This window comes from Amblyomma mixtum, chromosome 2, assembly GCF_055824585.1.
Source record: "Amblyomma mixtum isolate Tamu chromosome 2, ASM5582458v1, whole genome shotgun sequence".
Lineage (NCBI taxonomy): Eukaryota > Metazoa > Arthropoda > Arachnida > Ixodida > Ixodidae > Amblyomma > Amblyomma mixtum.
The window spans coordinates 203428837-203500925 of NC_143013.1; the positions used below are offsets into that span (position 1 = coordinate 203428837).

The 72089-nt window shown below is 46.9% G+C and overlaps 3 protein-coding genes across 3 annotated transcripts in view; 1 reads left to right on the forward strand and 2 right to left on the reverse strand.

Moving 5' to 3' along the window:
- The first annotated feature begins 1750 nt into the window (after positions 1 to 1750).
- On the forward strand, positions 1751 to 19815 carry LOC149362279 (pfs47 receptor-like). The gene is made up of 3 exons (XM_089569679.1): positions 1751 to 1872; positions 7969 to 8183; positions 19208 to 19815. Exons 1-3 carry the CDS (start codon positions 1794 to 1796, stop codon positions 19454 to 19456), a joined length of 543 nt encoding a protein of 180 aa, XP_089425805.1. The 5' UTR covers positions 1751 to 1793; the 3' UTR covers positions 19457 to 19815.
- A 34246-nt stretch (positions 19816 to 54061) lies between these two features.
- LOC149362280 (glutathione S-transferase 1-1-like) lies at positions 54062 to 63745 on the reverse strand. The gene is made up of 5 exons (XM_089572974.1): positions 63565 to 63745; positions 58670 to 58728; positions 56853 to 56994; positions 55443 to 55613; positions 54062 to 54260 (listed from the first exon to the last, which is right to left on the reverse strand). Exons 1-5 carry the CDS (start codon positions 63703 to 63705, stop codon positions 54123 to 54125), a joined length of 651 nt encoding a protein of 216 aa, XP_089429100.1. The 5' UTR covers positions 63706 to 63745; the 3' UTR covers positions 54062 to 54122.
- A 6600-nt stretch (positions 63746 to 70345) lies between these two features.
- Positions 70346 to 72089, reverse strand: part of LOC149362281 (glutathione S-transferase 4-like) — a 10855-nt gene continuing 9111 nt past the window's right edge. Inside the window, exon 5 of the mRNA XM_089569682.1 lies at positions 70346 to 70489. Coding sequence (XP_089425808.1) covers positions 70352 to 70489 — 138 coding nt within the window. The 3' untranslated portion in view covers positions 70346 to 70351. The remainder of the gene's footprint in view (positions 70490 to 72089) is intronic.

Below are 72089 nucleotides of genomic sequence, written 5' to 3' on the forward strand. Positions count from 1 at the left end.
GCCTTATTCTTTTTGAGATTGCAGTATCTATCAGTGATGAATAAAAAGCCGCTGCTTTGAATTATAATAGTCATTTTCTTCCGCCCGGGAATTTTAGAAGCATTTAAAGCGTAAAAAAAAAAACGTTAGGGCTCACTGCGGCACCCGCATTGGAGAAGTGCGTAAGCATTGGCGATACCTTATCGATACCACAAATAACTGTCTTACTTAATCAGATTCCATCCATTGCCCATCTCAGTTTTCAAACTTCGCGCCACGCTTGGTTTTGAAATTTGGCGCCACTTTTTCTCCTGCACCGCCCACTTTTTGGACAGTTATGTTTATAATTGACCCACCTCAACCCCCCGATTTCTCGTACGAGATTCTTTGATGCTGTACCCGATGGTACCATTATTTTTCTCATAAACCTATTCGTTCGAACGTATTCGCACGGACAAGCTCGTGATATCACAAAACCGCAAAATTTTGGACGTCTTTGGCTTTAATTATTTATCGAATTAACCCTAGCCAACTCCCCATTTCCCATTCTAGATTTTTTGATACTCTATCTGATGATATAATTCTTTTTCGCATAAACACATTTGTTCGGACGTAATCCTGCGGACAATCTCCGCCCAGTGTTCGGACATTTTTGGCTCTAAATAATGAACTTATTAACCCACCTCTACCCCCCGATTTCCCGCACGAGATTTTTAATGCTCTATCCGATGGTACCATTCTTTTTCGCATAAATTCCATTCGTTCGGACGTAATCGTGCTGACAAGCTCGTGATTACACGAAACCGCAAACATAGCCATACGATGCGTACGCATTAGTATATCCTTTCGAATTCCCCAGCATACTTCAGAAGAGGCTTCTTTGCAGTACTGAAATAAATCTTTTTCGCAACTGCCCAGGCTTTCCAAAAACTTGGAAAGAAGGAAGAGCTTGCGGGCACTTCATCACTCTAAGGCATAATCATGCCGCTATCACGTCAGTCTAGGCGGTTTTCAGTTATGTCGGCAGTGTTTTAAATGGGGCTAGATGGCCTGCCATATTCTTCTACAAGTGTGCTACATTCCGTACAAGGTACTAGACACGCGACTAGCCACCTAGGTGAAGTTCAGAGCCTACGAAAATAGATATTGTCTATGAGGCAAATTGTGATATTAAGAAATTTTCGGTATGATATGACATACATCTGCAGCTATTCTGACCAAAATTAAGCCAAACGAATATTTCAACGTCACGACAAAGCTTTGACAGGGTAATACTTATTGTGCAGCGATTAGCGAATCGGCAATCCTATTCAACGGCATGATATGAGATGATAACACCGTAAATTCTGCCGAAATCAGTCATAAGCTGAATATTTCAGACTTTACCACAAGAAAAAGGTAAGAATAAGTGCTGTATCCACTGAGAATTTTGAGTGTCGGTTGATTCGAGGGTCCTAAAACCCTATTTGCCACAAAACTGTTCCGTGCGCACGATACTAAGATGAAATCCCCGTCTGTTTACGAGGTCGCGTCTTCATATTCCATCACTGCATGTCACAAATGAGAAATTAGTGAGCCATCTGGGTAACGAAGGGATAGAACAGCGTGCTTGAAAACAGCAATGAGGGCGGTCTCTTCAGCTCCCATGCAAGGTGGGTTTTCACCCCTGAGCCGAGTTCCTGGTTCGCCATCGAAAACAATGATAAGCTCCTTCGCTTACTCATGTCAGCACTTATTGCCGGCCTATGCCAAGTTCCCGGTACGTTTATCTACGTGAATTGCCACGTTTTTGCACGCACGGACATGACTATATAATGCCCGCATTTTGCGAGAGAAACCACACTGCGAAAGTACACTGCAGCATCCCCAAAAGCCACATGACGGACTACGGACGTAAGTTTGACGTCCAGGATGCCGCCGTTCGTGGTCTGTGTTTGTTCACTGCATGCCGTCTTGACAGATGCAGTTGTGTTGATGCTGTTCTCTTGGTCCTGTTGTGTGCTTCTGTTGTGTTAGTAGAAACCGAACAATTTTTCAGCAAAAGCCATGATGCATGCACGCTGCTTCATTGCAAATAATTGTCATTAGAGTAACAATATTATACTTGAAGCTAAAGGAATGATTTTGAGGGCCCACTATCGAAACCTTCTATGCTAGGCTGATTTCAGCAAGTTATTAGAAGTCGCCCGTCGCTTGCCGTAGCGTCTGCAGGCCTCCCAAACAGTGCTTCCAAATTTGTCTCTCTAGGCAAGATCCACACAGATGAAGCCGCAATTCGTCTACTATCAGTTAGAACGGGAAGTTCTTTTCTGCTGCATTCACACCCTCCACTAAGTTGGCCGGCCTTCCCTGGAAAACATCTGCTAACAGAACCCATCATGGTCTTACTGAGATATCTCAGGCCTACGCTCAGTTCGATCGGTGCCCGTAGTTCAAGTGAAACTTTTTGGTTCTTGAACATCTGAGCATCGGTGACGGGGCCACCTGCAAGTTTTCACTGACGGCCTATGTAAAGTCATTTAAATCCTGTCTTCCTGCGAACCACATGGAGTCGTGATTTTGCCACACACCAGTTCCGCAACATAAGACCTGCAACGCGGGTCACCCCTTTGTAAATTTCGCCTTGGGTCTCGACCTAGTTTACAAGCGAATTTTAAATTATTGGAATGCTTCTATTGTGTTCCTTAGGCGAGTGACGTCAGAAGAAATCATGACTGTCTTTCATGATTCTAGCCCTACTTCTTCCTGTAATGCAGATGGGACACAGGTGTCATCGCCCAAGGTAGCTATCGACGTATTTGCGGCCGTGATTTGCAGCATAAGCTACCTTCCCTATTTCCCATAACCTATTTCACCCCGGCAAGTGCCAGGGTGAAACGCCAATCCGGATCGCGTGTGTTGCTGACCTGGAAAATATAATCTGAACAGGCACCGCCTCTACTTTACCTTACTGATCAGTTTCTTCCATAATTTTTCTGTTATGGCATTACAAACAAAACCTCTTTACTACGATGCTTTGCGCAGTTGTCTTGTTCACGAGAATGACAGGATGTCAGTCTTTCATGTGAATATTAGAAGTATAAAAAGTAAGCACTTTGAAATGCAGTCAGCTTTGGATTCCCTGAATCATAGATTTGATATACTAGCGTATACTGAAACATTCTTCACAAGTCAAAATGATGTTATCTTTTTTCGTGGCTACACGTTTGAAGGCGTGTTCAGAGAAAACCATGTTTTTCTTTTGTCGATACCCACTACGAATGGGTTGCTATAAAATGTCATGGAACACTGATCGCTTGCATTTACCAACCCCCATCTAGTGAGAGTGCTGAATTTATCAAGTTTGTGCGCGATCTCCTTGAATATGCTTGTATCATAAATATCCCTGTTGTTTTAGTTGGAGACTTCAACATTGATCTTTTGACAAACAGCTCGCTGCGACGTCTTTTTTGCGAAGCCATTGATGCATTTCTCTGCACCAATGTTATGCAGTCACCAACAAAAATAACCTTAGAGAGGAACTCATTATTAGATTTATGTATTACAAACCATGAGTTATCAAGAGTTCAATCAGGTGGGCTTACATTTGATTTAAGTGACCATTTGCCTGTATTCTGTTTTTTTCCTCGGGCGATAACAAAAAATAAACAAGTACCAACTCACCAGATAGGGTATCGCAGTTTCAATCAAAAACATTTAGCTAGGTTTAGATCCATAATGGAAAGCACTGCCTGGAGAGAGGTTTAATGAGTTAAATCCTAGTATAGCGTACAAGATCTTCCTTCAGTTAGTAAAAAGCAAATATGATACCCCCTTTTTTTTTACAGTAGCAAAAACTCCCAAAAAGTCTCGAAAGCCGTGGGTACAAAAGAGTTATATCGACGAATTCAAACCCGTGAAAGACTTTTTGACAAATTCATTCAATCAAAAGATCCAGTCGGCTTTAAGGAATACAAAAAACTTAGAAATAAGTTAGGCTCTGATATTAAAAAGCTAAGAAGCAGTATTATCAGAATAAATTTGCAGCAGTCTCCAACTGCCGTAAGAAAATATGGGATTGTTTGAGCGACTTCATGGGAAGGGCGACAACCCATATTCCCATCACATTAACATTCAATGGCGTTGAATACAGTGGCGCTGCTTTGGCAGACAAGTTTAACGCTCATTTTCTATCCTCTGGTGAATCATCTCAAAAACAGGATTGAAATCATGAAATTGCCAATTGGAAGCTTCATATTCTTGAATCCCTGCAGTCAACATGAAGTATTCACATTCCTTAGAAGCCTAGACAAATACACTGCGGCAGGCGCAGATGAAATTAAGGCCGAGCCTATTATTGCTGTTGCTGATCTAATTAGCTTGCCCTTGCAGCATATATGTAACATTTCATTAGTTCAAGGTGTTTTTCCAGATGGTATGAAAATTCCAGAATGGCTGTTTTACACAAAGGTGGCTCTTATGAAAATATAAACAACTACAGACCTATATCTGTACTTCCTCTGTTTTCTAAACTGCTGGAATATTTGATAAAAATCAGGCTGTGTAAGTTCTTTGATGGCAGACACATTTTTATTAAAGAACAGTTCGGGTTTTGTGAGAAGAAGTCAACGGAATTGGCATTGCTTAGTTTAAAGGAAAAAGTATTTTCTAATATGGATGACAAACAATTTACAGTCGGATTTATTTTAGATTTCAAGAAGGCATTTAATTCAATTAAACATGGCATTTTATTTTACAAGCTGCCGTTTTATGGCATTTGAGGTCTTGTCTTCAATCTGATCCGTAGTTATTTTACCAGTCGCGTGCAGTATAAATGTTTGAATAGTCATCAATCAAAACCTAGCCAATTAATATACGGTGTTCCACAAGGGTCTATTTTGGGTACAATATTTTTTATTCTTTACATTAACGATATAATAGCCATAGCAAGAACTCCCACAATAATTTTGTATGCAGATGATACCAGTGTATTTTTTTCTGGCATGCATCTTAGTAATATTCAGGCTGAGGCGAATGCATGGTTACAAGAATTGTCTTTATCGTTGAATATAAATAAACTAGAAGTAACTGTTAACAAAACAAAAGTTATTGTATTTAAGGCACGCAACAAGCCTGATGACTTTGAAATTAATCTTACATTCAAAAACAGTGTAATTGAGCGCGTTTCTTTCTATAAAATTTTAGGCATCATTTTTGAAGAACACTTGAGTTGGACCCTGCATATTAACAAGGTTCATGGCAGCATATCAAGGTCACTCAATGTACTCTATAAAATTAGAGACCTTGTTACGAAATGGCTGAACTGGCAATTATATTATACCCTAATTCAATCACATCTTCATTATTGTTTACTTGTTTGGGGATCTACAACGAAACTATAACCTCACGAGGTTGATAACGTTAGAGAAAAAATCAATATGATATGTCGAAAACCTTGCCTACAATGATCATACAGGTTTGTACTCCTCAAAGCATTCCATCTTAAAAGTGATCGAATTGTTTGAGTTGAGATTGCTTTCTCATATCTTTAATGATTTCAAACTTCATCCCACTAAATATGTTCAGTTACACTCTAGTGACGTGCCTTAATTTATAAGGCACGTCAGTTATAGAGTGCCCCTCGTAAGGACCAACTATGGAACCGAAATGCTTTCATATCTAATTCACAATCTTCTAAATAAACATACACCGGCCATGGAAATTATCCAGAAATCTGTTACCCATAACTCCTTCAAAGGAATTCTATAACTTACCTCCTTTCTTACTCGAATGGTTGAAAGGTTGTTCACACAGAAATTCTTGATGTCCCTGTTGTTCCGCTAACTCGGTGAATTCTCTTGTATTTCTCATTATAATGTGCCTTGTAAACATCTAATGTATAATTTAGTCAGTGCAAAAGTATGCACCTTTCTCTTACTTTCTACCTTGTGTTTCTACCTTGTCCTACTTTATACATTGTACCTTGTAGCTGTCCTGAGGACTATGTCGGGCGCTTGGACCCCATCAGGCTGAGTACATCTGGGTTTTGCCCTTGTATCCGAGACCTTTTTGTCTCAAAGAAATAATATATATATATATATATATATATATATATATATATATATGGAACATACTGCTAGCCTCTGTTGAGGCTGTTGCAGGAATGGGTACATGTTTTTTTTCGTTTTTTAGGTACATCACAAAAAAATCACAAAGAAAGTTCACACAACTGAAATAACATTGTAAAAGGGATAATCATGGGATACAGTTCCAAAATGCAAGGCGCAGTATTAAACGTAAAATAAAGCACAGTGTGAAAAAAAATATTTCCTCGAAAAAGTACAAGCAATGCCTTACTAAAAAGTTCAAAGAAACAATTATGACAGGTGACAAAGAAAACTACTCAGAGATTCAGAGCTAACAACATTTGCAGGCAACATATTCCATTCTCTAATCGCTTGCTGGAAAAATGAACAACGAAAGGTGTCAGTATTGAATTTATACTCTGTTAAATGCTGTGAGTGTTTTGTTCTGGTATTGCGTTTTGGTGAAGAAACTAAGTAGAGTTCAGAATCTATTTTAAGAGCACCGTTTAAGAGGAGAAAGATGATTTTAAGGCGCGAGGTTCGGGCGCGGTTACTAATAGTGGAGAGATTTGCCTTGTTTAAGAGTTCACTTGGGGAGTCATTACGTTTATATTTGTTAAAAATAAACCTTACTGCTTTCCGCTGGACGCTTTCTAACTTATTAATGCATAGAAACCAACACAGGATGTTGTACTCGGGCACAGGAAGGACGAGGGAACGGTATGCCACTAGCTTGGTGTCGGGAGAGGCAGTCGGTATTGATCGCTTAAGAGAAAAGAGTGCGGAAAGTGCTTTTGACGATATATATTCTACATTATTATCCCATTTCAGTCAGAGGAGATGACCGCACCCAGGTACTTGTATTTTTGAACTGATTTTAAAGGTTTAATTTCGACTTCATATGAGAAAACGAGCGGGTTCTTTTTTCTTGATACAGTCATACACACTGATTTCTCGAGATTCAGGGTCATCTGCCACTCTCAACACCATTCTGCTATTCGACCAACGGCGTTGTTTAATGTGACTTAATCGTCCTGCATCTTAATTTCTTTATAAATAATTCAATCATCTGGGAACATTCGGACTGTTGCGTTAAGCTTAACTGTTAGATCGTTGATGTAAAGTAGAATTAATATGGGTGCTAATACCGTTCCTTGAGGTACTCCAGACATTACTTTGACATGGTGCGATGCGTGGCCGTCGTAATGCACAAACTGAAAGCGCTCTGAAAGGTAATTTTGTATCCAGTTCGTAGTTTTATAACAACCAAGGAAATGTTCAAGTTTAAACATCAATTTTGTGTGTGATACACGATCGAACGCTTTCGACAAATCAAGAAATAAAACATCAACCTGGCTACGTTTGTCCAGTGCGGATGCGAGATCGTGGACCGTTTCTAGCAGTTGAGATGTACTTGATAGCCGTTTCCTAAAGCCGTCTTGATTAGAACTCAGTAGATTATTTTCTTCAAGGAATGTAACTATGTGCTTAAGAATGATGTGTTCAAATATCTTGGATGTAACACACGTGAGTGAAATAGGGAGATAGTTAGATACGTTTGTAGTGACCCCAGATTTATGAACAGGAACAACCTTAGCTATTTTCCTGTCTTTCGGCACTTCTGCGTTATCTAGGGACTTCTTATAAACAAGGAGCAAATATTTCGATACCCACTCTGCGTATCTCTTGAGGAACGCGTTCGGAATATATATATATATATATATATATATATATATATATATATCCATCCAATCTACCTACCTGCCTACTTGCCTACCTGCCTGCCTGCCTACCTGCCTACCTGACTACCTACCTACCTACCCACCTACCCACCCACCCACCACCATGCAACACCAACTATCCCGTCTTCATGCTCTGCCACCACCTTACGTTCTTGATCTGACTTCCTTAAATTTCCCGGCAGCCATCGAGTACAGAACGCCAGGCGTCTGGGTGTCCTGCCGAGGAGGGAACATACCGCTAAACGCGGTGCCTGGCGGCGACGACAAGAATGGCGAGATCACCTACGTTGGACGCGCGCTACAGGGCGGTGACGTGATACCAGGCAAGGTGGTGCTCTCCAGGTCCTGCTGTTATGTGGGATTCGACAAAGTCGAATACAAGCACGGGGATTACCAGGTCAGCACAACGCCATCCGTCTCTTGTCTTTTATCATTTCGTCTGCATAGCTATCCTGCTTAGTGCTTCCACGGCTCTTATGAAAGAGAGAAAATTCAACCGCACAGCACAACCGCAAGTTGTATCCTGTGGTAACTTTGTGCTGTGGTCTTTATTTCCCGATAAGTAAAAACGAGTTGTTGCGGTATCAGCGGGCGACGTTGTAAATCTTGCTTTCCCATCTCATTTTATTACTTCTTTGCTATTGGTAAACGCAAGCATCGAGTTCAAAGCACACGCTTCTTGGTAGATAACAGCACCAGTTCCAAACCTATGGGGACCTCTGACAAAGAGGTGAAACCTGAAGCGAAGAAGGCAGCACTATAAGATGGCGGCCAATTTTTCCGGTTGTCTGTAGACATCCATGGGTGTCTGCTGCCAATGCATCAGGTAGTGCCAGCGGTACTAATTTTATTTTATATCCAAAGGTAGGAGGATATCTCCAAGATCCCGCAGGCCTAGGCTTAACGAAGAGAAGGCACAAATTGGTGCCCCGTTTATCTATTCCACACCAATTTACATAAAAGAAATTCGGTTTCTGACACATGATATATATTATTATGTATAATACATATTGATATGTATTATATTTCTTATAATATATTATAATATATACTATATCTAATATTATATTTCTATCCATTTACTAATTTATGATGCCACATCTCCAGGACATTTTTCTAGTTGTAAGGGTTATTCAACGTGAAAATCTGTGATGCAAATTAATGTGATGACAATGTGATGCAAAGCATCACATCAACTAGGCAGTACAGCACAGCAATGGGACATCCCGCCAGTAACGAAGGAGGAAGTAAAGAAAGCCTTAGGAGCAATACAGAAGGGGAAAGCTGCTGGTGAGGATGAGAACAGCAGATTTGTTGAAGGATGGAGGAGAGATTGTGCTCGAAAAACTAGCCACCCAGTATACACAATGCCTTGTGGCCTCGAACGTACCTAGAGCTTGGCAAAAGGCCAGTATTATCTTAATTCACAAGAAAGGAGACGTCAAGGATTTGAAGAATTACAGACCGATCAGCTTATTGTCGGTTGCCTACAAGGCATTTACTAAGGTAAACGCCAATAGGGTCAAGACAACCTTGGACTTCAATCAACAAAATGGTCATGCTGGCTTTCGTAAAGGATACTCGAAAATAGACCATATTCACGTAATCAATCAGGTGACAGAGAAATGCGCAGAATATAACCACACTATATATAGCGTTCATTGATTACGAGAAAGCATTCGGTTTAGTAGAAACTTCACCAGTCATGCAGGCTTTGCGGAATCAGGGCGTAGATCAGTGTTATGTGAAAATATTGGAAGATATTGTCAATGGACAACAACGAAGACTGTGCTGGGCTCGTGCACAGAGCGCGAAGAGGACGATGTGTGTTGTGGTTGGACTGAGCTACTGTCAGCTATCTTTTTGTGCTTACGGCTACTCGTTGTGTGCGTACATTTACGCTACATTATTGGTGTGAGGTGCGGGGTAGCCTACAGCAAGCACGGAGCTCCGCAGCTGTTTTCACCTCCCCTGCTCTTCAGCCATGCTCAGCACCGCGGCTGCATCATAGGCGTCCGCCACCCCGGCGGTCATCATTGGACCCCTGCGTGATCCCGGAACCTTCAATGGAATGGACGGTGCTGTTGTGGAGGACTGGCTCGCCATGTACGAGCGTGTGAGCACACACAACAGGTACGATCCGACGATGAAGTTGGCCACCGTCATTTTCTACTTGACGGGCACCGCAAGGGTCTGGTTCGAGACCCACGAGGAAGTACTCATCAGTTGAAACCTGTGCGAGCAGAAGCATACCGACTTGTTCGGTAAGCCATTCGGATGTCAGCTGGCCGCGAAGAAGGAGCTTGCATGGCGCGCACAATCGTCCACAGTGTCCTATGTGTCTTACATTGAGGACATTTTAGCCCTCTGCATGAAAGTTAATTCCGCCATGTCAGAGAGTGACAAAGTCGGTCATGTTCTAAAGGGAATTGCAGACGATTCCTTCAACATGCTCGCGTATAAGGACTGTGGAACGGCTGACGCAATCCTAAAAGAATGCCGCCGGTTTGAACAAGCGAAGAGCCGCTATATTTCCCGCCAGTTCACGCAGTTGCCGAACACGGCGGCAACGTCGTCCTGCGTAGACTCACCCCAACCGTGCCCCCCGGCCAACATCCGACAGCCTGGCACGACTTGTGCGCCGAGAACTCGAAGCAGTGTCTCCCACAGTTTCGCAATTATCGGTACCGGACAGTGCCCCTGCAGTATCCCTTATAGAGGCTCTTTTCCGACAAGAATTCGCCAATCTCGGGATCCGTCCTGTATGCTCCATTAGTTGCCCAGATGGTCGTCGTGTGTCTCCGGTGCTCGGTGCCTGACATCCGTACCACACTCGCCGCAGCCGCAACCCGGATGAGTGGAAAACACCTTACGACAGGCCCATCTGTTTTAACTGCTCCCGAGGTGGTCACATCTCACTACAATGGCGAAGCCGTCCGTCATAAGGCCTACCGCCGCTGTCATGATTGTGTGTATTCCCGCCGCTCGTCGTCGGCCACTGAACCACAGTTCTCAAGCTCCGACGCTCAGGCCCCTCCCATCAACCGCTCGTCGTCGCCTAACCGTCGTCGATCTGCGTCGCCCCAATCTCGCCGCCCGTCATCTCCTGGCCCGTATGCTCGATCCTGTTCGGAAAACTGATGGCAGCAGCATCTGGATGTGATGCTGGTCCTACGACCGAACTTGAAAATCCTCCTTTGACTCTCCATGCTCGATCGAACATACTTAGCGTAGACGTGGACGGGATCCCTGTTACCGCTCTCATCGACACGAGAGCGCACGTCTCCGTTATGAATGTCTGTCTACGCCGTCGCCTAAGGAAAGTCCTCACTCCTGCCCACTCCGCTGTTGTTCGTGTCGCCGATGGCCGTACTTCCGCTGTCGTTGGAATGTGCACAGTCCGTGTGTCGATCGCCGGCCGTCGTACTTCGGTTTTCTTCATTTCCCTCGAACACTGCCCTCATGACCTCATCATTGGCCTTGACTTTCTTCCCGAACATTCTGCCCTTATTGATTGCGCCACAAGTGTTGTTCACCTCGCCCTACCTTTTACCGAGGAGCCATCGGCTCCAGTTGTCCACCGCCTATGTACCGTGAATTTTGTCCTCCTGAACCCCGAAGTCGTCATGCTTCTGGTGTCCACCCGGATCCTGCTAAGGTTCAAGCCGTCAAGGACTTCCCTCTTCCCCAATAGTCCTCGTATGTCGCAGCTTTGTAAGCCTGTGATCCTATTTCCGACGTTTCATCCAAAATTTTGCTTGCATCGCTCGTCCTCTCAACGACCTCTTTAAGAAAGACAGGCCCTTTTACCTGGGGCCCTGCCCAAAGACAGGTTTTTTCTTCCTTAATCCAATTGCTCACTTCCCCACCTTTTATAAAAATTTATAACGATTGCACAGCTACCATAGTTCTCCACAAAGTCAGCAATAAAATTCCAATAAGGAAAGGTGTCAGACAGGGAGACAAGATCTCGCCTATGCTATTCACTGCCTGTAACAGGAGATATTCCGGGTCCTGAAATGGGAACAGTTGGAGATAATGGTTAATGGAGAATACCTAAGTAATTTGCGATTAGCTGATGACATTGCTTTGCTAAGTCACTCAGGACTTGAACTGCAAAGCATGATCAATGAATTAGACAGGCAGAGCAGAACGGTGGGGCTAAAAATTAACAAATCAGAAAACCAAAGTAATGTTCAACAGCCTAGAAAGGGAACAGCAGTACACAATTGGTAGCCAAGTGCTGGAAGTAGTAAGAGAAAATGTCCATTTAGGGCAGGTAGTGACAGCTGCTCCGGATCATGAGAGAGAGATAACTAAAAGAATAAGAATGGGGTGGAGCGCATACAGCAGGTTCTCTCAGATCATGAATGGCAGTTTACCAATATCCCTCAAGAGAAAAGTATACAACAGTTGTATCTTACCGGTACTCACCTATGGGGCAGAAACGTGGAGGCTAACAAAGAAGGTTCAGCTTAAGTTAAGGACAACGCAGCGAGCTATGGAAAGAAAACTGATAGGTTTAACGTTAAGAGATCGGAAGCGGCCGGAGTGGGTGAGAGAACAAACGCGCATAATGATATCCTAGTGAAAATCAAGAAGTGTGCTTGGGCAGGGCATGTAATGCGAGGGCAAGATAACCACTGGTCCTTAAGGGTAACGGAGTGGATTGCAAGAGAAGGCAAGCGTATTAGAAGGCGGCAGAAAGTTAGGTGAGCGGATGAGATTAAGAAATTTGCGGGAATATGGTGGCCGCAATTGGCGAGCGACAGGGTTAACTGGCGAGACATGGGAGAGGCTTTTGCCCTGCAGTGGGCGTGGTCAGGCCGATGATCATGATGATGATGATGAAAGCATATGAGGTAAACAAGCTCTAAAACCCAGGTTACTACTTGTCTAGAATTATATGGGCTACTGCGTAGCGCTACACAAAGCACGCATCACATAAATGTAGACGGCACACGTACCTGTCCACCTTTATGTGAGGTGTGCTTTGTGTTGCGTTATGCAGTTGCCCACCTTAAATCATGAGTCATCAAGCGTCAAAGCAAATATTACTAAGGTACAAATCTAGATATTCATTGCATAAAAATATTAAAAAGGAAGCTATTATTGTTGTGTATACATGTTCACGTTTCACAACTTTCTTAAAAAACCGCATACCAACTACTTCATCTTTCGAAAACAGTCATGTCCAACAGTCTTGGATAAAGATTTTGATTGTTGGAAACTTATAATGTACATTTACGGAAATACTGATGATAACGGTCCATTGTTCCGACGCGTAGGAAAATCTTTCAGTGTTTTCCATCGCTCGCAGAGAGCAGTTGTCTTCCATAGAAGACCAGTTGGAAAGCTTTGGATGATAGCAAAAATGTTAAAAGGAAAAATATGCAATCCAGCTGATCGGAGATCTCAGGAAATATTAACTGTTATAGTGAAATCTTAGAATACATGAAAAAAAATTGCATCAATGAACTCTTTTTCATTAAAAATGCTCTTGCCCAGAAATTTTGGGCATGCGCAGAAGAAAGTTTTCCATGTGTTTTTTCAAGCTGGGCGCACTGTATTTCCATCCCTGCTCGAGGAGAAGGTCACACGAAAGTTGCCTGCTTTTTAGTGAGCTCTTCACCTAAGGGAGCATGGTTAAGTAGCATGGAGCAAGGTACAAATTTTAAGGGCAGTGCTTCAGTGCCATAATTACAGTGTTCATAATCTCTGCAAGCATTCGTTTGGATCCAGGGGTTGTGCAATTGTAAAGTGGCCACGTGGCTGCCCTTGAGCACCTGCGAACATGACAGCTTGATTAAAGGGCCACTGACTACCCTCTGGTCGAAAATATTTTCTACCTCTCTGGTGGCGAGGCTGCTCTCCTTCCGTTCCCTCCTTGAGATTTTTCTCTCTTGCGCCTCGTCGAGTAGGCTCCGCAAGGGAAAATCGCCGTTCCTCCTCCGATGCTAGACGGGGGCGTGGTGTCTGACGGATTGCGTGACATGTCAACGTCAAGGTCAAGCCTTGAAAAGAATTCTTTTCTTGGTTTTTGCTACCCGGTCTATTTCAATTTCGCGGGTGGAGGGAGGGGGGGGGGGACCGGCGGCTATCTCAAAATTCTCTCTATTTTGCTCTTTGGGTCTCTTCGCGGTGCTTCGTCGCGTTTTTTTTTCTTTTTCCTCCTTTCCCCGGTTGCTTGGGTCGTGGACGTAGTCGTCCTGAGTGAAGTGTTTTCCGCAAACCACCACATTTTTTACCGTTGTGTCAGGAAGGCCGATCCGTTGAAGCCAGACACGACTCCAGACACGATTCCACTGGCAATCTGTGCCGGTTCGTTGTTTGACTTCAGTCGCTGCGCGCGCATCCAATGACGAAACAGCGTCGTTGCATTTTCTCCGCACGCTGAACGATCGAGAGGCGCGATCGGCTCGACCACCTCAACTTGTTAGCGAGCGCATCCTTTAATACATCTGCTTGTCAACCCCGGTTAGCTAGCCACCTTTTCATTTCTTTTTTTTTAGCCTCCCCATCTTTTCACAAGTACCTAATGCAGGACTTGTTGGTTCATGCTACAAAATTTTTTAACGCCTCAAAATGGCACACGCACAGGAAAAGACACTTACTGTCCGTTTCTTTCTGTCTTTTCCTGTGTGTGTGCCTTTGTGCGCCGTTAAAATTTTGTACCATCTTTTCACGACAGGAGGGGTGGGAGTCGGTTTTGTGCGAAACACAAGGCGAAGCACAGACCCGGCAACCGCCCGTTTGCTTTTCTCCGTGTACGTTTATGTGTTCTGTATGTTTGTGTCTTTTCTCTGGTCCTAAGCTCATGTCGTTCAATGGAGCCAAGGTGTAGACAAGATGCACGAATGACGAGCGGTGTGCGTACAGAGCGGTCGAGTGTGCGCGCGAGAGAAAGGGTCTACTACACACGACACGGCATATGCACACAACACGCTAAAGCATACATCAACTGGTACAACTAAATAAAACCTTGTTTTGGGGGCTTGCATGGAGGAAAAAGAAACTGAAGAAGGAGCGCGCACGCAGAGGGCTATCTGGTACCGCGATGAAGGTGGGGGGGAACCGACTCTCTCCGGTTTACTATTTTTTTACTTTTTACGACCAGGGTTCAAGGCTGTCGCCGGAGGCTCCCTCCTCAGTTTTTTTTTCCTAAGTGCGGAATTGTAGGCATGTGCCAAAACGGAACCAACACCTAGTTTTCATCTTCAGTGTTGAGGAAATGAAATGAGAGAGATTTTTTCTCCTGATATGACGGTTTTCACACAGAGCCGTGGAGTAGATCGGTTACCGTGTCGCGGCACCGTTTCCAAATGCTCCGGGAGGGGGTATCTGGAGACCGTACGCAATTCATTTGTCTATTTTAAAACTATTCACTCAGGAAGGTCACAACTCTCAGTGCGGAAATTTCCTATAAATTTACTGTACGAATCAAACAACTTGACAGCAGTCATTAAATTCATTACAAGATCTGAATGGGCGCCTTGGCTTAAAACCGTGAGCCGAAATTTTGATTTGAATACGCTGATACAGTGGAAATACAGATTTTCGTACTATCACTATTATTGTCTCCAGGATTAAAGTGATATTGTCCAAATACTAGCCGATACCTGAACCACCCGCGAATTGCTACGCGAAATTGCCGGGCCTTTTTTCGTTAAGGAACCTACACTGCAGTTTGATTTGTTGAGGACACAGCCCAGAACAACATCACACGGTGTAGGCGCCATGCAGGCTGCACGCGTTCCAAAATCAATCCGTGCGAGAGCACTTGTCAACAGAGCTCTTTGGCCTTCCCAGTTGCGAGATATGAGCGACAGGTAGTGGTGAAGAAGTTTGTTTCTTTGCATACGTCTGAAAAAAAATGGCCGTTTAATTGGGGCGCAATTCGAATGTTTTTAGGATTGTAGAGATCGCCATGCTTGTTAAGGTAAGCTGTGTAAAAGTTACAAAGTCGGGGGAAAGTGATAAATTCGCTATCGACTGAATGCAAAATCAGCGAAAAAAAAGTAGCAACAAAAATGCATAGATAGCGCAGTCCGAGACTTCAGTTAGCCAGTACAACGTGGAAAAAGCAACTCTCTTCGAGAAAAGGATGGAAAAAAATGACCACAGCCTCTATGTGGAAGTCCTAGATGGGACCGCCACTCGTAAGAGATAACAAAGGCAGTATTAATGAATTTGGGGAAGATGCTAGCAAAAAGTGGTCGGAAAATTAGTTCTAAGAAGCATGGCGGAGACGTAATGATATAATTTTAGCAATAAATATTCCATTTAGGCATAGATGGTGAACTTGTAGATAACACTGAAATGTTTGGCGGCTTCTTTCTTACATAAATATCCGGAAACCAAAGCCCCGCGTGGTAGCAACTGCCACCATGCCCAGGAATTGTCTAAGAGCTTCGCTTTTAACAGCGTAAAGCCATTAGATGCCCTATACAGCAAATGATATGGTTTTTGGTTTATGGGGTTTAACGTCTAAAAGAGACTCAGGCTATGAGGGACGCCGCAGTGGAGGGCTCCGGAAATTTCGACCACCTGGGGTTCTTTAACGTGCACTGACATCGCACAGTACACGGGATTCTAGAATTTCTCCTCCAAAGAAATTCAACCGCCGCGGCCGGAATCGAACCCGCGTCTTTCGGGTCAGCAGCCGAGCACCCTAACCACCGAGCCACCGCGGCCGCCTGTACAGCAAATAATTCCTGATACATTTCAATAATAACTAAGCAAAAAGCTAACCCCTTGATATCCTAAACTCTCGTTCCTATTTTTTTAAAATAAAAGATACACAAAATAAAGAAATGTAATCTTCGCAGTAAAACAAATTTACAGGCGTGCCCAGCGAATACCACTCCCATTAATTTGGACAATTTTAGTTGCGCAGAATCTTTCAGGAAACTGAACTTTTTCACATCACATCACTTTAATTTCCTTAAAGACCCCTCGCGGGGTGTTACATAAGGGGTGGGTTTTTATGAAGTACAGACGTTCACTGTACGGCACTGTATGGTTCTATGGCTCGGCGTTTACTGCAGTCATGAATGTTCCAGGGCAAGTGATTGCGGCGATATCGTGGGCAGCTATATCGCGTTTCATTGAATATTCGCGTCGTTGATATGGAAAGCTGCTCGCCGGGCAATGAAGAGAGCGAAAATTCCCGCAACCGATTGAGGTCAATGTATTTGTCTCGTTAATAGAAAGAGCCAAGAGAACAAGATTCGAACTGCCTCTACCAGACGTTCCGCCCCTGCTATATTAAGCGAAAAACACAAGAGATAGGCAGTGCGATTCTGCGAAGACCGTAATGATGGCCTCGTTGCGTGCATGTTGATTATGCTTTACAGTGTCAATGTGCCCTGCCTATAGCCATAACAGATTCAGACGTTCATGCATGAGTGCAAAAAAAATTGTGTCTATGCAGGTTGCGCTACATTGAACACCACACTCAGGAGCTGTCAGCTTAGTGAGTCCAGTTCTTGATATGTGAACAGACGTAGTCGAAGAAAGTTCATAGCGCCGCGAGGCACCATGACGCGCTTCATGGATCACGAGGCGCTTCGAGCGTACCTTGGAGCTTTCGAGATTTCCTGATTTACACTTCCCTTCCTGCCCCGACGCGCAGAGGCAGTCGCCAATCATTAAATGTTTCTCGAGAATATTTCTTTGTGTTTTTCTTCACTTTTCGTTACAAGGACAACTGATTTAATCGAGAGTTTTCCTCGGGAAGCAAAGTTTCTGCCATAACCAGGACCAAGCGCATTACCAAATGTTGTGTGTAAAAACATATTCCACTCCATTTCAACTGATTCAGCCGCTTTGGTGCATCGTTCACAGGATGGCCTTCGGGCTCTAATTGCACCGCCTAGTAGTCGCAATATGTCTCATTCGAAGGGATTACATTCAATGCAAACCGGTGGCGATCGTTCCTGTGTCGATGCGAAGAGTCAGTGTGGGCGAAGCATATTTAGGGCATATAGAATTCCTCCTGTTACAAAATCCCAGCACTGGATATTAAGTGGGCACTGCTGTCAATCCCTTTTACCAAGAGAGAAGGCCATATCCCCGCATTTGCGTTTAGACCTCGCGAAGCAGGGGTCTTGGCGGAGAATATCAATTGTACGAAGCAAGCTCTTAAATTAAGACGGAATGCTTCCATCACTTGCCGCTCATTTGCCGTATCATACGCATTTATGTCGAGGAATAGCGCTCTCCAGACCTAGGTCTCAGGAGCTCCGACTCTGAAACCCACAACTTCTTTTGGAGACTCACTGATCACGATTAAATCATCCACATTTGACAGGAGCACTTAAGACGGTCCGAAAAATCTGTCGAAAAGACGTGCTTGATCTCAGAGCCGTGAGACATTGCTGAACCTTACTTCGCGCGCAGGCCGCCACGATTTATGAAGCAGAAAATTGTCGCCACTACTTCCCTGTATAACATTTTTTTTTGACCCTGTAGGTAAACTAGGAATCACTATTATGGAAACAAACTAACAAGCATTAGAGTACTCCAGCACAACACAACTGTATATTGAATCCGTGACAACGAACGCTGTTAGCTTCGTGGCTGCCGCGGAAACTACGGCAAAAAGATGTTTAACTTCAAACGTCCTATCTTCCTGAACCAGTTCGCAGAATATATAAAGCTTCTTCTTTAAAAAATAATTCATGAGAATTTTCTGAGTGTGCCTTTCTGTTTTCCTCGACATTTTTGTGCTTGTACCGACGCTTTCAGCTTTCTTGGAACTGTAGCCTCTTCTTCTTGCAAATATAAGAGGCGAGTAACCAAAAGTACAAAAATGGAAATGCGTCACACTTAGCGACAATGGCTTTTCGGTGTACCTGCAGCACGAAAATCGTCCTAATTCTGAATTTCAGAGTATATAGCCACCTTTTCTAAGTGCACGCCTCTGACGTTATGCGCTTTGGTATTTGCGTTAACTTGATCTGTTTTTCTCGGAAGTACTTGCCTCGTCTTTTTTAGTTTCATGTTTAAATCTGCTTTATATCTGCCGTTTCAATTCAGTTTTCTGTTCGCGAATTTGGTAATGCTGTATAATAGTACTGAATACATTGGCAGGCGCCCGGTCAAGCTCCTTATCGAAGCAGCTTTTTTTTTCAGGTGCTGCTTTAAGAGCAGTCAAGAACAAATGAACTCAATATAATTTTTTTATTGCCATCATTATCTAGCACGGCAGCAGAACATAGCCTTTCCTAGAGCCGCATTGGGTGCTCTTCGATGGTACTTAGGCTAGTCATGCGGCCGACAGCCTACCCATCTTGCGGCGCATTTTTCACAGGCCCCTTTTATAGCGAAGGTTGAAGAAATATTTTGAAGAGATGAATTTTTCAGTATCGTATAATAAATGTGACAATATCAGGAACGTCACTGCGATTGGTGTCGCAGGTGCTGGTCGCTGACAGCTCTTCTCTGGTGTGGATGCCAGATTCCCGTGGCGCTGTTCCGACCGGAGCCATCCAAGGGGGTGTGACATCCACTGGAGAGCCCCTTTACATCGGGCGGGCTATCTACAAGGGCATGATGACTCTTGGCAAAGTCCACCCCTCCCTGGGTTGTGCATTCGTTCCTTACGGCGGCGTTGAGCACCGCTACACCGAGTACGAGGTGCTGGTCACCAAGACAAACAACTTCTAAGAAGCCAAGAAAACTGAGCAACGTACTTCAAGACGCGATGATTACAACTGAGAATCGCTGATAAATAGTAGATAGCCTGAGACTATGCTTATTTAATTTCAGCAGACATGCAGATTTAAACAGAAGTTGCTTTCGCTTACACAGAACCTGCTGTTGTTGAAATTTTCTTCCGAAATGTGTGGCAGACGGTAATTTTTGAAAGGGCTTTTGGAACCTTACGTTAATCGCACCGAGGTGACTTGTGAATAAAAGATGACCCCAGCAATTAAAAAAAAGGGCGTGAAACCTCAATTCTAATAGTCATGTCAAGTTTCTCCTTCAACCAGAGCAGAGGGAAGTGAAGTGCTATGTGACAGGTGTCAGTATGGGGAACTTCAACTAAACTCAACACTACCGCCACAGCTGCTCATGTGCAGGTTTCCTTCTTTTTTTTCAAAGCACGAGGGAGAATTTTGAAGGCACTGGAATTCCTGAATGCACTCTGTCCTTCATGACTCCAGCTGTAATAAAATTTATGGTGGTTTAGCGTTGCTTTGCACAAACTATTGTGCGGAAGCATGTTTTTAGAGGTAAACACCACAGCCACGTACAAGAAAGCACGATTCAGGTGTCCAGTGACCCAGGGAGCCAGTTATGCGCATTTGCTTCCCCCAAAATTAGCAGTCTACAACGTTGTCCACGTCAGTGAACCCAATGAACGCTAGCGGCCTATGCCGTTTGTCTTTTGTGGTTTTCCATTTAAAACGCAAACCCAAGCTGCGCACATCTCACTTCACTACCCTCACGTATCTCAAAGCGCAATTTAGGTGTCCACTGACACGATGAGCCAGTTATGCGCTTTTACTTTAAACTCGAGACTTCTGAGCGCAGGTGGCAGTTGACGAAGACGACGACGGCAGCTTATGTTTACTGAGGTAAACAACAACAACATTAGGCGTGATCGGCTGTGGCAGTAGCATAGTGCTGTCGCGCAGTGGCATGCGAACCTGGTCTGTTCGCGCCGTCGCGGACAACCGCGACAACTTAGCTGCGGCAATATTTTATTTCAGCATGTATCGGAAAGGCTTCATACAAGCCTCGACTTTTTCAGGATTGTTAGTGAAATAGTGCTTTTGCAGTAAATGTGGGTGCAAAACACTGAGGAGGCACAAGGATTAACCTTCCGTTTTACAGTAACACCAAGAAAGAATGTAAATCACACCCACGTAAGAATGGAGTAGCACGTAGACGACAAAGTTGATGATTTAAGTGGTTAACCTATTTCCGCCGGCAGTGCCCTTATATGTTAGTGTCCAGTGCGTTGAAAAGGCGCAATATAGCGGTGCTTAGTGCTCACACGTTATAGAAACACAATATCGAAATGGTTTTACTTCGCGCATTAGTGCTCGGATCCTATACACCGATGGTTCGATCGATTCGTTTGACGTTGGGTCCCACAAAGCACAGGCAGCGAGTTACATGTAATGCTTCAACACACATTCATCCACATCTGTCAAAACATGGGCGGAGCTCAGTAGTTTATTTACGGCGAATGTATCGATAATTACGCAGTACAACGGTCTACCAGTGCAACTTCTGCTGTTTTGAGGGACCATATCGACAAACTACTGCATCTCGCGTTTGAAACATAGGGATCTTGACAGCAGACAAGCAAAACAGGCCACACGTCATCAGCCTTCGGAAGGCATGAGCCAATTACATATTGCGAAACGAACAGTGAGTGTTCATGTTAGGCACAAGGCAACAACAAAATGCTAATATAACACAAAGCCTAAGCAGAAACACTGTGAGGTGGTCACGCGGAAGGAAACTCAAGAGTAGTTAACTAGCACATTGCAGTATCCCTTATGCGAAAAAAAACCGTAACAGCACGAAGGAAGCACAAAAATCAGATATTGCAGTGAACATCCACAAAAGGTCAGCATCGAGGACTGCGAAGAGGAGCGTCTACGGCGTAGATCGAAAAAAAAAAAACAGTCGTTCAAAGAAGGTGTTTGCAACCTCGTCATTGGAATATAGTTATTTAGCTGTTCCCTGTTAGTCATCATCCCCTTGTTCCTGGCTTTTCCGGCATTCAGACATCTCCCGGTCATGAAACATAAGTGAATGCCAGATAGGAAAACACGTCGTGATGCCATTATCATCACCATTAATAATAACAGCAGCCTCTTAAATGACCCTTCTTTCATTAAAGCAAGCGCTTTGGCTTCATGACTGATGACCTGTAGACGCCGGACCTCCAACGGATATGTCGCCTCCTGTTGTGCTGAGCCGCAGCTGCGGGACATTTGAAGCCGCCACATACAGAGTCATCGCAGAGCATTGAAAAAGTCTATGTCCCTGACGGTTCTGAGAATGCAGCTGACAACATCCTGCCGAAAACAGCAATAAAATTTAACAACTGATGTGCAGTGAATCACCTTCATGATTTTACAAAGGAGTCTCCTTTGTTAGAACGTGTCACAGCCAAGTGATAGCCCTGCAACTGCCCTGAAAGCTTACACTATTGCGAAATTAAACTCCTTAATTTTGAGTAGAAGGGCTATTCGAACTGGCGCTTTTGCTCTCGTGAACCCTAAGTGTATAAAAAAGATTGTCAGTCCTATTTTGAATAATCCACACCGTATCGAATGATACATGCCAGGAAAGGACAAGCAGCTCGCCGTCACGGGTTGTTTTTTCCAGGTTATGATCACTGGCTTGTAGTTCGAGTTGCCCTGTAATTCTTTCATCCGACATAAGGCTGCAGAAATAGACTAGACGCTGCGTGCTGTAAAGTTAAAACATTTTATGTACACTTTGATTACATAGGATCAACAGATATACTTGACATATGCATATGGCAACCTGCTTTTAGTGAAACGCTGTCTAGCCCACGAGAGTACGCCTGGGCCGAACATGTTCAGGTATTCTTGCACTCTTCAGGCTTTGAAGGAAACTCCTTCTGTGCTTGTTCCATAATCTAGGGATCTTTTCCTTAGCAAAATCAGAAAGGAGCTGCCTAGTCAATCGCTTATTTTCATGCTCATATAAAGAGTTAATGGATGCTGCAATGACATCGCGAGGTCGTTATCCAGGAAATGGTACGTGTGTTCGCCAAAGCCAGTCATCCTTTTAGGGTCACAGTTGCCAGCGTGTAAATAATGGCACGCGTGGCAGAAAGGAAATGAGCATGCAGTTTGCACCACCCTCCCTGCTGTAGATGTACCCCTTTCGCTGTCGGTTTCTCGGGCATTCCGCATACAGCCCACCAAAGAACTACAGGAACCGCTTCAAGCCGCTCTTTAAGAGCGCACTTCAAGGCGTTGGCGAGTGCTCACTACTCATTATTGGAGACTTTAACGACAAGCATTCATACTGGGGATACGACAAACTAGACTCGAAAGGCAGATGGCTGTGGGAGGATGCACACTGCCTCGATCTCACACTCCACAGAGACCCACCAGGGACGGCTACAGTGTCACTAAGGACACTTCGCCGGACCTGAAATTCGCAAGAAATCTAAAAGAGCTTACGCGGGGGAATACCGGTTATAACCGGTATTCCCCCGGTAGCGATCATTACGTACTCAGTCGCACTCCCTCCCTCACCGAACCACTCGGATCCAACAGAGAAATGTCGCAATGAGTCACGAATTGGGCAGCGAGGGCACTCAGTCACAACCAGAAGACGCGGTTGAAGGCATTGAGAAATGCACCAAAGAAATGAGAACGCGAGTCAAGAATAACAACACTAAAACGGTCTAGGACGAAGACGCAGCCGCCTCGAAGGATTCGCGTCTACTCCATATGTGGAAAGCTAAGAAGAGCATGGAAAAGAGACTGAAAGGACAGATGGAACAGGAATCTGAGGAGGCGAACACACAGCCACAACAAGGAAATAGAAAAGCACGCTTTCAAATTATGCGAACAGAATTTGCTCCAGAGCTGTGACGATATGGAGAAACAAATGAGCATCCCCAAAACGTGAAATGTATTCCGGCACTTCCTCTGCCCTGACCAGAATAAAACTGAGACGAAAAGCTACACCCAGCACCAGCAATGGGCCAAGGTAACAAGATAACTTTATCGCTGCCTTCTCGAGAGGCGGCCAGACCTCACGATGCTTTTCAAAGATTGCTTTTGGGATCACACAGACCGGCAAACCAGTATCAATATCCATCCTTATGTTCACGCCATTCCAGGCGAAGTATGCTGAATGGTTGGCACCAGCGACAGCGTTGTACTCAAGGACAAAATCTGGGATGCGCTGCTATCGCTGTCTTCGTCGTCCACGGTTTGAGCCTTAACTGTCATTGTTCTGTGAACGCGGTCTTTTGTCAGGCACATTTTTGCCAAATGGCCTTGTTGCCCACAATGAAAGCGCTGGCGATTTTTAAAGCGGCAAGCTGTGAACTTGTGTCCGTAGTTTCCAGAACATCGGCATTGTTCCTGTGCGCCAAAGGTGTGCTTCTTTATATTAGGCTCACTACGTTGAACGATCCTGTTTACTTTCCCTTCTTCAGGGTTACCACTCATGCCTTGGGCGTAGACTTTCGCACTTTCTGCAGCTAATGCGAGGGCATCTGCTTCTTGTAAAGTAAGGTCTCTCTTCGCCAGCAGCTGCTTTTGTACGTTCTTCGACGCGACGCCGCATACAATACGGTCTCTGATCATTCTTTCCTACATCGATGAGAAATTGCAGTTTTGCGCTATTTGTCTTATGGCAATTATAAATTCTTGCACTGAGGACTCCGCCTTCTGAGACCTGTTGAAAAACATAACTTTCCGAGATTTCATGTTTGCATTGGGTCGTAGTAACTGTTTAAGGTCTTTACTAAGTCGTCATAACTCAGGGAATTTGGCTTTAACGGTGCAACTTTTCCGCATAGCACTGCGACGAGAAAGGCCCTTTTCTGTTTGTCGTCGCTGATGCTGTTGGCCTCAAAGTAAGCTTCCACTTTGACGAGGTAATGTTACCACTTATCTTTCTCATCATCGTCGAACTCCGGTAGCTTATGGCTCATTGCTGGGGCCAGGCTTCTGTCGTTCTCGATGTCGTCTGCTGGGTCTTCCTCCAGGTCCGTACTCGTCGCCACTGTTACTTGTGCGGCCACCGGCCGCAGCGTCAGTAAACGACCAGCGCAGACAGCGTCGCCCGGCGAATGAACACACGCTTATTCTCGGCTTGAGAATATATAGGAAAAGCATTGGAAAGAAGAAAGATAAAACGAGAGGAGGAAAAAGGCGCCACGCATGCGCCGGTAGCCAGGGGCCGGTTATCAGTGTCAGCCTTCGCCGAGTCGACTATCAGCAGAAGCGGAAGTACGAGCGGAAATTCTCAGCCTTAAAGGCAACACTGCTCCAGGACCCGAAGGTATAACCAATAGAATTCCCAAAAATCTCCACGACACCTCCACCACAAAAACTCACGGACTACATGCAACTCGTCTGGGAACAAGGCAAACTCCTGGTGCAATGGAGAACAGCCAACATCATATTCATCCCTAAGCAGGAGAAACCGTATAAACTCGAAACTCCGAGACCTTTATCACTCTCCTCCTGCGTTGGAAAACTCATGAAGAAGGTGATACAAACAAGGCTTTCTAAATACATGCAGTCGAAGGGCTCTGGCCCCACGAAGTGGTCGGCCTCAGGAAGCACCTCAGCACGCAGGCCGTAATCTTGTGCCTAAAACACAACATCGTCTACAAGTGGCACTCAGGTGACACGAAAACTATTTTGGGGCTTGGCCTCAAGAAGGCCTTCGGCAACGTGCACCACACGGCCATTCTTGACAACTTCAGAGACATGGACGTTGGAGCTAAAACCTTCGCCTACGTCAGCAGCTTCCTCTCGGAGAGAAGGGTTACGCCGACATTCATGGCAGCAAAATCATCGACATAAAGATAGCAGGGAAGGGCACACCTCAGGGATCGTTCTTGTCCCCCTGCTCTTGAACACTGCGATGATTAAACTACCGCAAAGATTCAAAACCGTCCCAAACATTGATTTTAGTATCTACGCTGGCTACATCAACGTCTGGACCAACCGACGATTAGACGGAGAAATTCAACAGAATCTCCTAATAGAGGCGGGCGCGGTGGTTGATCACGTTGGCGATAATTTTCCTCAGTTGCTCTCCTCATAAATCTGAGCTATCTATTTTCACCAAGCGCAGAGAGAAACCCGATATCGAAGTTACAGTGGAATGGACTAAGGATGCTCGCAGTCAGCCAGATTAGGATCCTCGGAGTCATCACCCAGGCCGACAGGTGGAACGCGACCACGATAAAAAAACTGCAAGGTTCCGTAATGCAAGTCACGGGGCTCATCGCAAGAATCTCAATCAAGAACAGAGGTCTGAAATAGGGGAACTTATCCAGAATAATGCAGGATTTCAATACCAGCTCAATCTGCTATGTAATCCCCTACCTGAACTTAAAAGCGAGGTGAATAGAAAAGACCCAAGCATCCGTAATAATAAGGAGTATTAAGAACGCACTCAGTCTCCTTCAATCAACCTCTACAACCAGGTTACTGACCATGGAAGTTCACAATACAGTAAACGAGTTGGCAGAAGTCACACGAACCACTCAGATAGAGCGGCCTAGTCTGTGTGACACCGGGGAGCAATAGTGAGATGGGTGGGGCTTCCACACAACAGGGGACCCACCCCGACGGTTAGTCTCGGCAATGGGCACAGAGACAACCTCTACATCCCGCCGTCGCCAAAAAACATGAGCCCAATTCTCCACAAGGAAAGAACGCAGAACAGAGCCAAGGCCATAGCAAAAGATATGGACTCGAAACCACCGGAAACGGTGGAATACACGGACGCAGCCACCGGAAAATCTGGGGCCGCGCTCGCCGCGATTGTAGACGGGGGAGACGACCCTTAATTACAGAATTGGTGAAATCTAGAAACGCTGACATAGCCGAGGAAGTAGCTAATGCCCTCGCGTGTGTTGGGATGCAAGCCAGGACCACAATTAGTGAAAGCGAAATGGCCATCTGGAATCTCGCCAAGGGAAGAGTGGCGGCAGAAACGAAGACAGCAAAGACGACAGAGAACACGAAAGATGTAAACAATCGCCCAAGGAGGGAAACTAAACCACATAATCTGGCAATGCCCCCACTCACCTGGGGATGCCGTAAACATTAGTAATGAGGAATCGTGGGAGTCTCTCCATCGCAGCTCGAAACTCGAAGACCAACTTGAAGCCGAGGAAGCAACTAATGCACTCGCGTGTGTTGGATGAAAGGAAGACAGCCATCTGGAATCTCGCCAGGGGAAGAGTGGCGGCAGAAACGAAGACAATACTCGAAGCCAAGGAGATTTCCCGCAAGATAAAAATTATTTGGACCCCTGGCCACCAATTGGTACTGGGGAATGAAGCCGCACACGCGCTCGCTCGAGACGTCTACTACCGGCAGAACGCAGAGCAGCTCGACGACCCGGTCCACGAGGAGAGGCTGAACACCTTCAGAGATATTTGCGGTCCCTACAAACTCTGTAGACAATCCTACGCCACACTGCACAAACAACTGGACAACGAATAAGCCAGGAGCCTGAGAAGTCTCCAGGCGGGCAACTATCGCAACCCACATTGGCTATACCTCCTTAGTATAGACGACAGAGAACACGAAAGATGTAAACAATCGCCAAGGAGGGGAACTAAACCACATAATCTGGCAATGCCCCTACTCACCTGGGGCTGCCGTGAACATTCGTAATGAGGAATCTTGGGAGTCTCTCCATCGCGGCTCGAAACTCGAAGACCAACTTGAAGCCATACGCCTGACTACCGAGGCCTCGAAGAACCGAGCGGTTCGCCGCGCAGGCCACTAGGCGCGGTGCACCCTGCTCGCTCCCGGGTCCGTACCTGAGTTGGGAAGGGAGTGGGGGGAGGGTGCCTCCTATATTGAAGGGCAATAAAGTTTCTCTCTCTCTCTCTCGAGCATTCCGTCAAAATTTGTCAAAACGAGGTCACTTCTAGATTTAAAAATATTTAAGCAATATAGAAATAAGCTGAATTCCTTCCTGAAAAATGAAAAGCGGCGTTTCCTGCAGCATGAGTTCCAACAGGAATCCTGTAAAGATAGTGCAGACGTATGGAAAAAAACTAAATAAGTTGCTAAACAGAACCCAATCGCCGCCAGTTATCAAAGATCTCGTTTTTCAGGGCCGCCGCACACATGGTACAGAACTTGCCGAAGAATTTAACAAATTTATTAAAGATGTTGTCAGCAGTTCTCAAAACCCTCAATTTCTGAGCAGCACAATTCCTAGGAATAGCCGCAGCATTTATTTTGATCCGACAGATGAACGCGAGGTATGTAATATATTCAACTCGTTGAAAAATAGCAAATCACGCGATATTGATGGCATACAAATTATTCCAGTTAAATATGTGCTGAACGTAATCGCCCCCCTACTGACTTATATATATAATTTGGCGTTATCAACAGGTTGCTTTCCCAAATTAATGCAGATCTCCAAAGTAATTGTACTTTTCAAGAGTGACGATAAAAACGATATGTCCAACTATCGACCGATTTCTATTCTGCCGATTTTTTCTAAGGGCCTAGAAAGAGTAATTCATAAAAGACTCATGAACTTCTGCAATAAACTTAACCTCATTAATCCGTCACAGCATGGTTTCCGCCCAAACAAGTCCACTGAAACAGCTTTACTAATGCAAAAAGAGATAATCCTCGAGGCACTTGAAAATAGGGAGATGTGCATAGGTGTTTTTGTGGATTTCTCGGAGGCTTTTGATCGCCTAAACCATGAAATACTACTCAAGAAGCAAGAAAAATATGGAATCCGTGGCACTGCAGCTTGTCTACTAAAGTCCTACCTACAGCATCGACATCAATGTGTAACAATAGATCAGCATGTTTCAACTCTTCAACCTATAACTACTGAAGTTCCACAAGGAAGTATTTTAGGACCGCTACTGTTTATTGTATACATAAACGACATAACAAATATCAGTAACCTTCCAAAATATCTTCTGTATGCAGATGATACCAGTCTCTAATTTAGGGACAATAACATTCCATTGCTCATTTCAAACACAAACAGTGTGTTAGAAAAGTTGAAATCGTGGAGCGCAGCAGATTCCTTGATAATAAATAGTAAAAAAACAAACAAAAGCGGTACTTTTTCATTACCGGCAGAGTGTCGTTACATCAGATCTTAGGCTAAAAATAGACAACTCTATTATAGAGGTGGTAGAAACAGTAAAAGCGCTAGGAATTTTCTTTAACAAGAACATGAGCTGGGACCCTCACATTAGCTTCACTTTAACCAATTTATCAAAGTGCGTCGGAATGCTCGCGAAATTTCGCTCCTATCTAACCGTATCGATTAAATTAATAATATACAACACATTGTTCATGTCGTATGTTAACTACTGTTTCCTTGTCTTGGGCTCTACTACTCAAACTAACCTGCACAAGATGTACATGCTGCAAAAGAAAGCAGTACGTCATATAGCAAATGCTGACTACTTCGCACATACCGAAGAACTGTTTAAGAGATTCAAAATCATACCCGCTCATAAGCTATACGAATTTTTCTTAGCGTTAAGATATAAAAAATCCATTTCTCACTGTGACAACTTCTTGACAGCATTGTCATCCCTCGAAACAAACTCAACGCCATACTCGTTTCGAAAACACGAACGTTGGACCATTCCCTTTTGCCGTACAGAACACGGTCGACAGATGATGCGTCATGCAGTTCCAAGGTTACTAAACAAATTCATCTTTGAACGTTTTTCTCTTGAAACATCTAGTACACAAACTCTAAGAAATCATTTTTTGTAAGCCGCTGTATTCCCTTTGTGTGAAAAGTGTGACACGAATGACTTTTGCATCTATGTTAACACCAATGTATTGCGTATTAATGAGCATGTACCAAGAGTTTATATCGATTTTTTTGAAATTCCTGTATTATATTCTGTTAGGTAGCTTGTGTGGATTTGTACTTTTTTTTAAATTTTTTGCCCTTGCTGTACGCCATGTAGGGGGGCTCGGGCTCCCTCAAGCGAAAATCGTTCGCTTTTTGCCTAAGCCTGCCCACATCATAATGATGTAAATAAAACTGACTTGACTGACTTGTTTCTATCAGCGTCGCGTGCGCTGCCGTAGTGGAAGGCGTTGCAGGTGTTGTTATTTTTCCGAAATCCAAAAATTAACCATGCAAGCACCGTCCCAACCAACGGACCGTCCCAACCAACGAGGGCCTAAAACTCAATGTCTACATAGAAGGGACGCCCATACCCGAAAAGACAACAATAAGAATTTTGGGCATGTGGGTTCAATCCAACCAGCGCAGTAGTCACACTTTTACCCTACTGAAAGCAACAACGCTACAAGTCGCACGCATGATCACCCGCATCACCAACAGGCGACATGGCATGCGTGAAGAAGACACACTAAAACTAGTCAGAAGCCTAGTAGTTAGTCGAATCACGTACAGCCTACCCTACCAGTGCCTCAACAAAAATGAAATACAACAAGCGGATGCCCTGCTACGCAAAGCGTATAAGACAGCACTCCGACTACCACGCAACACGTCTACAGAAAAACTCATGGCCCTGGGATTACACAACACCTTTGAGGAGCTACGAGAGGCGCAGCTTGAGTCGCAAAAACTCAGGCTGTTGCAAACAACGACAGGAAGAGCGCTCCTGCAGAGGCTCGGATACCGCGAGCAGATGCGAGAAATGTCGAGGACGGCAACGATCCCCGACGAGCTTCGCAAGACCCTCAAGGTAGCGCCAATACCAAAAAACATGGATCCCAACCTCCATCGAGGCAGAAGAGAAGCGAGGGCCGAATTCATCGAGAAAACATACGCTCCTCAAGCCACGACCGTGTATACCGACGCGTCTTGGAGAGGAGGAGATACCAAAATCGCTGTAGCGGCGGTGGTCGATTCGTCTTTACGCGAAATGACCAGCGCGTCTCTCCGAGGCTGCACAGCTGCAGAGTCCGAGGAAGTAGCCGTTGCTCTAGCGGTGGCGGAGGGCTATAGAACCGGGCGGTCACTAATAATACTTACGGACTCTCAAACAGCCTGCCGAAATTACATGAATGGCAGGATAGGTCGTCACGCGCTCCGTATACTCCTCGCAGCGAGTGACAGAATTAAAAACCGGGAAGAACAAAACGACAAGATCCGACACAAAATTGTGTGGGTACCGGGGCACACGGGGGTGGCAGGGAACCGAGAGGCCGACAGGATAATTCGAGGATACATTACTTTCCGAGCTTCCGACGAGACCGCGGAACTCGCGCCAGCACCCAGGGAATACTCGGCCATACTACAAAACTATAGAGGCAGAAGAATGCGATATCCCCCACCGCACAAATCTCTCAGCAGAGAGGAAGCTGTCACCTGGAGACAATTACAAACAGGCTCTTTCCCAAACCTACATATATTAAACAAAATGCACCCTACGATATACACGAACAAATGTCCCTGGTGCGACGAAAAACCTACACTATACCACATCACATGGGCCTGCCAAAACATAGACGTGGTCCCCAAAATACAAAACCCGAGTGCGGAGCAGTGGGAGACTCTGCTGTCCAGCGACCGCTGCGAAGACCAACAAGGTCTGGTACAGCGAGCTCAACGGGCGGCAGTGGCCAGCGGAGCCCTGGACTGAGGGCAACCGACCACTGATTAGAGGCGGACGACGTCGACAGAGAAGGCTCCTGGAGGCAGAACCAGGACGTCTCTGAAGATGCCCCCAAACCGCAGGAAAAACCATTAGTGTAAATAAAGTTTTCCCTTCCTTCCTTCCTTCCTTCCTTCCTTCCTTCCTTCCTTCCTTCCTTCCTTCCGAAATCCACAGCATGCTGGGCCGCCGCACGAGCAAGTCCAACGTGGATAAGCGCACGAAAAAGCGTTGTCTCTCCTTTTACTAAATGCTTAACCGGCTTATTCACATGTTGGTAAGAGTTTTGAGGCCAAAATATGCCTCAGTAGCGCTGTTTCTTGCATGCTTGCCGGATTACAATATGGAAAAACTGCCAAGCTTGATTGAGTGAGCTTTTATAATTCCAGCAATGCAGGGAGAGCATAGGAAAAAGTGGTTCCCACTGTATAGTGGAACGCTTGCAGGATCATGACACAACTGTTCTCGTCATGCACGAAGCCTATGCAGTATTTCAGCAAAAGGTGGTTTTCCTCGGCTGTAAACACGATGTAAACAGGAGGCACTGTTTTTCAAGAAACATCCCTTAGCCCACATGGCTAACGAGCACATTTAAAGCGCGAAGAGTTTTGTGCAGGACGGTGTCTCTAATTGCAGAACTTGTTACTATGGGCGGCTGTGGTGACAACGCGCAGCGTTAATTACGGATAGGTAATAGGGCTGATGTAATAAAATCATTCTGACTTCTTCCAGTTATAATTTTTTTATCACTTCGATTGCATCAGCCATGCACGCACAGTCCATGGAATCAGCGAGACCAATGTAAGAATGAAAAAAAAATGGAAGAAAATAATTTTATTTTCAGCACTCATATATTCATTACCTGCCTATGATCCGCTGTATAATGATACACTGAAAGCACAGGAGCGATCAACTGCTAGGAGAAGACAGTGCGCGGAACAAGGCATTTTCATCTTTCACTCTTTACACCTGCACACGCATAACCAAATCGCTGCTGAATTAAAGTAACACATGGAGGATAAAAATTATCAGCTGCGCAAAACCCAATAAGGTTAAACTTTATCTGTTAAAACTCATACGACATTGACTTTCACATCTGTTCTAGAATATTTTTTCTGCAAACTAGCGTGATTAATCGACCACCGCTGGGCCTTCCTTCTTGATGTTTGCGTTTTCTGGTTCATCCCTTGTACAAAATTGTCTTCAGACTGCAAATTCCGCGCCTGATCTATTGCACTACGTCCATTTCTTAGCCGCTATCGGCAAACATGTTCCTCTCAACCCCCTTGAGCAGCTCTTTTCTCTTCACCACACGTTTCACAGGGCTGTTGAAGCTGCCAACGCCCTTTTAGGCCGGATGTGAACCATCGCAAATGGCGCGCCACGTAAGGCCGCCGCGGTGGCTCAGCGGTTATGGTGCTCGGCTGCTGACCCAAAAGACACGGGTTCGATCCCGGCCGCGGCGGCTAGAATTTCTTTGGAGGAGAAATTCTAGAGGCCCGTGTACTGTGCGATGTCAGTGCACGTTAAAGAACCCCAGGTGGTCGAAATTTCCGGAGCCCTCCACTACGGCGTCTCTCATAGCCTCAGTCGCTTTGGGACGTTAAACCCCATAAACCAAACCACGTATGGGACGACCGCAGGGGTCGTGCGTATAAGCAGCAGTGCGTCGTGTTATTATCGGACAAGATGAAGGCATGCAGCCCCATGGTATTCTCTGTGTGTCTAAGAGCCATTGGTCTTCTTCAGTGTTACTGTTAAAAAGAAAGGCTTTTTTACCAGATTTTGATCCTGTTACTGAGAACTCAGAAAGATTACGCACAAACACATTATCCCGTTTCCCGCATAGACGACGCAATTGTCTCCAAAGCATAGATCACTTTTGGCTTGTTGATTTAGGTTCTGCTTTTGGCAAGTGCCGATGACCACCTGTGGCCAAGAGAAGGGAGCATTCAGTATTTCCTATGTAATTTCTAAATTCAAAGTTATACCTTTCACACTGTGTAGCACACCAGCCACTGTAGAACGTATCATGGGTAACACCTTAAGCCACCTAAATCGGTGCACATGTTTCTAGTACTTGGATGAAGCCATGTTTTCCACCGAATTCCTCCCGAACCACTAGCGCCTCTAGAACGCTTTGCTTTGCCCGACCTACACTGGATTGCATCCGAGTCTCTATGAATGGCCTTCATTTTGGCTCGGCCAAGCTCCATGCTGTGGCGGAGTTTGTTCAACCGACTTTGATCTAAAAGTTTCAAATTTTGAGGCTTCATGGGTCTTTGTTCTTATTTTTATGCATTTTTTACAATTTCGTGTAAATGGTTTTTCCCCTGACGATGCTGCTTAGGACCCACAGCCACCTGTCTGCTTGGTCGGCCGTGTGCAAGACAGCGTTCACGACTCTCCTTCGTGTGCGGACATCGACTCCAATGCCCCGCTGCTGGGACCCAATATCACTTGCCGAGATGCATACAGAGCCAAGTGGTATCAGTCTCGGGACTGTCTTGACTAAGCGGAAAGGTGGTTTGAAGATACATCGTTGCATACAGAAGCCGTGTGCTCAGCAGAATTTAATGTAACTACTCCATTACAGAGGAGTGTTTAGGTGTCTTTTAGGAGCTAATGTACTCCGGCCCTATCCGTACGGCCGCCAATTAGCTGCCGTCAGGGGCCATGACGCGCTCTGCTAGTCGTCGTCTCTAAAACTCATCCGGGTGCCTCGAGCGCCTCAATGAGTTCGACATGCGGGTGATATACCGATCTCGTCACCAGGACATGGACGGGAGTCCTGTCCTGCCCTCCGATAAGAACGGACCTCGGTCGTTCTCTCAGCCGGAACAACTCGATTTAGAGCGCAGCACTTAGGCGCCCCAAAGGGGTGGAAATTTGGGCTGGTTGGTGCATGATCTGAGGCTAAAAAACAGCGCAAACGGGGACGAAGCAGAGAGAGGGACACGACGCTGTTGAAGGGTAAAGGAAAGTGCCCGTTGAACCAGAAAGGTACTTCAAAAGGGTGGAAATTAGGGCTGGTTTGTGCATGATCTGAGGCGCCCGTTTCTGCGTTTCGCGGCGTCGCCGTCGCCGTCGCCGTTTTCCGTTGTAAGCAGCAGTGGAAACCCTTTAAGCGGCCAAAGCAATGTAGCGGGAGCTTGGAAAGGAGAAAGTAAAAGTGTAACCTCCTCCCCTCCTTACAAACCTGTGCGCCGGTGGGGGGCGCAGCTGTGCATAGTAGCCGTGACGTCACACAGTAGCGGTAGAACGAACGCGCTCGCGTCTCGGCGGTGGCAGCTTAACCGCCGCTCCTTCGCCAGACGTCTCGTTGCAGTCGATTGAGTGAAACGCTTGGCTCTGAAGCGGCCCAGTGATTTCGCGCCAAGTGATTCGGGGAAGCAGCAGTGGGTGGACCACAAGGCTTTCGCCAAGCACAGTTTAGAATTTCCAAAATGCCTTCAGTATTTTCTTGAGGAAAGGAAATGCGCAGTATCTGTCTCCCACAGCTGCGAAACCAATAGAGCGGGGGCTTGGAAAGCAGAGGGTAAAATTTGTAAATTGGATTTTGAGGAAAGGAAATGTGAAGTATCTAGCTGTCTCACACATCTCGGTGGCCACCTGAACCAGAGGGAAGACGCATAACTGCCCTCTTAGAACATTGGACACCTCAATCGTGCTTTAAGCTGCGTGGCAATAGTGACAGATGTGCTCTGCGTGCTTTGGCATTGACAACTTTGTGCCAGAAACGCTGCCACCTGCCAGGGTGGCAGGGTGGGTGGGGACTTTAATGTAGATATAAGGACAAGGGGGAATTTCTTACCACTTTTGCGGGAGAACATCTCGTTCCTTTCGCTCGTAATGGCTTCCACAACTGTGACAACCTCGCAAAATACTTGCGCAGACCTCGTCTTTGAAAACCAGGCATTGGTGCAGCAAGTCGAGCATATATTCATCTATTTCTCCGTCCACAAAGCTTCCTTGGTGACTTTAAAGAACTTTTAGTGGAGTGTTTCTTGAAGACAAAATGAAGACAAGTTGTGGGTAATTGTGCATACTTGTCTTGCCCGAATTCTTTGTCTCAATCTATCGAAAAGCTGAAACAGCTGACGAGCTGCGCTCAAATTTCATGTTAGGAAGTGACCTAATCGTCGGCAATTTTTTTCCCGAGTGGTGTGCTGGTAGAAAACATTTATGTACAGATCCACTTCAGGAGGTTATGCATGAGCTGACCCAGAGGAGGCCAGCCCTTACAAGCACTAAGTGGAGGTCCCTAGTTCGGAACCCCAGTGGCGTCGGCCGCCGCCCGGGCTCACGCGACCAAGGCCCGTTGGGCCTGCAGGTCAGAGCAGCCGAGCAGGGTCGCCTCCCAGTCCTCCCGCGTTGGGTTGGGGTGAGGGGGGATAGCAGGGTTGGAGGGGCAGGCCCACACCATGTGGTAGATGTCCGAAGACTTCTCCGCACAGTGCGGACAGATGCCCGAAAAAGAAGGGTCGAAGTGTTTGAGAGCTGCCGGGCACAGCAAATTATTAGTATACAGACGAAGCAGAAACCACTCATCTGCCTTTGAGAGACCTTTACACGGGCGGGGATAAAGACTGTGGACAGATTGATACTGTAAAACAATGTCTTTGAAGGAGCAAGCGGGAGTGAATTCGAGTTCCTGATCGTCGGGGCGGTGGGGAATGTCCGGTGAGAGAGCGCATGGGCGGCAGCGTCAGCTGCCTCATTTCCCTCTAGGCCCAGAGAGCAGGAGCCCAAACGATACGCCGGTGCACGGGGTCCCCGGTGTAGACGCTGTTTTGGAGAATGTGGTAGGCTAGATACGGTACCGAGCCCTGCTCGACGTTCCGACATGCCCCTCGCGAGTCAGAAATAATTGTTTTCGAATTGGAATCAGATGCAGCCAACGCAACGGCGACCTCCTTCGCGTGTGTTATGTCACGGGCTCTGAAAGTAAGGCTGTTCACTGTTTTGGATTGGTGGACGACTGCGGCCGTGTACCATCCCCTATGGTGGGGGCCGGAGGCATTCATATAGAAACGCCGGGTTTCGACCCATAGTGGCGGGCCAGGGCTTCCGCCCACGCCAGGCGCCGGTCATTATGGTCCTCGCGGTTCACGTTCGCGGGAAGAGGGCGCACGTGGAGGGCGCATCTCCACTGGGATGGAATACGTACGCGTTCTTCCATGAGAGTGATGTGTTGGATGTGTAGTCGGGCAAGGAGGTGACGACCCGACGATGTCTTCGAGAGACGTGTGTATTGGTTGGGCAAGCGGGCTCCCCGGAGCTCCCTAAATGTGTTCACCATGCCGAGGCCCAGGAGGCGCTTGTTGGAGGTGTTCACGGGGAGGCCCAGAGCCGGCTTAATAATTCTGCGGAGGATGACTTCTAGTGAATCCTCGTCTTCCTTTCGCAGGCGGAGGTATGAAGTCGAATATAAAATTCCACTGGTTACAAATGCATGGATCCGAGACCTCCCGAGTGCACACTCGCTCGCTAGCTCCAAAGGAGAGTGGACGCGTCGGCGCGTCGCTCGCATGCTAACGGACGCTGCGATCGCCTCATGTCCCTGCCCGAACTCGCGCTGACCTGAATGCCCTCACTGGACCTGTGGATCCTCGCCCCTGCTCCCCTACTGCGCCTAATGCGCCTGCCGGCGCTCCACCGCAGCGTTAAGGCCGTGATCCGGGCCCTAAGAAGTACCCAGACAGCACATGACAGCGGGCGAATATCAGATGACCGTTTGCAAAGGATGGCCCTAAGTACACCCAGAGTTCCCAATGAGTTTCTGACATTGGCTCAACCACTCTTTACCGCATCCGTGATTGCCCTGGTTATCCATCGCTTTCCCAATACTGGCTGTGCCATCACATAATCCTGGCTATCACGAGCCATGTTAGCCATAACTTTCCCGCTTTTTGCCATTGTCGGTAGTGCCAAGTTAAAATCATGGCTATCACGGGCCGTGTTAGCCAGGGTTCCCCCACTGTTTGCCAGAATTGGCTGTGCCATTTAAGAAAGCGATCTATATCGGCCTAGCATTGCCACCACTCATCGAGTGTTAAAAGTATACTGACAAACGACGGTCAACCTTCTGCCATCAGCTAAAACGACATGGAAACGTTCAATATTGCCACGTATCATTGCAGTGTGTGTTCGTTCACGCTCAAGGCAGCAGGAGAGGGTCGTTATCACTTTTGTTCGTGGCGCGAGAAGCGACCAGACTAATCTCGATTGTTCGCAGCCATGAAAGGCTGCATCTAGGTTTTTCCAGATTACTGTAGACGATCTTGTCCTGCTATCTGGAAGTTTCCTTGCTGGCTTTAAATTGAGCGATGCCGCGAGCATCGGACATTCGTAGTTCGACGACCGCCGAGCACGCCTGTTGCTTACGCCGCCGCCGAGTGATTCAGTTCTTTAGAGGGCGCAAGTCAGCCCAAATAAAGATCTTCGTTTGAAAGTTTTTCCTGCTGTCTTCCTGACCGCTGGACTGCCGTCACTACACCGTGACATCTGGTGGAGGTGCTGGGTAGCCTTCCAGGTACCGGACAACCCCTGCAAGTCGTGGCGCCAGCCCTTTGAGTTATTCGCCGGAAGATCTGACTCCAGTCTGCCACGCAGCCTCTGGAGCCTCCAGCCATGACTTATGCCGCAGCAGTGCGCCGTCCTGTACCTCGACGACGCGACCCAAGCCCATTTCGCCCTTAGCCAGTTGCGCTGGAGCGCCGCCCTCTCGCCCCAATTCGCCCGTCCTACGAGCGTCGTACACGGCCGAGGAAATGCGTCGAGTGGAGAACACCGGACCAGCGCCGCCCACAATGCTTCCACTGCGGAGAAGCCGGTCACATTCTCCGGTACTGCCCATACAGGAGAATGGGCATCCGAGGGTGCCCTTACGACGCCCAACGACGCCGACCTGGCCAGCGACCAGCCGAAATCGAGGATTTTTTGCGTCGGGAAGGATACTCATCGCCCCGAGCCGCCTATCACGTTCCCCGTCGCCATCGTCCCCGCGCTTTGTATCTCCTAGCCGAGGTTACGCCATGCGTGGACGCTCCCCCAGCCCCCGAAGGTTAAACTAAATAAAGCAGCCTCTGGAGGTGAGGTTGCTTCTAAGCGCAATGATAAAGATCCTCCATCGACGAGTACTCAAGACCATGCCTCAACTACGACGACAACACCGACGACGACAACACCGACGACGACAACACCGACGACGACAACACCGACGACGACAACACCGACGACGACAACACCGACGACAACAACACCGACGACAACAACACCGACGACGACAACACCGACGACGACAACACCGACGACGACAACACCGACGAAGACAACACCGACGACGACAGCTCCGACGACGACGACGACGACGCGGCCAGACTTGAAGCTTTTACCGTTGCCCAGTGAAGTAACGTCGCAGTACGCCCACCGCAGCCTCACTACTCGACGAAGCCGAGACCGTACACCGAAGACAACGTGCAATGCGAAAACGCGAAAAAGTGACCTTGAAGTTATGATCGACGATCACGCGGTTACTGCCTTGGTGGACACCGGAGCTGACTACTCCGTCATGAGTGGGCCACTCGCTGTCCGACTCAGGAAGGTAACAACAACTTGGGATGGCCCGCTGATCCGCACCGCAGGTGGTAACCTGATTACGCCGTCAGGACGCTGCACCGCGAGAGTTACTGTAAATGGGAGAACCTTCGCGACAACCTTCCTGATCCTACAGCAATGCTCGCGAGACGTGATTTTAGGAATGGACTTCCTGAATGAACATCGGGCGATCATCGACCTTCGATCCAAGTCGATCAAGCTTTCCACGGACAAAGCCATATCTGCAGCGACGACAGCGACTCATCGCGTTGCCTTAAACGTCCTTGACGAAGCACTGAGCGTGCCGCCCCGATCAAGTGTCTTCGCCTGCATAGGTACTCGAGACGTCGAAACTGCCGAAGGCGTCGTCGAGGGGAATACCCAGTTACTCCTTGATCGAGGACTAGGCGTCGCAAGGGGAGTCGCCCAAATCCGAAATGGCCAATCCCAGGTGCTGCTAACCAACTTCACCGAAGAATACCGGCATCTAAACAAAGGTACGACGATCGCTTTCCTCGACGAGCTGGCAGACATCAGAGACATATTTGCCCTACCCGACCAACCCGTAGAATCATCTAACCAAGGCCATCAACCAACGTTTGATATCAACCCGGCATTACCACGGAGCAGACAAGAACAAATACGCAGTCTTCTTGAAAAGTACAGCGATTGCTTCTCATCAGCATCGAATGTGCGAAGAACCCGGCTTGTCAAGCACCGCATTGTCACAGACGAACACGCCCGACCACTGCGACAGAGCCCCTACCGCGTATCGCCGCTAGAACGCCAAGCTATTCGCAAGCAAGTTGAGGAAATGCTACGTGACGACGTCATCCAGCCATCAAGGAGCCCCTGGGCAGCACCAGTTGTCCTAGTGAAAAAGAAAGACGGCACCCTTCGCTTCTGCGTCGATTACCGCCGCCTGAACAGCATTACGAAGAAGGATGTCTACCCCCTCCCCCGCATCGACGACACACTGGATCGGCTATGCAACGCTAAGTACTTCTCATCGATGGACCTGAAGAGCGGCTACTGGCAAATTGAAGTCGACGAAAGAGATCGCGAGAAGACTGCGTTCATCACGCCAGACGGACTCTTCGAGTTCAAGGTGATGCCATTCGGCCTCTGCTCTGCACCAGCGACGTTCCAGCGAGTAATGGATACGGTGCTCGCAGGCTTGAAGTGGCAGATTTGCCTCGTCTACTTAGATGATGTTGTTGTCTTCTCCTCAAACTTTGAAGACCACCTCAGAAGGCTTTGGATAGTGCTGGAAACGATCAAGTCTTCAGGCCTGACACTGAAACCAGAGAAGTGCCACTTCGCCTACGAGGAGCTGCTGTTCCTTGGTCACGTCGTAAGCAAGGATGGAGTTCGCCCAGACCCCCAGAAAACGGCTGCGATCGCAGAGTTTCCACAGCCTAATGACAAGAAAGCTATACGCAGATTCCTTGGATTGTGCGCTTATTACCGGCGATTCGTCAAGAACTTTTCGCGCATCGCTGAACCTTTAACCCAACTTACCAAGGCTGACGTGCCTTTTAAATGGGAAAGGCCGCAAGAGGAAGCTTTCAACGAGCTGAAGCGCCGCTTACAGTCCCCTCCTGTGCTCGGGCACTTTGATGAAAACGCCGAAACCGAAGTTCATACCGATGCAAGCGGTGTGGGCTTAGGAGCGGTCCTCGTTCAGAAAAATGGCAGAGAGGAGAAAGCTATCGCGTACGCTAGCCGTTCACTGTCGAGAGCCGAAGCCAACTATTCGACGACAGAGAAAGAATGTCTCGCCATTATTTGGGCCACGTCGAAATTTCGCCCCTACCTATACGGACGACCATTCAAGGTTGTGAGCGATCACCATGCTCTCTGCTGGCTGGCCAATTTGAAAGATCCCTCCGGCCGCCTTGCTCGTTGGAGCCTGCGTCTTCAAGAATTCGACATAACTATAGTCTACAAATCTGGCCGCAAACATTCCGATGCAGACTGCCTATCGCGAGCCCCCGTAGACGGACCACCGGAAGAAGAAGACGACGATGCTTTCCTAGGACCGGTAAGCGCCAGCAGTTTCGCGCAGCAGCAGCGCTCGGATCCTGAATTGCAAAGCCTAGTTGATTATTTGAAAGGCCAGACCGCATCGCCTCTCCTGGGGTTCAAGCGCCAACTGTCGTCCTTCGTCCTTCACAATAATGTCCTCCTGAAGAAGAACTTCGCGCCCAACAGGACAGTACATCTTCTTGTCGTGCCCAAGAATCTTAGGCAAGAAATTATGCAGGCATGTCATGATGAGCCGACTGCAGGGCATCTCGGGATTGCTCGCACGTTGCACCGCATCCAGGAGAAGTACTATTGGCCGCGGCTAGCTACCGACGTTTCCCATTACGTGAAGACGTGCCGTGAGTGTCAGCGACGCAAAACGCCTCCGACTAGACCAGCCGGACTCCTGAACTCCATACCACCTGCAACTAAGCCCTTTCAGCAAATAGGAATGGACCTCCTCGGCCCCTTTCCGACTTCATCATCAGGTAACAAGTGGATCATCGTGGCCACCGACTACATGACCCGATACGCCGAAGCAAAAGCGTTGCCTAATGGTACCGCAACAGAAGTCGCAAAATTTTTTGTCGAGCAAATTCTCCTGCGACACGGCGCCCCCGAAGTGCTCATCACAGACAGAGGGACGGCATTTACAGCGGAGCTGACGCAAGCCGTTTTAAACTACAGCCAGACAAGCCATCGGAGGACAACCGCCTATCATCCACAAACCAACGGACTCACAGAGCGTCTGAACAAGACCATCGCAGACATGCTCTCCATGTACATCGACGCCGAACACAAGTCGTGGGACTCCATTCTGCCCTACGTGATCTTCGCGTACAATACTGCCGTCCAGGAGACAACCAGGTTTACCCCATTCCAGCTGCTATACGGCAGGAAGCCCACGACAACACTCGACGCAATGCTCCCGCACGTTTCTGACGAAGACAACCTCGACGTCGCCGCCTACCTTCATCGCGCCGAGGAAGCCCGAAGACTTGCGCGGCTTCGCATTCAAGACCAGCAGCACACCGACGCCCGACGCTACAATCTGCGCCGACGAGACACGCATTACAAGCCAGGTGATCGTGTTTGGATATGGACGCCAGTTCGCCGCCGTGGATTGAGTGAGAAGTTGCTGCGACGCTACTTTGGCCCGTACAAGGTTCTCCGTCGCATCGGTGACCTCGACTACGAAGTCATCCCCGACGGCACGACAGCATCTCAGCGACGCCGCACACGCCCGGAAGTCGCACATGTCGTACGCCTGAAGCCATATTATGAACGCTAAAGGACTGGAAGTTTTCATTGTCCGTGTTTATTCTCATTTTAAAGCATCGAGACGATGCTTCTTTGGAAGGGGGGTAATGCCACGTATCATTGCAGTGTGTGTTCGTTCACGCTCAAGGCAGCAGGAGAGGGTCGTTATCACTTTTGTTCGTGGCGCGAGAAGCGACCAGACTAATCTCGATTGTTCGCAGCCATGAAAGGCTGCATCTAGGTTTTTCCAGATTACTGTAGACGATCTTGTCCTGCTATCTGGAAGTTTCCTTGCTGGCTTTAAATTGAGCGATGCCGCGAGCATCGGACATTCGTAGTTCGACGACCGCCGAGCACGCCTGTTGCTTACGCCGCCGCCGAGTGATTCAGTTCTTTTGAGGGCGCAAGTCAGCCCAAATAAAGATCTTCGTTTGAAAGTTTTTCCTGCTGTCTTCCTGACCGCTGGACTGCCGTCACTACACCGTGACAATATTGCTACCTCAGAGAGCGACAGTTTCCATTTTTCGAACTCGTAAAAGTCACTTGAGCTCTCGATAAGAAGTTGAAGACCTGTATAAATCTGTCTCATCTCAGTTTAACATTAATTGGCATGTATACGTTCCCAAAGTAAATGTCTTGTTCCTTGAGATCAAAACACATGTTCCTGGACTATTCTTAGACTATAGTAGCGGAGTGCTATTGCTCGACTAATACTACTGGAATTCTGGTTTGGTTTAGGTTTGGTTTGGTTTATGGGGTTTAACGTCCCAAAGCAACTCGGGCTATATGGGACGCCGTAGTGGAGGGCTCCGGAAATTTCGACCCCCTGGGGTTCTTTAACGTGCACTGACATCACACAGCACACGGGTCTCTGGAATTTCGCCTTCATCGAAATTCAGCCGCCGCGGCCGGGTTCGAATTCGCGTCTTTCGGGTCTGCAGCCGAGCGCCGTAACCACTGAGGCACCGCTGCGGGGTACAACTGGAATTCTCTCATAACACCCGTGCTACGCTGACTTTTAAGTGGCATTTGACCCGAATGGTATACTGCATTTCTACTGTCATTCGGACCGAATGCAGTTGTGCGGTGCTTCATAAAAATTTCCAAACGCATTCGGAAGCATTCAAAGCGTATTAGCTCGCTGTATAGCTGCTGCCGTCGAGATTTTTTTTTCGTTCCTTCGCTGTTTTCGAGTGAAACAAAGAAGTGACGATAATTTGGGTGATGGTCAGTGGACTGTCGTTATTCCGCCACAGAGGAACCTGTCTGTCGCATAAGACCGACGACGACACCATCCAGACCAACGACCACAGATGCAAAGAATTCTATCGTTAATACTAGGTAAGTAGGAGCGGCTGCACTAATCACTAAATTTTCTTTTAAAAGGTCCCGCAAATTTAGTAATTAAAGAATGCGCGCTGGAGTGACCCAGTGGCAATTATTCGTGTCACAATATAAAGCCTAGCTAAGACGCTAATCAACAAAATGCATTTTTTGTTTGAGAAGTGCACAAAACAGAGCTCACGCTGTTGCCTTTGTCGGATTCCTTGGCATAATAATCAGCCTATTTGTCATTTAACATTATGCATTTGAAAGCTTTTTTGCGCACTCTGCTTGAGCGAGTGTCTCGAAACCAGCCAAAAGGTGCCTTCTCCAAAAATTATATAAGTTTTATGAATAAATGATTAATTAAAAAATCACTTTTTTTATTCGCGCTAGGAATTCACTGTCGCAGTGCGCAGAGCGCGTGTGCTTCATAGAGATCGCAATACAAACGTAATAGCTTAGTGCAAGCGCATTCGCTAAACTGACTTTGTGTGCAATTTTATCAACATCCATAAACGAAGCAGTCGCCTCGTTATTTCGAATTATGCGTTGATCACGTGAAATATTAGGCTGGTGCTTCATAAATGTGCGCGGACACACGCTAAGAGATTCCTACGCTTCCCTACGTCGTGCCCTGTGATCGTGCCTTTCCTGTGTTTTCTGATTTGCTATTTCCTTCCTTTTCTGCAAATCGTAATGTTAGAAACTGTTCTTTTTGGGCATTTTATTCTTCTGCTGCGTAATTTGCATTGGTGTCTATATAGCTCTTGCTCACGTCTTTGCTTAGTTCCGCGCTCCTTTTTGTTGCGCTTTTGAACGCCACTTTTATTGATAAAAATGGGAAGTAGTTGCGAACCACAATTCAACATTATTTTGTTTGTTTTTACTTTTTTTGCGTGAAACATCTACACCAACAAAGAATTTGAGGATTCTTCGACGACAAGCGAATAAATCGACTGACAACTGGTGTCACACATACGTTAACATATCTGGTTCGGCACATGTATGGTAAATAAAAATATGAAAGAGTGCGCATTCTGCTTGCATAATATTTTATGGCTTTATATTTTTCTTCTTTTTTCGTAACATTTTACGCCATTTTGAGCTAGCAGAAGCCACATCACTCGGCCACGCGAAATACGTGAGTGTCTGTAGTTCTGGCGAAATCCATCTTGAGGCTCCACGTTTTTCACATCAAAATTTTCGGGCGCCGAACATGATGCTTATGCTGCGGCTTTATCACAATACTTTCATGCTTCCGTGTTTCCCATACTCTTGTTTCTTATAGATATTGCCTTCTGTACTGCCTGTGACTCATTATCCAAAAGTTCTAAACCCTTTTCACATGTTTTGTCTCCGTCCCCTATCTCTTTCAAGTCCAATATCTCCCCACCTCTCCCCCCGGCCGCGCTCTTTTCCACGCAGCGCGCAAACCCCCCTTCCCGCGAAGCGCTATTTTTTATTTCTTTTAGTCACTCTTCCCCCTCCTACCCGCCAACCCCCTCTCCACCGCCATCGTCTCCCCTGCCACTCGTCTTGGAACAGCGCGATCCATCATAATGATGCATCCTTGACTTGAAGGGTCTTGCCTTGGCTGGCACGCCGGCGCCCAACCACACAACCAGAGCGAAGAAAAAGCATGCAAACTCGAGCTGGCGCCATTCATAGTTTACGCAAGCGAAAAGCCACATCTCATATGTTAGGAGAGCTCCGGCACGGTTTGTGCCCTGGCCTGCAAGATCTTATTTGTAAGTACTAATTTTTTTTATCTTGACATGCGTCTGAAAGTTAATGTGGTTTCGGGAGTAAATGTTGCTTTGACAACATGCGGCTTTTCTTTTTACGGCAGGAAAAGAGGACGAGCCAAAACACGAGGAGGACTTCTGTGTACCTACTCTTATTGCGAAATGTCTGGCCAATCGTCGTGCGCAGTGCAAATGTGCCCGAATGGTAAGAACTCCATATTTCTTCTTTGGCGAGATGAATTCACCAAACATTCACTACTGTGTCTAAAAGCGGGTTTGAACTCATGTGACCTGAGATCGGATGCATCCGGGAATACGTTTGTAATTTGCCGCTTATGCACGACAGGAATCAGAACAGCTTAATTAATTTTCCACTGCAGACCACTCAGTAAGAATATGCGTAATACTTACGTGCTGTTTCTTTTTGGCTTGCACACTTGCAGGCCCAATAGCAAACCCGCAATTTCTGGCTAAAGCTTTTGCCCAAGTTGTCACTCAACCAAACAATTCAATTGCTCTTGACTATCAGACGAGTGTTTTTGTGTGGTTTTCAGGTCGCCGTTTCGAATCCCATATAGCAGCGACTAAGATAAACAGCTAGATTAAAAAAAAAGGTGCCGTGAGTTCCTTGCGTTCAGCGTATTTGGAAAAAATCGCAAGCCGTATATTGAACCCCATTAAGAAAAGCTGATCAAAAATGTTTTGACGTCCATGTGGAGGAGATGCTACAACCTGTACATCTTCACTTGAATAAAATATCAGCTCGAAATTGAGAGATACGAGTTATGAAATTAAAACAAAATAATACATTAATCTGTTTTCAATATGACATTGATTTGCTTTTGTCGCATAGAATATGTTTACTGGGGACACGACACGGCGCACTACAATAAAAATGAACCATTTGGTACAAGGCAAGTTCGGTAGATTAAATTCCACTTTATGAAACTAGTGTTATGCTTATTCTTAAGCATAAATTAAGAATTATCCTGCAAAATATATTGCTAGTGTCTTCACGCAGACTGCGGCTCGCAGAATTCAGTGTTTAAACATTTTTTTCCCTAGCCACAATTGGGCTTATCATGACATCATGCATCTCTTTGCACATCGTGAGGTCACACTGCATCATGCAATTTGTTTGAATGCAGTGCAACAGTCCTCTTGCAAGAGGAGTGCAACGATTACTTCGGATATGACTGATCACTTGAGCACAGCTCCGTTAAGCACTTTATGGACGCCTTAACCGTGCCACAGCAGCTTGCCAAGCTCCGTTGACCAACCTGAATGATCAACACGCACCAAACTTGAAAATAAATGGTTTTCCCATAGCCTCTACCATCATGCTCTTGGGCCCCCTTTCTTTACTTCACAGATGGTAGCGCAAGCCGTACTGCGTACGCTAAAAGCGTGATTCTTGTAACTCGATGCAATAAACGGGCCTTATTTCAGGAATTCTATTGCACCCTCATTTATGAATATTGGCTAGGTAGAATGGTACATCCACAGTGTCGGTCACTGGCAAGTGGGTAATATTGCATGTGCAAATGCTGGAAAGCTGGATACAACTATTCGAAAGCTGAATACCAATGTTTGAAAGTTGGATGCCAGTATGAGACGTTTACTGGCGCACATGCTGCAGAACGAACGCCGGACCTGCGTTGACCGCTCGATTGGCCAAACGTTGGCGCTAAACTGGCATGAAAGTAGGGAAAATGTGTCGAAGTGGTAGCGCTCGGCCCAAATGCCTGTGTAGGACCGATGTTCGTGCCAATTTTCACCAATAATTGCCCGAAGTTCTACCAATGGTGTTGCACTGCCCGGGTACACGCTCGGCCGCGCGCGCCTCACGCAGTGCGGCTTCCTTCCAGTTCAACTAAGAAATATTCGACGGTCGGTCGCTTCGGCCGCCTCGCCCTCTCCGCAGCCTTACACCCCCAACCGCACGGCCACTCAGGCGGTCGAGTCCTCATCTCCCCTTCAAGGAAAGCCTCTCACAGGCCATCATCGCTAGCAGCGGCGGCGGCGGTCCATTGACTCCAGCTCCCAGTAGTTGAGCTGAAGCTCTTCAGGGCAAGTGCTGTACGTACCAACCCAGTGCCCTCGGGGCTGTTCCTCCGATGGAGGGACACTCTCCTGTTCGTCCCGATTATTCATCAAGCATCTCGTCGACTGAGGATTACTTTTCAGTCCTTCCATCCTCTTCCACACGTCTGCTTCACCGGGCTTTCCTTCCATTCGCGTTCCCCGGATGTGAGCCGCTATTTTTGTACATGTGCAAGTGTCTTCATTAGACAAATGACTTACCGGACCTGCGCTGCGCTGCGTGTGCTCGTTCGCGCACGCCCTACCTCACATCGATACCCCGATCGGAATACATACCAGGCTTTTTTTTACTGTGTCAGTGCGAGAGATTATCAACCAACCTGTGCTGCGTGTGCTCGTTCGTGTTTGCCCTACCCACTTAGACTACCTGTGGGATCTGCGCTGGTGCTACCCGTCCGCCAGTTCCTTATCTCACACAGATTCTTCAAATAATTGTCGGGAAAGGCCCGATATGTATTCCGATTCAGGTATCCATGTGAGGTACATCTCTCAACAATCACCTCAAAAATGGGCTGTTTTCTGCGATTCTATAGCTGCCCTAAAATGTCTTCAATCTGCCGTGAGCCATAGCGATCATGAGCAAGTTGTAGTGTCGTTCGACATGGGCACCATGAGGCAATAGAACCAGCGTCACCAAATCATCTTCCAGTGGGCACCAGGCCAACAGTGACATTGTTGGCAACGCCTCAGCTGGCGGTGTTACTCGATCGGCTCACGATATAACCAACACTGTCCGCATACTACTACCAGGAGCTGACGCAGCAAGGCCCCTTCAACTGCTCGCCCGAAACGCGACTGTAGAGTAGTGATCTATACCTGGAGGTCGGACTTCTCGCTCGTATCACTGCGACCCCTTTCTTCCATTTGTGATAACACTCGGCTTCCCCTGCTGTGATACTGCGCTGTTGTGCCTCCTGTGGCTGGGATGGGCGTTCACAAACGTCTATTCCAATCTCATTGCAATGGCAGACTCTTCAGCGCGTGAGCAGTGCGGTTGCGATGAAACGATCGGGCACCTACTCTGTGACTGCTGTCGTTTTGAGTGATAGCGCGCCTTCCGGGCTGCTACTCTGCGCCGGTTGGACTCTCGTCCTCTAACAGAATCCAATACTCTACTACCTTGGACAAAACCTTCCTCACAAAGGAAAGCGGTGAAAACGCTCCTGCGGGTCTTAAGGAACTCAGGGTTGTGTTCTCGTCTTTAAATTTTAAGCTCTAAGTGAGCGCCCTCGGTCTCCTTGCCATAGTGGTCTATGGACACTTCGAAAACTCATATCGCTGGCGCTCTTTTTGCTATTATTCCCCTTTGTTCCCCTCCCAGCATGTAGGGTAGCCTGCTGGGCAGCGCCTATAGTTGACGTCCCTGCCTTTCCGTCCTTCTGTTTCTCTCTCGCTCTCGTTCCGGACCTGCCCAGTCTTTGTGCGTCTGCCAGTGCCTTCCACACATGAATTACTTGAGTCCTGCCAAGTGACGGAATACTGACCTCCTGAACCTTCGCGTGTGCGGTGTGCTTGGTGCGTGTCATGGATACATTGTATGACTTCCCTATCTCCTCCCACATCCTACTCCCCCCTCCCTGAATCTGAACAGTGATCCCTGCAGAGGGCAGCAGAACAGAGAGCCATAAACCCCTCTAAAGCGATGACGCCAATGATTTTTCGCGATATCCACTTCCCAGCGACGCTGCGTGCTTCTCGGCAGCAGCCCGCGTCACCTCGCCCCCTACCGTAGTCGATCTACCTCCATAGCAGCGGTAACCCACCGTCTTGCGTCCATAATCGACACCGAGTCCACCTCACCGACGGTAGCATATTGCCACGCGCCTAACGCGCCGCGCGGCCTCCGCCCTGAGTCGAAGACGACGACGAAGCGGCGGTGGGCTCTCGTGGCGCGCTGTTCTGTTCTGTGTGGTGGAAGCTGGTTCCATAATTAAAAGAAGGCTCCCGGTCTTGGGTTCTTCCCGACGTCTACCTTCACGGCTCCTCTGGTCGTGACACTGGTGGAGGTGCGGCCGATGCTCCCTACTCCTGAGGACGACTCGACGCGTCCGCCTCTTGTGACCACCCCTGTCCATCGTGCCAGCCGGAGGATCCGCGGCCTGTCCCCCGAGGCCCTTCCTATTGTCAGCGCGCCTCCAACTACCACTCCACTCATGGCGACGCCACTGCACGCCCTGCCTACGACTGTCCCTGCAGCCAGCCCCACCTATCTCACCCTTCAGACTCCACGCACGCCTAAGCCCTTTCACGGCGACCTGTTTGAAGATGCCGAAGACTGGTTGGCTCAATACGAACGGGTCGCGACCTTTAACTGCTGGGACGACGCTACAAAGCTGCGTAACGTTTACTTCAGCCTTGAAGACTCTGCACGAACGTGGTTCGAAAACCATGAGACTACTTTCTCTACGTGGCCGGACTTTCGACGTCAGCTCCTGAGTACGTACGCCAACAGCGACCGCCGGGAGAGCGCAGAGTGTGCACTGTCCTCTCGAATTCAGCTTCCCAATGAGGGTGTTGCCATGTACGTCGAGGATGTGAAGCTTCTTTGCCATCGCGCCGATCCGGCCATGCCTGAAGAAAAAAAGCTGCGGCACCTGATGCGCGGCGTAAAAGACCAGCTTTTTTCCGGCCTCGTGCGGAACCCTCGCACTTTTGCGGAACTTTTAAATAGGTATTTTGGCCCGTACAGATTCCTGCGCCGCCTGAACAGCGTCAACTACGAAGTTGTCCCCCATGGAACTGTGGTCGCCGGGACTCAGCGTCAACGGCCTGAAATCGTGCATGTAGTGCGCTTAAAGCCGTACTTTTCGCGTGACTGAGCGCTGTGTTCACGCTGTTTCGTACCTTTCCCCCTTACCCCACGTGTGAACTTGACTCTGCCTGCATGTCATCTAGCGCGCACTGTATAGTTCATCTCACCCCCAGTCTTTTTTTTTTGTTCCTCCTCCCCTCACTGTACATACCCCATTCCACATCGAGACGATGTTTGCTTTCGCGGGGGGGGGGGGGGGGGGGGGGAATAATGCCACGCGCCTAACGCGCCGCGCGGCCTCCGCCCTGAGTCGAAGACGACGACGAAGCGGCGGTGGGCTCTCGTTGCGCGCTGTTCTGTTCTGTGTGGTGGAAGCTGGTTCCATAATTAAAAGAAGGCAAGACCGGGAGTCTTTTGTTCTTCCCGACGTCTACCTTCACGGCTCCTCTGGTCGTGACAATATTCTCGCGCAATGCGCCTCCAAGCATCGCATCTTGCCGTCCGAGCTAGTCTCCCCTACGACCACAACTACATGCCTACTGGTCGACGGTGGTTCCTCTCAATTCCTCACCTAAATGTTGTTAGTGGCTATTTATTGTTAAGAAAAATAAAAAGAAAAGATAATTATGGAAGGAACACGTGTTGCTAGCCGCGGCATCTGCCATTGAAACCTGAAGCACCTGAGCTGCGGCAAGCGGAAATAAAAGGACAGGAAGAGGACAGGGAGAGGGAAGGGGGGAGGAGTGATAGTAAGAAAGGATAGAGGTAGGGCAGCAATATACACTGTGTACAAATACAGGATATTGAAATAGCTATACATGTGGAATGCTGCGCCGCGCAAGGTTGTCGAGAGTACCCTCGCCATATGCCGTCTGAAAAATGAGGCCGACTCACAGTGTCCACACGCAGGTGAGTTGAAAATCTGTAAAAGGACCTTGCAGCGTTACTGCTGGCGCTGAATATACGACTGTGTTCGCAAATACTTCCGATCCTGCTTTGTCTGATTGAGCGTATCTCCCCAGCCCCGTTTGACCGGCTCCATTCAGCCACTCCCGTTCCCTGTACCGGTCTACAACGTTTCAAAAGCGTTAGAGTTGATCGCTACGGCCCGCTAGCTTGCGCTCTCTCAGGGCACCGCTAGATTACAGATGACATCTACCAACTTACAAAGTATGCCGAATCAACCGCCCTTCCAGTTCTTTTTGTCCGCGATGGTGCTCTTTTGTGTTGCGTGATTTTGTTCGCACCCTATGGGCTGCTTAGTGACCGATGTCACGTGGTTGTTTCCTACGTCGTAGCAGCCCTACTTGCAAACTATCGCATCGTTAATCTGACCATCACCGCGCACTAGCTTCAAACTAACGGGCTCACCAAGTGCTTCATTTGTACTTTCTGAGATTTGTTTACGCTGCATCTCGCTTCAGATCAGACTAAGGGGACTATGTCCATCTTTCCTAACGTGCGTGTACATCACTATCACAGCGTCCATGACTAGATTTTCTCCTTTATTTCTTCCGTATGGGCGTGATCTGTACTTCACAATGCACACAACTTTGCATTACAATCTCGACGCCTCGGAGTGCACGCCCCTTTCAGATATGGCCCAGCATGCCGAAGAACGTCGTCAGCATGCCCGTTCCTTTACCCCCGATTCCCGAGGCAGCCAGCAGCATCGCCACAACCGACCTCAGAAGCCGCACAGTTTAGCATCTGCATATCTAGGTTGTCTCTTGAACCCTTCAATTCAATTTCGTTTGTCTTTGAAATTTCAAGCACAATATAACGTACCCCATCGCGTCGAGCAAATGATTTCTGCAAATTACTTCGGTGAACCACTCACACCCTTTTCGGAATTGGATCATCGTGGCTGCGAAACACTCCACGTCAGCCGCCCCACGACCTACTACGACTTGTTCCTTCTGTCCTCTCCGCACGGGCAGGGTAATTTTCTTTTTAGTTCTCTTCAACTGCCCATTCTAGTCTTTGTCCTCGCCGCAAGCCGACAGGGCGAGAACTCTTCATTGCCGGGACCACTGTAGCGAACGATGTCGGACACGGATGATGTCCCGGAACAAGACGAGAAATATGGAGCTTCGCCGTGTTGCCGTGGCAGCTCGCGCCTGGAGTTAATGTGCTTTGCGTTGCCCAATACCTCCTGCTAATTTTTTTTTTTTTTTTAAGATAAGGTAAGAATTTATTGAGTACAAATCGGTTACATAAATTCAGTATACAGGCGAGGGTCCCAAAGTCAAGCGACTGTCACGGGACCCCCGGTCACGGGAACCCCTGTTGTGCACGCTAATCCTTACAGTGTGTGTATTCATTTTGTCATTTCGTTTTTAACCGCGGCCAGTTTGGATCCTCGGTGCATAGATGACAGATGAAGGTCAAATCTTCGGAAAAAATAAGAACACGAACAATGTGACACTAACTTCTCTTAACGTACAATGTTAGTTGCTTTGGTCAACGCGTAACAAGCGCCGTCCAAGTTACTAGCGCCGATGGAAACCGTGTGCTTATCGCACTCAACCTGGTAGCCAAATTAGCTATTAAATACGTAAGTCAGACTTTATCTCTTCCATTAGCGAATTTCGGGCAGCAGCACGCGTCTACTTTCTCTAAGCTTGCACTTTGCGGAGCAGAGCGGAAACAGCTGGTTATTTTTTGTAGTAGATACAATCGCGTTTGAAAATTTTAGAAAGTTTCGGGTAATTGCTTTATGCTCTGCTTCAGGTTCGCGTTAGTTTCCGAGTGATGTTTGCCTCAGTTTGCTGAGAATGGGAGCTGAAAGCATGTCACGCTCAGAAGCGTTTGATTAGATGGAAGCATAAGCCATCAAATGTGCATTGCGTAATCACAGTGTGGGAGACAAGTATGTAAAGGCGCTAGAAATTATCTTCGTCTCAAAAAAAAGCTTTCTTTTTCTGCTTCTCTATCTACAGGTACTGCATTTAGCTATCAAAGTAGTGCATATAAAAGTTATAAAAAGCGAATTAGGAAGGATGTCTTGCGGGGTGGTGCAAGCTCAGCGCTGTTAATAATCGCGTGCTTACAAGTGATTCGTATTTGAAGCTGACAGCCTTGTTTACATTAACTCCTTTGCACCGGGACCCGTTTATTTAAAATTTCAATAAGCAATTTCAAATGCATTGTTTACTCGCTGACGACAAGCTCGAGCAGTCTTTAGAAGACCGCTATTAGGAGCGCTAAAATTTTTTTTTCAAGAATCAGGAAACTTCAAGTTCATCGAGTGAAAGACGTTGATATTCCCGTTTAAACAGCATCGAAACTGAAGCGAAAACATGTTTTCGCTTCCTATGCTCGCAACTAGTTCTTAGGCTAAGGCCTTATTGAAAGCCTCCTCAGCTTTTTTTAGGACTCATTAGTGATAAGAGGAATATTTGCGTACTGCGCTGTCAAATTCTGCGGTAATAGGGTCCGTCCATTGGTTGAACCAGATTTGCCTCCTAAAACCAGCGTGCTATCAAGCCATAAGCTTGAAGTATGCAACAACCATGCATTATTAGCACTTTCATGAAAATCAAGCATGAGGGTTGCAATTGGCAAGTGCGCTCTGTGAAACATTTAAAAAAACCGGATACTAAGAGCTCATCTCAGTGATTTGCGCCCTGGCTGTCATCGTCGTATTGAGAGCACTTTTCTCCATTCACAACAGGAAGCATTGATAGAAGCAGCTGTATCGCTAGCCCACTTCACTCCCACATGTGCTCTTAATATCACATCTTCCAGATATGACCTCAAAGGGCATGTCCTCTAGCTAAAGAGAATAGCGCACAATTACGGAGGCATAACTCAAAGAAGAAACATGTACACATGCTTCGGAAGTGATGTCTTCCTTCTTTATCTTATTCCCTTGATATTGCGCGCTCCTCGCTTCACCATGGAAGGATGTCAACAATAGTGCACATGATTCGGCTACGTCCTGAAGACTACCCGGTTCCCTTGCAGCCCGGTCATATTTTCGTTTGCTCCTAGACGAACAACTAATATTCGTGTTTGGTACGCTTTGCATACAGTAAATGCAGCAGCGATAACCTTTATTTCTTTAAGACAGTCCCGCGCAAAACTTTTGTTGTCAAGGATGACAGGTTTTTATTTCCCGGTTTGTCGTACAGCCACAACCAAGTTCTTTGAGCCAGAGCTTATCATTTAAATTCACTTGAGCTCAGCCCAGCTCTTCTGGAGGTTGGTGATGCAAGGCCTGTAGATTTCCTCGAAGTATGAAAGCTCGGATTGCATGCGTTCATAGTAGCTGACCAGCTTTGGGAACTTGGTGCGGTCTACAGCGCCATTCTGTAAAATAGAGGCAAACGCTTATTGATGGATGCGACAAGGTTACACCTCTACGAAAGCAGGGGGAAACCAACAATTCAACGCACATGATAGCGTCAAGTGTTACAGTAGTGAAAGATTGCGTTGTTTGGCACTAAGAAAGCATTTTAGGCAGTAGAATAACAAAACAGCGTATAGTTTGAAGATGCTGTGTGGTAATAAAATCTGTATGGATGAACGGCGATAAATATCGTAGACAATAAGCATAACGAAAGCACGCTGCCTTGACCGAGCATGTAACAGGCCGACTTTTCAACATGTTGAGTTCCACCCAAAAAGAAGAGGAGGCAGGGGAAGTGTTGCCAGTGGCTAGTTTTGTAAAATGCGGAAAGATGGCGGCAGAAGCAGCAGTGTTATGGGAGTGGCAGTGTTTTATACCATAATGACCTGATCCTAATGCGTGTCCCCTATTTATATGATAGTGAAAAAGGGAAACGGAGTCGATTACAAGAGAAGGAAAGCGTAGCAGGGGGAGGCTGAAACTTAGGTGGGCCAATCAGACTAAGATGTTTGTGGGGGTACGATGGCCGCAGCTGGCAAAGGACAGGGCTAAGTGGAGAGACATGGGAGTGGCCTTTGCCCTGCACGTAGTCAGGCTGATAATAATGATGATGATGATTATGGTGAAAATAAAAACACCAAATTCCTACAACAGCTTAAGGCGCAGTTTTGCAGCTCCGTCCACGTTCATGCTCGTCACTCTCCGATAGTTTTTTTTTCCTGTTCACCCATCGTCCAGTCCTCTGTGCCATCCTGGCGGTGAGCCTTGCTAAACATTGCAATTGCGTCGTCCTCGAATAGCAGCAAGGATGTCCAGTATGGGAAAATAAACGTGTTCGGGAAGAACAGCAAAAGGCACAGGACCTTCATTTGGAGTACCGTCTCCAGCGAAATGAGAGCATCCAACGAAAATAGGCTTACCAGCCGTCTCATGACAGCACCCTTTATAGAGCGTTTGCAGCGTGATTTCGGTTTTATCTTAGGCTGTCGGAATGTTCGTGCGGAAATGACTCAGTATTGGGGAAAAAATGTGCCAGTCAGAATTTGTAAACACGTAAAAGAGCAGATGACTGCTGGCTGCTTAACTGACGTCTAAAGGCTACTGGAAAACAAAGAAAAGGGTGAAAATTAAGGACTGCGCACCTCAAGGGCGATGGCCAGGTTGGATACAAGACAAAGATCAGCAAGGGTTAGCTTGTCGCCGAGGGCGAATTTGCTGTCACCAATGAGAAGCTCCATCCCATGGACGACATCGCGTTCATAGGTTGTCACCTGCTCCTGAGTAGGCTTGGTTTTCTGCCAGAAGAGGGGTCGCTGCAAGACGTGTAACAAAAACAGTTAGGGCCCCAGGCGGGGTTGGTTATGAGCATTTTTTGTGCGAGACGTGTCGAAGGGCTGCAGTTTTTTAGAACAATGAGAGGCTGCACTCATGCGCGCTCGGATATGATGCGCACTGGAAGGAACCGTTTAGGTGCAATTAAAAGAGCGGAAAATGAGGTCATAGCCTCAAGACGTCTATCACTGTATAAATGTTTACACGCCATGTGTTCCAGGGAAGCTGATCACTAATTTTTAAATATAGGGTTTTTGAGGGAAAGAGAATCTTGCGACGTTTAATACAGGGTTGGCGGACGGAAAAAAGGAGGCAAATCAAATACTAAAGAGATTTGCTAATTCTAATAGTTAACGGTTTAAAAATTATCGATGGGCACTTCACTGCTATTAGAGCTCTGTAGCCGAGGAAATGCTGGCGCACTGACCACGATCTTCCTGTCAAGTGTGAGTAGCCGTTAAAAAGACGTCAGCCAAGAGCTAACCGAATATATAGATTTTTGCAAGCTCTTTCGCGTGTGTGCGATACGGTAGAATTAAAGAAACATGACTCGACTGCGTAGTCTATCATCATCATCACCAATAACCTGCTCGCGTCTATATAGACATCCGTTAGTAAATCGCAGCACACTGGTATAGATGGCCTTCTTGCAATTCAAGGACCCCTGAAATGCTTGACATCCAGTCAAAGGAAGACAGGATCAGCCATACGCCTAATCCTGCCGACGTGAATGGAAATATTTAAACATTGTTTTTAAATTTGCGCTTAGCGTTCAAGAACTTGTACGCAGTGTGAAAGCTCAACAGCCTTTCCTGTACATAATCCAAATATTTTACAGTCACCTTAATAATTCGTTTATCAGCTCTTTACGCCTGAAAATTATGGCATTTTTGAGTGATAAACGTAGGTGCAATTGCTTTTAACAGGGCATAGTCCGAGAGGTGGGATTATTTTGGCGAGAGATTATAAATGCGCACGGAACTAGCGAAAGATCAGAATGCATTCGTTTAATGGGGGACGGATGTAGCCCACTCGTTGCATCACTTTCTTGAAGTTTCGCGCAATGAGGGCCGCACCTAAGCCTAACGAGCGATAGGGAAGGGAATTATGTGCACCATCACGTCGAGATCTGTTCAATTTAATGGCACAAAACATGGTGAGGTTATACCGCGCGCAATGTGCATCTCGAAAACGTTTAATGTATCGAAAAGGGCACTTACAAAGAAGAGCTGCTGCTTGGGGTGAATCTCGTTGGAGACAACAGCGAGAAGCTGGTCAATGCGGGTGCGGACCCTCACACAGCTAGGGTACAGCTCGGATTCAGGGGCGTGCTTTCGGAGCAGGTAGTAAGCTATGGCGTTGCTGTGGAACAAGAAAAATAGGTTAAGAAAACTTGGTCGCAAGCGCAGTATGCGTGATTTTTTCGCATGGAAGTGCACAGCATCCGCATTAAAGCCGACAAACAGTAAGAAGAAAACCTGAGCTCTTTCTATACAAGAGTGCGATTCAAATTTAGTGCTTTTCTGCATGGCATGGCAGCGCGGGCTAAACCAATACGTGGTCCCCCAAGAAACTCAGTCGAAAGCGGGTATCTTAGTCAAAGGCGAGACAGCTTATCGAAATAGCAAAATGAAAAGCTAGCAGTGTGGGCGAACGCAGTTAAACCTTATGATTAGAAAATCGCATAAGACGAGAAAGTAAACAACAATGATAAATGAACATTAATTATTCAACAGCTTACGAGAAATACCAAAGGGGTTCCTTTCCTCATTTTTGAATGGAACTCATTAAGTGGAGGAACTGCTGATGGTCAAGAATTTGGATTCGATTAAGGCATCATGGATTTTCACTGAGGCAAGAAGTGAGAAGAATTTACATCAGTCCGATGAATATTTGCGATGTTTTTCGATGTAAACGATTTTAAAAGGTAGTGCTTGTCTGTTTATTGCCAGAGATACATGGCCTCTTCGTTTCAGGCCTCCAGCACGGGACGAGCTATTCTGTGCCTGGAGTGGGGATGCAGCATGATTGTTCGCGAAGTATCGTGGTCGCAAGCTAAGAATTCTCTGGCGTTCAGAACGGCTCTCCCTTGCATAAGCGGATTACAAGAAAAAAAAAGTACTGTAAAGTGTCTGTACCAGCTGCGCCTGTGTTGAGAGCCGCTCCATTTAATAGTGGCTGAAAATGACGCTCGGGTGGACTGCTTTCGGCAGCCATGGTCGTTAAAGTCTTTGTGATCACCCACTCAAAAAATAATTTCTACCGAGGCAGCATAAAAGTGCACCGAACGAGCAGCTTGTTTTTGTAAGTGTTTATGTATGCGCTCCTCAGTCTTGCCCGACTTGCCCTTCTGGTTGTGTTGTCAATAAAATGTGAAAACTGGGACAAGTATTGAGTCAATACGAAATATTGGTAGCGTAGTGCATCCGCTATTTGCCGATCGCTCTGGTACCTGTTTTCTTGGAGACAATTTGTCCGTACGACAGAACCAGTTATATCCTCATGAGATGCATATTGCAAACTGAAGAAAACCGTCTAGCTACAATACACTGAAGATACGAACAGTTTTCTCCGAAAATACAAAAACTTCCTCCTAGTGGCGAAAAAATTTATGCCGTTTTTTTTTTTGACGGGGCAGTGTTCTTGGCGGGCACGAACTGCGGGCAAGACAGACATGGTGCTAAAGAAGACTTTGTTGTCGGTGTGTAAAGCATACGGGACAGAGGTACCTTATTCAGTAAGAGGAGTTGAAATAGGCAATACGAAATCTGTGATCGAAAGGTTCTTGTGTGAATGCGTTTCTTTTTATATGGGCTGCATGGACAGGCTGTTTCTGGGAAACTTGGGCCGATGCAGTGCAATGATGTGTCGCAGGGAAGCTAATTCTTAATTTTTCTGAATGTAAGCAACGAACTTGCGAACAAAAACATGGCATATTATTAGCGTCATGAACCAAGGTCAAAATTATTGTCGTGAAATTTGAGTGCCTCGATGTGAAGCAGCTAGGCTCTTTGCTGGCAGCTGGGGAAGCACGCACCTTTCGTAAACGACGAAGCCATCGTCGTCAAGGGTGGGGATCCTGTGGAACGGATTGAGCTGCAACAGAACAGAATGGCAGGAAGAGACAAAATGGGCAAACACATGGAGTGAAGAGGCGTGATCTTGAACCAAGTATATAAAGGTGAGCTGAAAGCGTGATTTACGGAGAAAAAATATTTAATATTGCGTATTCTCTATGCGGCACACGTATAAACATTAGCATCAGCATCAATGACACGTTAGAAAAAAATTATGGCGGTTTGTAAGGCATTAATAAGGAGAATTTAAGTAGGCTCCTGCAATCCTCGGTCATTCACAGGAGTACGTGCTACTGTTTAGCACGGCAAGCAGCACCTCAGTGAAGTGAACGCGTAAGTTCAAGAAGGCGAGCGATGGGCCTCTTTCTGAGTATCATCTGTACGCATGCTTTTTCAAGCGACGAAGAGTCCATTAACAAGCCTCAAATGGTCCTAAACCTGAAATCTGTCCCTTCAGTCGTGCGGGTACACACCACATCGGTCTTGTAGCTCGATCTCAATCTGAAATCTTTCGCTTGGTTTTATCTTTTTTTGTTTGGATATGTTTCGGTACTAACCACGCTCATGCACATTAATTGTTCACTAAGAAGCTATCTTCAATTGCAACGCTGGTAGCCCGCCTAAAAACATTAACATCAGTGAACACTAGCACCCATGGGCCATAAAGGCGGTGGGTTTGAGTACGATACCAGGCTTTTATAGTCGGTGCCGAAAGATGTGGCATGTAAGCGAATTGTATTGTCTGGAACACCGGGCGGTGCAGAAGGCCACTTTTATATTTGTTTCTTTTTCAAACCACCGCACGCACAACTGCGCAGGCATCGGGGCAAGGCACACTGTGCGGCGGCAAATGAAATGTTTTGCGAGAAGCAGGGGCAGAATCATGGAGGTTCCGATCTCTAGCGCAGTAGCGCACTGCATATCTCTAGCGAACTTCAGATTTCATAAGCCTTAAGGGAAAGGTCTATAAATACTAATTTTAATTTAGAGCCTCGAACCGTGGCTTCAAAGAGCCGAACTAGGAAATCATTGAGGAAGCGAAGACGCGCTGGAGAGGAGCCTCGTCCTCATATGGGTGTTTTGGGTACGCCCGCAGGCAATCGCAGATGCAATGAAATGACCCCATGATAGGCCCAAGCGAACAGGCATTTTTGCCGACACGCTGACAGTCGAAGATAACGTACAAAAAAGCTCCCCCGACCACGGTTGCAGAGTCCCCAACTTCATCTGCTTTTCGTTCATTTTATGGGCCGACCGCAATGATTGCACATAAGTCTTGCTATACACAGTTCACCCCTAAGCTCAGCTTATTCGGACGAAAGCAGCGCTATCTATTGTGGCAATTTATTTATTCTTTTGCAATTCCACAAAACCTAAAACCAAAAAATCGCAAACGTGCGCAAATTCTTCCTGCTGGCGAGCGCTGTTGTACCTACCGGGCCGAAAAATGCGGCTGGCGTTCTTGGCGCACAGAGCACAATACAGTGTTCAGCAAGTTCCATCCCACGCGATCAGCCACCTTAGATCCAAGGCCGTTCGCACGCAGGTCGTTTCATCTTTTAGAATTAAGGCGTTAAATCCCGGCCACTGCTTTTAAGTTCAGCTTCTCTTACAAACTACTGTTTTTGGCAAACAATTCTATAATTCCGATTTTATAGTGGTTGCTTGATTCAGTGACATAACTTCAAATTTACTACTGTCCTTAACGAAATCTATATATGCGAAGTTCTGCCTAAATACTGTTACTAAAATCTTGCATTGATTTTATTTCCCTTTGCTCCAATTCGCCGAGTACGTTACGATTGTCGAGCGCTACGTCTCCCCGAATGAGCAAGACCTGCCTGCCTTTATATGCGTGCTGGGAAAACATTTTATGTGAAAGCTGTACTTCACGAGGTCCAACTGCCTCATCGTGTTTTAGTGAAGCTTGACGCCTCTCGCGCTAAGCATTTCACAGAGCCGTCTTGATCATCTTCCATATGCAGCGCGACCAAACAAAAAATTCAAGGGGCACTTTGGCTTTCTAAAATGCTGCAAGGCGAAAGCCTTTCCAGGCGCACCGTTTGGCACTGACTGCGAGACTGTTTGTGCTGTATTAGTGGCTCATTTGACTACACACTTTGACTGCCGACTTTGACTGCATCTTTAGCACGACCCTCTCTCTGCTTGGATGAGTTCGGTTGTATCCATGGCTCTGTTCGCAGAAATCAGGTATGTAATGCGGTCACCCACGGACGCCTTACGCCACCTTTCGGAGCCGATAAACAACTACTTTATTATTTCTCGTGCTCTCCAAAAGCATCTGTGGGCTATAAAGGGCTTTAGTGGGTGACCTCAATACTTCGAATCCGCGCACTCTGACGTCATAACCATTTCGACCAACCGAAAAGCGTGGCACCTCTGCTGACAACCTTATGTCGACAATCATGAGGCACTAAAGGCTTTCGCCTTAAAACAATAAGCTTTACCTCTACCACAGCTTAAATTGAGTACGATATCGCCGCCAAGCATGCGACGACCCAGCAATACACGCCATGACGGAAAGCGAGCCGAGTCCGGTTAGCATAACAGAGGAGGAGTTGCGCCGATTACTCCGCATTGACGTACAGCGAGAAAAAAAGACGGCGTCAGTGAGTCTACAGATCCCGAGGAATTTGCTAAACGCAACGAAGAACCTGCGAATGCGTGACGGAAGCGTCTGGCCACGTTAGCTCCCGAAACACCGGGAGAGCGGGTCGTTCGCCTTGGGGAGCAGCGAAATCGAAAACGGGCTTGAGAAGACTTGCAGCGCGAACAGCACCACAAATATTTCACCGTGGAACTGCACGAACGCCAGGTAAACTCTGAAATGCGGCTGGTCATTGCCGCGTCTGGTTCTGCGAAATTTCAGCGAGAGTTTGTTGAAGATTCATTCGGCTACCCGTGCCACGTATGAGATAATTTTTGGCATCGCAATGGTCTGGGCACGCTAAGTGAACCCGTGCATCCGACATTGCTGCTTACTTAGCCCGAGAAAGACGTAGCCAACGTGAAGGTGTGGGAATCGTGTAAATCTTCGCTAAGTAAACAAAACATATCGCTATACAGCGTGAACAACGGCTGGAAGTATACGCCGATGCCTCCCGATTTGCCTCCGCTAAATGACGTGGCAGAACACATGCTCGTCCCCTGTGTACCCTTTATGGAGATACGTAGATTGCTGCACTCGAGCCACGGACAATTCGTAATAATGGGACCGATCGTCAACGTTGCGGTGGACACTGGCGAGATGCTGAAGGCTCTGCTGAAGGCTCGCAGTTTGGAAAACCAAGCCAAACTATGATTTCGCACGTCCAACAAGGTTCAACCTTAGTTGAAACCCTGCAATATTTTTTTGCACTGTCGTGCTCAAATGTAACTGACCATTTTGTTCAGTGATTACTTCCCTCAAACTTAATAATGTGTGTATAAAGCCCACCCCTTATATGGTTCTTCTTTTTGGGAGGTTCGCGAAAATAAATTCAACTGAAATGGGAACTGGGCTTGCAGAGGAAAATTTTAGCGTGGGAGATTTTCTAGCAGCGATGTCAATAAGGCATCGCATGAGTAATTTCGCCCTCGTTCATTGCTTCTAATTCATACTTTTAGGCCTGAGTTGACCTGAGGTCTAGGGACACAGGGCTGCAACAAAGGTGCATCAAAGCGAGGTGGCGCACGGCCGCTGCGATTAGCCACTGTTTATTTGGGGGCTTTACGTCGCAGCTGGAAGTTAAGGAGATGGGGCTTTCCCCTTCATCTTGAGCCTACAGAGATTTTCGTTTTTTGCTAGTTTTGTCAGCTCAAGCCTCGGGAAAACTCTCCCAACGGATCACGAGAATTGCTTTACTTTTTTACGTCTCCCTCCGATCTCCGCAACCCTTCCTCGAGCGGTTCGCTGCGTCGCGTTTTCATGCAGTTTTGAAAAACTCATTTGCTTTTCGAGCTACCACAGAATGGTGCAACGACAACGCTGCGCCTCTATAGCGTTTACACGGCGCCGGCTCCAGAATAACCGGTCTTGCTGCGATACTGCCTCAGTCACCTTAACCCCACTCATGTTTCAAGGGTGTTTAAGCAAGCCAGAAGTAAGCTTGCTATTAACTCAAACTCCCATCCGGAGATGAGCCCAAGATATCTGCTAGTTTGCATGTTGTGCCTTCGGCATTCACGGAGAGCAAACAGCATTTCATTGACTGTTCTCATCGTTGATGTTTTACCTATATAATTTGCTGGAAGGGTACAAAAGAGAGCAAGGTTTAACTCTGCCTCGAAACGCGAAATCCGGCGCCGTGATTACCCTGCTAATCATTAATCCACCCGCTACACCCCTTTCGACCCACCACAAGGCCTGTAATCAACCCATCCACCGATTAATTTCGTGGAGTCATCATCAGCACGTTCACATTTTCAGTATTCTTAGCTCTGATGGTGCCAGCAAGATGTACCAGAAATCAGTGAGTGCCGTAACTAACTATAAAATACGCAAAAATATGCCCATTTGGCTGCTGCCACAACAGTTCTGTGCTATCGAAAAACTGAAAAGATCAATACGGATCTCTAGCAACTGATATGTTGCGCAAATCACACGCCCCGAAGCATTTTCCGAACTGCATTTTCCGTACATGCGCCTGAAATAACTCACAAGCAATTTCAAGCGACGAGCTCATTATTTAGCGCATTGTTCTTTGCAAACGTGCCTTCTGTAAGCTAGTTGCCCGAAACGATGCGCATGCCGCCCCACTCACATTTCGGCAAGCGAGAATCCCCCGCACTTTCATTGCTCTGAAGCGCAGATAGGAGATCTCTAAGTTTAACTCTAACATCAATCCCCACCAACCTTGGAGTACTCTTCGCTGAGGTGCTCCTTCTTGGTAACGTCCAGGTCCCTGATGTTCAGCTCCACGCCCAGGTGCTTCGCAAGCGAGCGCACAAAGTTGCAGGGGGGGCTGCCCAGCAGGTTGTACAGGGTGGCAGGCATGGCGGCGATTCTCTGGGAGCAGCTGCGTTTCGACCGCGATAGCTGGGTGTAGGAGAGCGAATGGACAGCGGCTGCAGCGGCGAGCGCTCTTCTTAATTGACTCGGGAGAGAGAGGAGGGGGCAAAATTACTCTTGGCAGCGAATACTGTTGCTTGAATTCTCTGGAATACTAAGCTGGCAGCATGGATAGGAGCATAGCATAAAAAAGCAATTGCCTGCCTGCATGGAACAGACAATCAAATAGCAGGTGCAGGAGGGAAGAAGTAGGTTTGAAACATTGATACAGCTGCGGGCAGAAATACGACATGCCTCTAAACTCGTGGTCATTCTATCAAAGGTTTTTTCCTTCTGTGGGGCTTCGCTGTCCAGAATTAGGTACAGATGGACTGTGCTGCTGCTGCCCAAGTCTGTACCATCTGACGGGCAGTTTCAATACTGCGAAATCATTTTTTTTTTACCTTTGCAGAGCGTTCAAGCAGGATTGGGACAGCGCAGACAGCCTTTGATAATGTCTTAGTGTCAGCGGCAGTACAAAAGTGGCGCGTTAGCTGGAACCCACGGGCGCAGCTTCAGAGCACGTTCTCGAGGAGTGGGGTAGACAGAATTTGAAGTCTTTTGCCCTAGCTCTGCCTGGTAATATGATGATGCCAGTGGGTACATACATTAGTGCATGCGATCCTGCTGTTCGTTTCTAACAGGTGTCTCTACCTAGATCTTAGAGGTGGCGACGCCTTGCCATTAAAGGTGATTGAAAAACATATATCGATGTACAAATTACTGAAATTTCCATTATGATATCATACCATGATATCCATAATTTCTACGCCAGTACTTGAATTTTTTCCACTACCGAATTGCATTTTCCCAGTGCTGTTTCGCACGGAGTTTCACGAAAGAGACTTGTGGTGCGTAAACAGAACAAAATGAAATTACTCTCGAAAAAAATTGGTCATGTTTTATAACTCACCTGTTGAGCATCTACTAAGCAAGCTGCTAAGTCACCTTCAAACTACCTGCCCTCTAATCAACCTCGTAAGCGATGGTGTTCATCAACTATCTTAAGCGCCTTCGCATTTTTTGAGTATGTCACCATGATAATAGACAGCTTTAGCACAGCGATGACAAACTAGCGTAGATGCATTCCGATTTACCGGACGTCCGCTGCACCACGCAGTTCCCTATCATGGTTCTGCAAATGCCATAGTGCATGTACAACAAGCAGCCGCTAATGCGGAATACACCTAAGCTATTATACGTCCGCGCTATGATAAAAAGTCTCGAAGTCGAAAAGTCTCGAAAAGTCTCGAAGTCAGTTGGCTGCGGCGAAAACAAGTGGGTCAGTGTAGCTGCAAAAGCGAGAACAGTGACAACGTGGCTTATATGACAACAATTCAGTATCAAAGCTCGTTCTTGAAAAAGACAATTTTGTAAAGGTAGTCTGCATCGTTCTCTGCGCAGTTTGCTGTTACGTCAATATAGACGAAGGGAGCGCATTCTACTGCTGACTGAAAGAGCACCATTGGTACGGTGCAAACCGGGCTGAAGTATCAAAAGGTCTAACTGAGCATGCACATCAACATAGTAACCGCATCGCCGGAGACGACACCTTATCGCGCCACAGGAGAAATTTCGCACTGGGCAGAACACTATCAGCAGGGCAGATGGTAAAATGGCAGTCATCTGCGTGAGGTCAATAAATATGCCATGTCCACTGCGTTTAAATATACTACTAATTGTGCATTTGAATGCGAGCAAGTAAGCCATATGAGCTTTGAAACGCTACCCTTAACTTTATTCCCATAGCCAGTGACTCATATTCTTAGTTTCCATAATGGTAGCTGATCGAAACTAATTTACTCGAGCTCCTGCCTACATTGGCTAATTCAAACGTGTCCCGTTGCAGCACCCATACGCCTACCGAAATGAAGATGACCTACGAGCGCACTTGCTACGTCATTCGAGGAGACGTCGGAACACTGCGAGGAATGTAAAAAATACTAGTGCACAAAAATATCCAGCAGTGGAGGCCATGAAAGCAACGGTGGATGAATTAAAAAAAAAACAGAATTAATTGGCTTCAATTTTTGTCTGCTTCTTTGCGTTTCACTTTTCTTTACAGCTGTCGCTCAATGCAGCAGCAGTGTCATCAACAGGGCGGACTACGATGCAGCTGTTGGCGTAGATTGAGGGGAAAACCGACTTTGCGGCCCGCTCGAACCCCCCGCCGCCAGCAGGTTCGTTCGGCTGCGAGGTTTTGTCCTGTTGCAACGCCAGCGGACGGAGTGGGAGCGCCGGATATCACACCGTTGGGGTTTCGAATCCACACGGGAGGTGGAAGCACCCTCAACGCGGCATTGTCAGCGTGCCGAAGCGCACGTAGCCCGGGTGCGGGTGAGCATCCTGAGAGGCCCGGAATGGGCATGTGCAATGCGGCTAAAAGAGGCAGAACAAATTCAAAAGGCCAAATTTAAAGCCGCACGATCTCCCTCTCATTATAAAAGCGTACCATCCAGCCACGGTGCGTTGGTTTCCGATTTGTAAGTGCTCACTGCCCCGTGGAGGCATGCGGCTGGGCAAACAAAGTTAGGTTTCTTAAAGTCGCCCTTAGGTCTGAAACAGTTAAAACGAGGCAATGTAAGTACCCTATTCGGGTTCTGCATGTTAATTTTTAGACCCAGCGTTGTGTTCTGTACCGCGGTGCTTTTAAAAGGAAGAAACAGAGGGAAATAAACACGGATACACGATGAAACGACGCACACACGAGCACTCGCGTGTGTGTCGTTTCTTCGTGTGTCCGTGTTTCTTCGCGCTCTTTCTTCCTTTTAAATACATTACCAACAAGCCCGGAACCTTGCTCTTCTGAACCGTGGTGCTTACTGACCGTTCAGTTTAGGTCGGTAAGCATCGAAACTGAGGAAAGCGTGGCGGTCAATAGCAAGCAATGGCTAGTAGACCCTACAAGGTTGCAGTGCAACACCTATCCCCAATAAAGTGATATAGGAGAGGGGGGGGGGGGGCACGAGCTGAAACGCTGTGATTGCAGGAGGTGTCGCCCGCGGACATAAAACAGGACGCCAAACCGCTGAAGCTTCAAGGTCGGGGGCGAACGCTGCGGATATCATGAAAGAGTTTAAGCTGCGCTATCGTTGCTTGGAGTATAAGCCGAAGCGTTAAACGGGTAGCATGAAACTCTTCTTAGTACAAGCGGAATGTCAGTGCGGCGGAACCTCTCTTTGGGGAAGGGATCTTGGTCATCGCCCTAGTAGGGTTACTTGTCTAGGAGGGTCGGAGATCACGGCAAACGTTCCGTTGAATGGGAGTGCGCTTGGGTGCCGATGGGTGCGCATCCGGGCAACAGCGGATACTTCACATCTCCGTAGGCCTGAAAAGGAGCTCGACTATATCAGCACAATCTGGAAAAGCCGAAGGTATCCCCATCCACGCCCTACGTTTCATACCATATCCTGTTAGCCCACATCCCGTTCCCCGAACTATCCTGTCCATCTTTTCACAGGGCACATCAGGGCAGTTTGCTGGGACCAGCACCTCGGCATGTAATTTTGCTGCTGCTCGTCGGATTTTCTCGTATTCCTTTATATTTTTACCTTCAAGTGCGAAAAAGCTAGCTCTCCTTCCTTTGACGGATTATTTTCTGTTTTGATTGAATTATGCCTGTTGTGCCTTGAGCAGAGCAGGCTGGGGCTCGTTATTTTACATTTGTTTCGGTGAAGTCGGATACAAACATTTTTAGGGAGGGATACTCTTTACACCGCGTGCATCATACGTAAGTGCATTCACGATAGGCCTCCTATTGCGTTTTAGGCTGTCTTCGATTAAGACACAGAGAACTAGCGGAGAATCTCAGAACACAAGAAAAAGATGTACTGAAGTTCGGGGCTCATAAGCTTTAGGTCTCTTTTTACAGTTGAAGCATGTATAAATGAAAATAGTGGAGAGTGACACGCTTCGCCTTAATGGCATGACGCGGTAGCATTAATAGGTAAATACACATATATGCGAAATTAGTCATTCTCGGCTTTACATTCATATATACCCGGCAGTCCTCGTACCACTCCTGGTGCAGTGGTTCAGCGGTTAAGTGATGCGCCACTGCCTGCGAGGGAGATGCTGGCGTCGGTTTGGCTTAGGAGACCGTGGTCGCTATTCCCGAGCAACTTCTCGCAAAAACTCACTAACTTCCCCTGCCAGGCTGGGCAGTTTCCGCACAATCCGATCGGCAGGTTGTGATTACGTCACAAGGTCCCGTTACGTAGGTGGCGCGCCTATAGTTGCTTCTCGAAAGATATTAACGCGATAACGTTAAGGAACTTGTGTCGCAGAAGATCCGCGGTCGCCGTCGGCGTCCTCGGTGTCGTCGCGCCGCTTACCGTGAGCGAAACATCCGCGAAAAATCCCCAAAGAAGCAACTTAGGAGGCAGCTGGGCCACCTAAATCATGTGCCCATGCGGCGTACCGCATTTTCCCCACCAGATTGTGAGCAAACTGCCCATCGTGCCAGGCAGGAGTTATATTAATGATTGCTTTCTCGGGAAGGGCATCCTGGTTCGCACAAGGCCCAGCGGTCGCAGCACCAAATTACGTTCCTTTTTACCGACCAGAATAAAATTCGTTATTGATTACTCACTCATCCTTGCGCACATTAGCTATCGTCATCTGATTTGGGGGACTACTACTGCATCTAACATGAATAAGCTGTTGTTACTGCAGAAAAACTCAGTGCGCGTCATTACCGACTTCTCATATGATGCTCATGCAGAACCCCTCTTTGACAATCTGAAAATCCGTCCAGTTCACTTTCTGTATAATGACGCATTACTCAACCGATGCTCTAAGACAAGAAACCAAGGAAATAATTTCATTGCAACATTATTGAACCTGATGAGAAATGATACTGTTTATGAAGCAGTATAAGCTAGAAACAGTAATGCAGCTTAGTATATATTGTAACGTGGCGGCCAGCCGAAGAATGAGGCGTGATGAGCCATCAACAAGAGATGAATTAATGGCCGCTGGCCTAACGCTCCGTCCCGCGACACTGCCAGCTTCGTCTTCTTCTTAACAATATATATATATATATATATATATATATATATATATATATATATATATATATATATATATATATATATATATATATATATATATATACAATACTGCTGCTTGAAGTGAAATTTTTGCGCGGGTAACAGTGATAAGTAAACGGCAGTGATCACATGCGCTGCCTTTGCAGTCATTAAAGCAATAAGAGCCATTTGTCACTGTGCTATGCTGTAGACAGGCTTTCTCTTCTCTCCACTTTGTGGCAGGTGGCGCTGCGGACGCCGACTAAGGCGACAACGTGTAATTGAGAAATTAGCTGAGAAGAGCTAACGCTCTGAAACGAAGTGGCTGATCTGATTAAAACAAACGCGTCTCATTTTAATTCCAATTAGCGAGGCGTTAGGGATGCTGTAGAAGTCCGGGTCAAAGTAAAACATGATGCGTATGCAAACGAGTTTTGTTCGATGTAATGTGAGGTATATAGATTTAATTTGACCAAATGTGTAACGGTGGATTTTAGACTGTGTGGAGCCCAAAACAAAAGTGAGGAAGTGGCCGTATTTTTAACTCCCCTTCCCCCTGGATTGTCTTCTATTTAAGAAAAAAATTATAAGGGTGATTACGATTTTCCCTAATGCGCTATTTGAGCACAGCTCTCTCGACTACTCAGGCTCTATAGGCTCATTGTTTTGCTTGCCTGGTCGTAGGTACATATGGCAGTGATATTAGCTTGATAGTGGCATTAGTTGAAGAAGACGATCATCTGCAATGCACGGCGCGACAGTACGTTGCAGTCTAACACGAGGCGTGATCCGCTGGGGCGTTAACCGAGTGCTTTCAGTCTCTGTAGGGGTAATGTTTTGCTTTGCGGGGTCATCGACACGTCTGGAGACAATATTAGTTCGTGAAGACGGTGATGTGCAATGTACAGCGGGGGAGCATGTGCATATTGTTCCTATCGTAGTATAAGTTAGGTGGGTGAATGAGATTGAGAACTTTGCTGGGATTCGTTGGCCACAGTTGGCAAATGAGAGGAATAATTGGAGAGACATGGGAGAGGCCTTCGCCCTGCAATGGAGTAGTCACGCTGCTGCTGCTGGTGATGATAGCGAGTAGTATTAATGAGAGATGATGATGATCCGCAGTGCACAGCGGGAGGGTGTGTTGCATTTTAACACGAGTTGCGATCGGCTGTGGCGATAGCCTAGTGCTCTTAAGCAGTGGCCGGGGAAGCTGACCTGTTTGATGCGCCGCAGGTTATAATCGCAGTCCCGGCATTTTTTATTTTTAATTATTTATGACTTGGGTCGGTTACACCGACGGCGGCGATGCAGCTGCAACTACAAACGAGCGCATATGAGCTGCACTCTAAAACAGGGATGTCACAAGGCTTAACAACATGTATGTACGGAACACCTAGTAACTTTTCTTAGATTCTCTTGGGCTCTTCGGCTTGGGAGCCCTTGTGTAAGGAACGAGGCCTAAAATCTTGAAGTAGATTCCAACGCCTTGTACAAAAGAGAACCCACTTTTATTGAAATTTTTCGTTTTTTTTTCTTCAGAGGTCTTGCCAGAGTTTTGCACCTTACTTGAGCTCACACCAACGCTGCTTAATAGCATTGATGGCCATCCCGCAGATTTCGTCGAAGCACGAAATCTCAGACTTGACGCGTTCGTAATAGTTCAGCACTTTCTGAAATTTGGCATTATCGAAGCAACCAGTCTGGAATTGAAACATCATGAGATTAGTATAAAAATAGCATGGCGATCGTGACAGTCATAAGCTACATGCCACAGCCATCAAGCGTAGCTGCCGTGACTGCAAGGGCACCTTGAAAGTACAGCCGAAGGGGCAGCTGACAGCTGTCATTGCAAAACAAAGTAAAGCAAAGCGCCCATTACAAACAGCAAGAAAGCGAGCGATACTCGGACAGGATCAAACACAAAAACATTTATGAGCACATGAACTATCAGTTCACCAACACTATAACAAAGCCGTCCTTATGACAGGCGGGTTAGGGCACCATTACAACGATGTTCAGGGCGTGTAGCGAGCGATACTCGCTCACTGCTCCTTATCTCTACAGAACTGAATGAAGAAAATTAATTGGCACCGAATAGCCGTCATGATGTCAGCTCTTACACATAAGTCATAGAAGGCATTTTCTAAAGGTTATAATGGGTATGGTAGGTAGTCAGATGGGTATTAATAAGGAACCTTAATTCTCATATGTTCCCTGTCTCATTGAGGGCATAAGAAGCGCTGCAACACCAAAGTTGCCACTTTGTTGGCTTGCAACGAGAGCATTCAGGAAGAAAAAGCGACACGCAATAATACGTTCCATGCAAGTGATAAAAAGAATGCTGCATTTACCACGACTGCATAAGACCTAAATTTTACGCTGTTTTTTTAGAAGCAGCTGGCTGTCTCAGTGTGTAACAAAGATTTCAGCTGGCGCATCGTTCAATTTGTGGCCACTGCTGATGCATCATTGGTTGGCAGGCGGGAGGATTCATAGCCGCGGGCGAAATATTTCCAACTAAATGACATGAGGCCCTAAGTGAACGCAAGCATACGGGTGTACAATGCTTTCCAAGTAATCAAGGGAGCTTAACCTCTTCCCTTAATCAGTGCACTTTAACTTGTAATTTCCAGATGAACAAGATACAGTTTTAGCTGAGTTATTTAGCGCTCAAAAATAGAACTCTTTATATACAAAATGAGTGCTAGAATTTAGGTATTTGGTAACGAGACAGATGGGAAAGAATTTGAAGCCAACAAACAAAGGCTGCGCAACTGCACAGAAAACAGCGGTCCGTTAGAGTCTAGAAATGTTAGATAAACTGCCGCCACCTTCAAACGAAGTTCTCCTAGGCGCCACGAGGTAACTCTTTGCTAAGCGGTCCATTTTTTCCAGCTATGTAAACCTGCTACATGGGTAAGCACAGGTGTCTTGTCGACCGAGCAGCAACTCGGCCTGGTGTTTTCTGCTTATTTCATTTAATGGTTATTTGGCTCCTTCGTTGGTAGCCTCAACTTACGTCTCTCACTGAGTGCTGTCTCCAGTGCTCGTGTTGAAGAAAAAATGCTTAGTATACTTGTAGGGTATGGCCAAGCTGAATGGTGGCCGGCGGCCAAGCGCCAAGAAGCGTCATGAGATAGGATTCGGTTTCTATGACAACAAGATCGTGTATGTTTTTGTTTATGCCGGCGAAGTTTAACTGTTTGGTCGATGGAAGGCAATCCGACCACAGGCCTGGCTTCGAGGTGCAAGAGTGGCATGTTCACATTCTTGGACAAACGTTTTGAATATTGTAATATT

Coding starts and splice junctions, on each gene's coding strand:
- LOC149362279 (XM_089569679.1), top strand. CDS start 1,794: ATGCCCGCATTTTGCGAGAGAAACCACACTGCGAAAGTACACTGCAGC. Junction 1,873..7,968: donor CCACATGACGGACTACGGAC/GTAAGTTTGACG, acceptor ATTTCCCGGCAG/CCATCGAGTACAGAACGCCA. Junction 8,184..19,207: donor ACAAGCACGGGGATTACCAG/GTCAGCACAACG, acceptor TTGGTGTCGCAG/GTGCTGGTCGCTGACAGCTC.
- LOC149362280 (XM_089572974.1), bottom strand. CDS start 63,705: ATGCCTGCCACCCTGTACAACCTGCTGGGCAGCCCCCCCTGCAACTTT. Junction 58,729..63,564: donor TCAGCGAAGAGTACTCCAAG/GTTGGTGGGGAT, acceptor GTTCTGTTGCAG/CTCAATCCGTTCCACAGGAT. Junction 56,995..58,669: donor GGCTTCGTCGTTTACGAAAG/GTGCGTGCTTCC, acceptor CTTGTTCCACAG/CAACGCCATAGCTTACTACC.